The following is a 72,089-nucleotide window of genomic DNA, read 5'->3' as shown; positions in this document are numbered from 1 at the left end:
GCTCAATTCCATTTAATTAATGATTCTGGAATAATCATTCAGTTACCCAAGACATTATCAGATCAGTTCAGTTTAGTTTATTGTCACGTCAACCGAGGTACAGTGAAAAGCTTTTATTGTGTGCTATCCAGTCAGCGGAAAGACCATGCATGATTACAATCGAGCCATTTACAGTGTGTGATCATGGATTTAGCAGTTAGGTTGAAAGGAAGTGAAGATATCGGAGATCATGACATACCAATGCAAGGCAACATTTGGTTATCGAGACCTTCCCAAAGCAGTAAATTATAAAACATGAGCCAATTGTGAAGTTACATAAAAGCTCATTGGCAAAATATCTTACTTTATATATTGAGCACTTTCACCTATGACACATTGCTGCATATGTCAATTGCGTTGTTGCTTGAATATGTGTAGCATTGGATGGAACTGTATCAGTTTGTTAATATTAGGTTGGACGCTGCTGAGATCATTTCTAAGCAATAGATTAATATTATTCTTTAGAATAACATTCTTAATAATTAATTACTCACAAGATATTGAACAACGGTGGCAAAGCAAATTACTAAATGCACTCAATCAAATGAAGGGTTTGATTGGCTGCATCATTGCTTTTGAAACCATATAAAAAATCTATTTTCAAAAGATGACTACAATCTACAAAAGGAGTTAATGAATTTTCTGTCATGTTTGCTGCAGGAGCCAGAGCCTTTCAATGGATGGGAATTCTATGTGAAGCCTCCTCCATTGTACTATCTCTTGCCCCTATTCCAGCAGAAATTATGTTGGATGGTTTATTGTTATCATTAGTAGATTGTGATAGTTTTATGGACATACAATGCATTCAAACCCGTGTTTGATTTTTTTTCATATCACAAATGAAATGGGTGAGAAAATTATTATTTCAGCCATTCTTCCAAGCAACATTTGTTATTAGAGGCATTTTTTTAAATGTCACTGTTTTGATTGGCCACTAAATAGTGTATCAGTCACTGCCACAATCTATGTATGCTGTTTACATTTTGACAACAGTATATTGGTTTAAAGAGCATGCCCCATTGTTCACTCTGGTTACCTTCTATGCAATTATTATTCCTAGAAAGATGAGCCAATATAATTAAGATGCTAATCAGTCACATTATTCTTTTTCTACTTCCTGTCTTTGTATTTAACCTAAAATTGGCATCTTTATAGTAATACATATTGTTCAATTGGACAAATATTACCTCTACATGAAGAAAACAAGACAAATAATTCAATGATCATTTTGCAAGCATTATAGTAGCAGATATAAAATTTCCATTTTTTTTAGGTATGAAACAAATTATTACTGTATTTAAATGTAAAATGCACTTGTATTCAATTGCAGAAAAACAGCAGACAAATTATAAGTGAGTCATCATTTATGGCATCATAAGATTTCAGACTGTCTTACATATTTCTAGATTGATAAGGATACTGACAAAATATATTGTGATGTGGAATAAATATCCATGAGCGAATACAAGACAATAGTATAATTGCTAAATATAGCTGTATAAAGTTTGGAAAAAGTATTTTGAATAAGTTATAAGAACCAATACAATGTAATGGTTAAAGATTTTTTTTAAAGGAATGAAATTGTCTTTCCTTTAAAAAAACAATCTTGACTTGAATGGTGATTGACACTTAATAAAGCAAGAATGTTGAGTCAGATATAACGAACGGGTTAATCGATGTTGTTGAAATCTGATGATATACTTATTCTATTAATAATGTCACTAGTAACCAATGTGGGTTTCATGGAATAATGTAAGGCAGATTATTATAAAGCAACATATTCAAATAAATTACAAACTGCAAATATCCTACCTAACGCCTGCACAACCAACTCAAACGGAATATTCCAAACAATATAAGCTCTTTGACAAGTTGAATCGGGTATGGATGCTAAAATGTTATATGTAAACATGCATTCAGAGCAATTGCATTTTTTTTGCTTATTTCCCAAAGATTGTTAAGACTTTTTACATTCCAGAGGCACATTGGAGAATCAGATAAAGGGCAAATAGTGTGCATTCACCAGAACAGAAAAAAAGTTCTCAAAGCCAAATGTTTTTCAAGGTATATATTACCTTGCGGTCAATAAACTTTAAATTTGATTGTCACTACGAAAAGTAATTAGAAACGGTGAACCATAGTTTACACTGCCGAAAGAAGGTTTTGCATTTTGCGACATTCTTCACATACCTCTCCTTTGATAACTGGACTTTGTTTTCCACTCATTTGCTGTGGGGCACATACCAGAGGCCGTGCTAAAAAACACAGAAAAAGTATTCCAACGCTGTAACTCAATTCAAGCCACTTTTATTTTAAGAATTATTATGCCACAAATGTATTCAAGCCTACACTTCCCATTGAAATGTGAATAGGTGAAGACACGTTTTTTTGTTGCGAAAGGCGAGCGTTTGCACAGTTCTCTTGACAACGGCAAAAATTCAAAAGTCTTTCTAGCTTTTTTGTTGCTGCCCATATACAACACAAATCAATTGAATATGACTGAGTGCCAATCACCACGGGTTTATACCCATTCTAACCAGCACAATAGGACTATACTCAAAGAGAAAACGGAAGTTTTCCACATTTTGGATGCTAAAGAATCATTTCAGTGGTGCAAAGATGCTCAGAAATTCGGAGAAGGAATAGAAATCTGCATTTCATTACTTAGATATCATGAGAACAAGTAAATTAAAACAGCCAGTAAAAGTGCTTTAAATTATTTTTACATTTATGTAATTGGTTATAATGCTAGTTATAACATTTTAAATCTGCTTAAACTTTGACACAACTCAATGTGAAGGGTGGGTGGTTAAAACACTTAGCATCATTAAATGTGGCCAACTTATATTAGGTTTATCATCTAGTAGCATTTAGATTGTTTTAGATGCTACTAAATGGTATGAATAAACATTCAAATATTGGGGTCAACTGTTTAGTTTCACTCGCGAATGAATGGATTAGGCATAAGCTTTAGTTTCTTTGTAAAATATTTGGGCTCTACAAGGACTCATCTGTTTGTCTTAATCTTATTGACAACTTTTCTTTCGCTTCTTCCTTTATTTCACTAAATATATATATATATCTATATATATATAAACGAGGTCCTCTGGTTACAACTGAACAGCTTCTGTTCAACAAATGCTGCTTTCCTCACTTTTTTTTTAGCAATCCGAATATCGGATTTTATTTTATTCGTAGCTGAAAAATTGGATATTACAATTCTGAACACAGTATAGGCAACCCGCACTCTTCTGTTTTGAAATACAGTCCGTTTGTGTTCACGTTTCTGTCGCTACTTATGTTTTAGTGCATACTTGCGCCTTAAACAATCCATCAGACAACAGCTGGGCTGCCGTGTGGTCTAATGCTTATCATTGTCTACTTGTTTTTGTCTCTTTTTAACTAGCTTTTCATTCCTTTTTACTTCGTGTTTACCATTTATTCAATTTGAGTCAACTCCAGCAGCACAAGTGTTTTTGAAGAGCTGTAATTCAAAGCGTCCCGTGTAACCTTTCACAGTCATTTAAGCTTCCCTTAATTTTTCTGTCACCTAAATAAGCCATCAAGGCTTTTAAAAGCTCATGATCCTTGATTGAAATTGGTGTGGGTCCATGCTTGTTTTTTGTGTCATGATACTGCAACCAACTTTCACAGAGACAACTTGGGACAAAAAGAACCACTGTTTAACAAGATAATTCTTGCCTCCCCTTTTACTTCTGTCTTTTACTTCCTTTCCTATTGTCCAGACCCTCCTTTCTTTTGGGGCTTTTATCAACTTGATTCTTTTCTCACCCTCTTTTTTTTTGCTCAAAATCTATTCTGAAGCAGGCCATGCTTTTGTGATTGTCAGAAAATGTCTGGAGTGTCATCCCTCCAAAAGAAATGGGGGAAAGGGAGGATTCTGGACCGCAATGTTGCCCATGCATGCAGAACATCCCAATCTGTTTTTGTGCATTCAGTTGGTAAGGTTCAGCAGGGATCTTCCACTTGGTCTCGTTCAGGACAATGGGAGGCTGGCCAGCTGCACAAGCACCACAAAGGGTTTAGACTTCTGTGAACCGTGTTTACTTAGGGCTCTCTTTCTGACCTGCAAGTAACACTTGTTTCTTATTCATACACTTATCCAACAGTGTTAAAATAAGATATAGTATCCCTTGTCGGGCTATCTGAACTGAACTAGAAATGTACCATAAATTGTGTATAAAATAGCAAAAACCAGGTCAGAACAATCTATGTATCTATCTATCTATCTATCTATCTATCTATCTATCTATCTATCTATCTATCTATCTATCTATCTATCTATCTATCTATCTATCTATCTATCTATCTATCTATCTATCTATCTATCTATCTCCATATATCTCCATATATCTATATCTATATTTTAGTTAGCTATCTCTATATCTATATCTATATCTATCCATCTATCTTTTATCTATCTATCTATCTTTTAGCAATCTGTCTATCTCGCCATGTATTATATTGAATGTCTAGATAAATACACGAAGTGTGCGTAATATATATTTATACACCCCTTTCGAAGTGTTCAGTAGTTGTTTGAGAAATCAGAAATATTCAATATGTATATATTATAAATCATTTTATAAGAATGGAAAGCTGTATTTCCATTTTTTAATCAAATAATAACTATTTGTACCAGTATAGATTAGATTTTAGATTAACATTTTAACTCTTCCGTCATTTGTCTCTCATTCCCTGGTACAGATGTTCTACTCCAGCAGAACGGCGCGTTATTGTTGTCCATCTTGGAATATTATTCGAGAACTTTTATTGGCTTTCGAATTTTATGGAATTTATCGACACTTGATTTTGCCAAACCTTTTTTAAAGTATGGATGGCAGCATATGGGCTGTTGTCACCACTCCGCTCTTTGAACCTTTCTATTTGATAATGGCTTCTCATTTGTCTTCCACAACCCTCCGAAACTTTTATATTGTTGAAATCATCCTGTCTGTAAGTTGTGAAAAAACTGAATTTAGCCGAACAACGTGCATTGATCTTTTTTTTAATTCCCTTTTACAATTACTAATTGCGAAACATGTTTTCTGCCAATATGAACTTTATTAAGATTCCACCGGAATGTTCAAACAATCTAGTCGTTGGTTATGCTTTCCCATATATAACTACTTCGCATAATAAATCTTTTTGATTCAGATAACATAAGATTTCAAAGTACAATTTTGGTTGGTCACTGGGAATAACTATCGGCATTGCCCCAGCGCTTTGGTTTGATTTGGTCTTTGATTTATTTTGAAAAGCAACTCACATTAATGATTACTAAAGGTCGATACCGCGAGCTGTACTGCCAAGTATCTACCCTGGTTGCTACTGTGTTTTTGCAAACGATAGGGACATAAATTTTACTTACTCGTTTAAGTTACGGTTCTGTAATCTTGTTTATATATGTATGCATACATATTCTCTAATTGCAGTGGTATCTGGGAATTTGTCGTTGTGTTTGTTTTTCCTCCTCTTTGTCATTAATATGCATTTGCAGAACAAAGTGGTGATAATGCACGGGCTCTAACCACTGTTATTTGAATGTCATGCATGCACATTGGCTAGACTGATGCGATGTTCATGCCTTCATCAGCACCTGCTGAAGTGTTGGTTTTGACTGATTTGGGGGGTGAAATTTCGACAGCATTTCCCTTGAAATTGGGATTCAGACTTGAAATGAAGCCAAGCACTTTGGAGTCCACCTCGTACATCTTTGATTCAGAGCTGCATCTAACTCCCAGGAGCGCTCGCTTTGATCTCTTTGATTTTTCACCAGATCTGTTATGCAGTAAATTCCTAGGTTTTCCATAGAAACATCTTCTTTCCTTTTGCGATATTGATGTTTTCTTCTTCGTAGGGGTTATGATATGGTGAATCAGATTTAGAAAAGCTTGGACAATGCCCGTATTCATGGTCTGGTTTTTTTTGTAACCCCCGAAATGAATCAAAATACTGTTTATTCTGTTGCTCTTTACTCTAGTCAGTTCAGCTGCCTTTCAACATTTTAAACTCTTTGTAACACCAGCAGGTTGCGTTGCCATGGCAATCTACTGTATGGTGAGCCCGAAAGACAATGACTTTCAAGAGCTTGAAAAGTGAGTTTTCGCTTTCCATGCAACCACTTCCGATGGAGCAAGGCTTCTCTCGCGGCTTCTCTGAGAGATCGGCAGCTTGTCAGTCTAACAATGTACATCTTCGGGTCGCCAACTTTTTTTTTTCTTCCTTTTGATCTGCGATGCTAAAAAGGGGAAAGCAGTCAATGAAAAATAACCAAGGCGCTAACGAGACTGCCCACCACCACCCTCAGTACCCCCCCCCCCCCCCCCCCCCCCCTCCCCGCCAACCCCTTCCCTTTTATCCGTAAGACACATTTAATGTCATAACTCAGTGAAGCTTCTTCAGCAAAATAACTTAGAAAAACTTTCTCAGCATAATTATCAAAACCTCTACCTGGAGTTTGCAAAAGCTATTGAGCACGTTTATGTCTTATAGAAACCACTATCCTGACGAAATGAAAATGAGAATACAATGTATTATATATTTTTTTGCATTGTGCCATAAAACGAATGGATGTTTTTGGAGACGCGTATCCAAGATATTGCCCACACTCATATGGCTACCATCAAAGTCCACAGTCTTTTTCTAATTTAATTTCAGAAATAAACTTTATTTGTGATATTAAACTATATGCAAAATAAAAAGAGTACAGAACTTTTGATACATTCTTATTATTCAACATTGCTAGTGTTACACCCAGTGGCGTGAGCATCTCTCTTTATCTTTAAACGTAGCACCCCATTGTCGCTCATGTGCCCCCTGGGTTGATGTATCTTCCCTTGTATGAGGGGTATTACCACCGGATTCAGCCCCTCAAAGTCCACAGCTCCTTGCTGAAGTGCAATGTTTGAGTTAGATGTTGACCCCTCGCTACCTTCTCCCTCCCGCCTCCCTCCTCACCGCCTTTAACAAAGCACGAGGCATGCCAAAATAAACACCGCTGGTCGTTTTTATCGTCTTCAGTGCTCTCTTAAACTTGACTTTTGTTGCAACTTGAAATGGTCTTCCTTTCAACTACATCTTTTTTTTAACATTAAAGCGGCGGGCTCGTGCTTAGCCTGTAACTCCCCGCTCTTCTTATCGATTAACAGATTCTTAACATTGTTTATTGGCAGAGGTCAGGGAACACAAAATAAATGGGAGGGGAGGACTTTGAAGGGGGGGGGGGGGGAGCTGAAGAGTTGTGGGAAGGGAGAACATTAATAAAGTTACTGCAGTTACTTGAGGCGCTTAGAGCACTTTCTTTCCCTATTGCAATGTGCCCCGGTGACAACACGCAATGCCCGGATACAAGTAAAAAGCTGCCGGCTCTATGCGCCCATGTGCTACCTGGCATGCTGCAATGGCGTCTGAAGCTCGGTACAAAATGAAAAGAACCCTTTCATGTAACGGAATCTAATAAATCTTAACATTTCCGCACTAACTTTTTAGACATTCGTCAACCCTACCCCCACCGTCCATATTAAGAGGTCACCACAGACACGCATCGTGCTAGAATTTCTTTTTAAATGTTCCAATCAATTATTGAAGTCAATTCAATCTTGATCCAAATCACTTGAAGTTTTGTTGGCGACTGACCTTATTGGGGTCAAGTGTGTCAGTGATTTTTAAAGCGAATATTAATCTTTTCAGGACTGTGAATGCTCTATAAATGGAGTCATGATTCATGTGTCCTATACATAACTTAACCGCTTTGTACTCCGTAATGTTTTCTGTGTGCGTGTATACAGAGGGAAAGTGTGGCAAATTGTTTCATTAAAATAAAACCCTTTTAGGCTTTGAAGAGCTAACACGTTGAGGGGAATTGTGTGATTCCCACTTGATTTAAAAAAAATACAGCCATCGGAGTTTTCGATGGAAAATATTTTACTTTGGTGAAAGTAAGCTGCAGTGCAGCAGCATTTATATTCTGAATGTTGTTGTTTTTTGCTATCTGAATCAAATTTGTTGGTTTTACTTGTGATGTTCAGAGGATATTTGCACAGGTGATATTTAGGACGCGCACTGTTGCGCGAATAGTTTGATGCAAATGGGGAATATTTATTCCACTATATATATATATAATCCACTATGTGTGTGTGTGTGTGTGTGTGTGTGTGTGTGTGTGTGTGTGTGTGTGTGTGTGTGTGTGTGTGTGTGTGTGTGTGTGTGTGTGTGTGTGTGTGTGTGTGTGTGTATAAGTATATACATGTGTATATGTATGAGTATACATGTATACTATTATACTATATGAGAGGTATAATGAATGGCTTGATTGATCACAAACAGAGATGCTTTGCTTTATAGGCAACACATTCCCTGCTCATTTTATGACAACCATTTATTTTAAGTATAGGACTCTTCACTCATTATCACTATCCTCCACACTACGGACGCTAATCTGTTATCTGCCCATCTCTCAGCTAGTCGAGCCAGTTATGTGCTAAAGAAGCTCATCAAGAAATCCTAGAGAGCCATTATTGTAAATATCGCCTTTTCCAGTTTAATTAGTTCTCGTACTGTAGCAAACTTTCTATTCACTCCTGCTAAGTGTATATTACCACCAAGAACAATAAATAGAATGCAAAATAAAAATAACTTTGCACATAGCAGCAAAGAGCAACGTCGTTAGCATGGAACGCTCCTTGAGTATTTTGATGGGGCTCAGACTAGAGTAACACAACTTCACTTGACCTGTGAAGGGTTGGAGCAGATTAGACTAGAAGGCTAGATGATCGGTGTACAAACTGAGTAAATCTATGGAGAATATTTATGTGGAGGCGGTTGTACAAATCTCACCCAGTTTGTTCAAAACAGTAATTGTAAAAGCCTTGATGGAGAATTCCCCAGATACCAAAGAGTGTATATAACTTGAACTTGGAGAAGATGATCACAGATATATTGAAAATGGATGTTTGATTTAACCGCTCATTTAAAAACATTTGTGTTAAGATTATTGTATGGGTTCTTAAAGCGTCGCACAGAATTTATGATTACATCATAATTTTTCCAACTATAATTGAACATTATGCAAGCTCGTTATTCATGTTCTTCACCTGTTAGTACGTCTCGGAATTTGTAACAATCAATGCAGAAAATAGAGTATATGTCCAAAGCTATTCAAAGTATGATATTCTCAGAAAAGACAGTCAGATAGCAATTGATCCCACGACTATTCACTGGTTTGTTCTATTCTTTCCTAATATTTTGCTGATACTATTGATGGGCTGACGACTATAGTTCGACACTTAAAATGAACATTCAAGTATATTGCACTGAAATTAGAATAGTTTTAAACCACACCATTATTGTTTTACCTCAATTGCCGGTGATTAGATAAAACGTACTGATTCTCATTTCAGGTGGATAGTGCATTTAGCAAGGACAATCATTCATGACAACACTGATGCGAAAGGTTGACGTTATGCTAGCAAATGCAATTGAAATATATCCACGGAAATCGGGATTTGTATACGCCAATGTTTTATTGAAGTATCTCAAATATTTGAGGTATACTAGATGACTGGCGCACAAAACGATAGGAAATAAGTATAATGGTCCGAATCAAGAGTTTAGCAGCAAATGGTATATGACAATCCAACTCTCAAAGTCCAATACATTTAAACCTAATTCCCTCAGAGCACCACATGCATATGGGGTGTATATGAGGACGGACGTCAGAGAAAGCGAAGGTAAAGGAGGGGGGTGTGGGGGGGGGGGGGGGGGGGGGGGGGTTAGAGAGAGATGTTTAGCACGAGTGAAATACGGAGCGCTTTTAAATAAGTATAGGGAGAAGGGAATTGGGGCATTGGGGCATTGGGGAGATAGGAAACCAAAAAAGCGATTGTAATTTTGCAGGCATAAATGAATTAGCAGAAAAAGTTTGTTTTTCTCACGACCGACATTTTCTTAGGATGGTATATATATATAGAGAGATAGATATATATATCAATATATATCTATCTATATATATCAATAAACTAATCCCTCATAAACACAGAAAACTAGACCCGATTAAAACAAAGGTATCTTTTAAATGGCAGATGTTTTCGCAGTTAAATTAGTGGGTGTAGTTAACTATATCATGTAAGTAGTTTTTTTGTATGTATATATCTACAAGCAAGAAAACTCAAATCGTCCCGCTGGCAAACATTTGTGCAAATTAATCAATAAACTAGGGTCAACTTCTATTCAGAACAATTGTTTGCTGGTTCAACTATCTAGTCATCCAGTTCGGGTTCAATGATCTGGACTACACATTTGCATTGACCTTATCTGGGGCCATGTTTGCTTGCATTTCATATGCTTATTTATGTTCTTAATTAACATGGATACCCCTTTCCCTCCCCCATCCTATCGAAAAAAGTGTAGAAATCAGGAGTAGGCTAATTCGTGGAGTTACATCACCTACTCTTCCCAACCTCAAAACCAGGTCGATTTTTTTTCGACGTTCAGACTGGACCAGTCTGTAGGGTATTGGAAACATTTGACCCTTTTTAATAGTACCGAAGGGAGTGGGGGCGCATTTTCAACTTTGGGGAGATATAATGCCACATTAAGTTGCGCGTACTATTTAATAATTTTTACTGTGATTATATAAGGAAGATTCGTGAATTTGGCGGTTAAAACCACATTCTATAGGGCATAACCCCTTATTAGCTATGACCGAGATTAGTTCAGTACGAAATTAAATATTTGTTCTTGAAGTGGTTTAAGCAAAGAGTTATATTTACGTATGATCCATATTTAAACACGTCATGTCCTACATTTGGCTATCCACTAAATCTCCTGTGGAAATTTTGAAGTATATGTTCATGTATTCTCTTCATTTAACATGTTTGTTTTAAAAGTAGGTACTGCATCGATGAGTGGATCTAAACTTTGCAAATAACGAATTCATTGATAAATTCCGTTCATCGTTATTAGATTAGATTATATTTACATTAGAAGTGTTCATTGTGAAGTTCATTCTTTTTTAATTATCATATCCTTTAGTATTAATCTCTGGCATCCAGCGGTAGAACTGCTGGTTACAGCGCCAGAGGCCCGGGTTCGATCCCGACTACGGGAGCTGTCTGTATGGAATTTGTACGTTCTCCCCGTGATCTGCGTGGGTTTTCTCCGAGATCTTAGGTTTCCTCCCACACTCCAAAGACGTACAGGTTTGCAGGTTAATTTGCTGGATAAATGTAAAAATGGTCCAGTATAAAATTGTTCAACTTCCAGTAGAGTCCCTGTTGGACTCTTCGGAAGGTATAACGTACAAGGTACAAGGTATAGAGTTAGCACGTTCTCCCTGTGACCGTGTGGGTTTTCTCTGGGCGCTCCGGTTTTTCTCACTCTCCAAAACCGTACAGGTTTGTGCGTTAATTGGCTTCTATAAATAGTGTTAGTGAATGGGGAACGCTGGTCGGCGAGGACTCGGTGAACCGAATGGCCTGTTTCCGCACTGTATCTCTAAGAGTCTAAAAAAAGGCCAAAAAATCGCGTGTCAACGGTCTATAATGAACTTTCCTAACGCAAGAGACGGGATGGGAATTCTTTGTCCGCCTATATCGAATGAAATGATTGTGAAGTTTGAACATAACAAACATAATCAATATTATACATTACGTACTTGAAGTTTATAATATTATAGAGGAATCCGATAATTTTTATTAGTGGACATGACGTTTTTTTAAGGACGTTCCTTAGGTCAACTATTGGTCATGTATTGGAACAAATTCTCTGATGCAAATCCGTGCCCTATGCTTGTCCTGCCTCACTTTCTTAGTGTGGACCTCATCAATTATGATTTTCAATGTTTCATTCCGACAACCAAATCATCAGCGGTTTCCATTTTTTTGGAATCGCGGTGTTATCTGATTTTATGGATTACCTACTAAAACAGTAGTAACCTTTCAGGTCCTGCTTTTCTTTCAGACATTTAATTATATTGTAGTTCAAAATCAACATAATCAACAGCCCGAACATCGCACTTAAAACTTAAATGAAAAAAGGGTTCGATTGGGATTTTGCTTCTGTTAAAAACAATAGTGAATGTAAAATCCTGATAATGGTCTAGTATATAATTCAGAGGCTCTATTTGTATTTTTGGTAGACACTAATCTAGCTGCTAGTTGGAGGTGCGTTCAGGTGATAAGAATCTCAATCTATAAACTGTCCTGCTACTTAAACGTTCAATGCTTTAATTTTATGTAAGGATTAGACCCACTCATATGCAATAACTGGGGGTCCGCGTCTTCGGCATTTAAATCTATGGCTAACATGTTCAGCGGTGAACTACTTCAAATAACTGACATCCAGGTTGCTGCGAGTTCCCAAAAGTAATTTTCATCATGGATCAGGCTTTATAAGACCGTATTTTATAGATGTCTTCCTGTTGGCCTTTGCAGCCAGATCTACATAGCGCTCGTGCATTGCTGAGCTTCAGCTATTGATTGGTTTCTGGTACATATTAAAAACAATCATATTCAATACCATAGTTTTAACAAAATGCACAGACTATTTTAGGATGCATGTTACGGGCAATTAATTCAACAGCAAAACATAAATGGAGCCCCTCCCCTCGGACACCATTACTACTGCGCAATTGTTTGTATTTTAAGGTTTTCGTGTTTTATTTGTGGGGATTGTGTGCCTTTGTATTAGTGCGAACTATTCCCGGCTATCCATTGCTATAGAGTTGCGATTTGTATTTGCTCAGAAATAGTTCGAGGCATGCAATGAATGCATTTTGATCCTCTTTTTTTTCTCGTTAGGCGAATATTTGACTCAAAATGCAAAGAGCACCTTAAATTGCAAAATGGAGAAGAACTGATGCATTACTTTAGAATCGCGTAAAGGGCGGTGGACAAATTGATCCTTTATTCCACACTGAAAGTAAACACAATCTTAAATGTATTTACCAAATGCGCCTCTAGTTATTTGACGTGGACAGTTTCCCCTCTTTTGAAAATTAGACATTTTTAACAGCTTCTTTTGTTTTGTTTGCCAATGAATAAGTGAACTGATTTTTCTTCATACAATACAATTATTCCATATCCGCCTCACGCTGCGACGATGTGACGGAGACAGCTTTATTATAAACAAGGTTTGTTTGTGGGGTTTTGGAGAAAGGGTGCACCAAAACCACGACTTCCAATCACGTCGTTCACTTATGTTTTCCAATAAAGTTACGCGTTCAGCTTGAGGACATCGACACTTTTATTCATTTTGCAGAAGTCCACCTCTAATAACCGGAACAAATGTGTTGACATTTTGGATTGAATGGACCAATAATTTGCGCCTCTTTAAAATCTCTGACTTTGGTGGAATTGAGATTTCATGATGACTTGCCCATTGCCTTCCAGAGCACCAATCTCCAGAACAATAGATTAAAGTCTTTATAGATAGATTTTTTTTTGTTTTATCTTTTTTAAAGTAAATAATATCATACATAGACATTTAAACAAAGACAAGAGGACCATAGCGCCACCAACTATTCCCTTCTTCCCTGTTCACATCTCATTCCCCAAATAGCCTTATGAGTCCTTAAGGTCTTTTGCTGAAATTCCCCGCCGCTTTCACTATAAATCGAATCAGTTAGAAGGTTTATGGGAAAAGCCGTCGTGTGCCATCAAAAAGAAAGTTACTAACTGACGATGGCGAAATCTGCCTGTCACGATATTAGGTCATTGGCGTAAAAGGAAAATTTCTCATTTTTGCCTGTAGTTTAGAAAATGGCAGATTTCTATTGCAGGGAAATTTCTTCAAAAAATACTTAACATTTTAATGGAAATTGTTGTTATATATATATATATATATATATATAACAACAATTTCCATTAAAATGTTAAGTATTTTTGAAGAATATATATATTTGAATCACGTGCTTCCTGAGCCGTATTAAGCTTTCGAGGGAGCAGATGTGGATGTTAAAAAAAACTGTTCTGCTACTTGTGACAAAGATATTGAATTTCCCCCTGTAAGTGTTGGGTGGGGTTAGTTCATTTACCCCGTAGCAATATGTTACACTAACACTGCATGCAATAGTTGGAACTTGATGGAATTGCATTGATAAGATTTAAGTAGTGGAAATGAACGTTCCTCCCCGGGCAAACCTTCCTAATAATAAAATTACAAAATGTTTTCTTCAGGATCGAAATCATGACACTTTCACTACCGAACTGTTTACGCAACGCTGTATTATTGCGGTTAGTTAGAGATATAGAAGTCGGATACTGCTCTGGCTAACTTCCTTTTAAGTCATTTGTATTGATTTTTTTAGCGAGTGCTTTAATTAACGCCACGTACTGCAATTTCCTGCTTCACACTTGCGCAAGTGTACGTTAGCTGGGAGAAACTACCGCCTGGGACCACAGAGTCGGTCCATCAGCAGTTAAAACTAATTACAACCTCGACTGACCGATCCACAGCCACTCACAAGCTGGCGCGAACCTGCGACTTTGTCAAATCTATGTGCCTTGGCCGTGATGTACTGTAGGAGCCATCAGTTAACGCGTGCACCCGCAATCATAAAAACAAATCCCGTCCATTAGAACCACACGATCCTCAAATGCAAGAAAAATAACATATGCATCCATTATTATCACTCGGGATGAAAACTCTAAGAATACCTGACATGTTGTGAAGGACAGAAAAATATGTCTCGATAATGCAAGAGGTCTTTCATACCTTTTGTTGGTGCACCAAGATAATACATATATGTTTTTCTAAACATATAACGATGGCGTTTGTATAATTCTTATCTAATATTGATTATTCTAGACATAATATACATTCATCACGCATATTAATAATTTGTTGTAATACATGTAAATTAGAGGGAACTTTACTTACCCTTAATAATTAGGTTACATTACAATCTTTTTTATGGAGAGAAGTTGGGGCTAATTCATCCAGGCGGCACTACCACCTTATCTTTATTTTCCGACTTGTGGCCTCAGTCCTCCTACACTTGGTTTAAAAAAACTTTTTTTGTGGGGTGGGGCGGGGGGTATGGATAATATTCAGTATTAAAGTGTTTCCCTGTGAACAGGTCTTTATAACTCAGTGACCCTGATCCTCTCAGCGCCACCTGTGTAGTTTCTGTACATGCGTTCGACTTGTTACTGAGGCCAGTGGAAGAAAAAAACTTGTCCTTACAATGGCTTCAAAGGGAACCAAATCACAATTTTCTCCCATTAGTTATCTGGAAGTCAGATACTGTATACCCTCCGTTAACATATGTCTATTAACCATATATGAAGAACAAGACAGTTCCTAAAGAGATTTCTCGTTATTCATCTGTGAAGTCCCAAAAGCAACACAAAGGATATCAGCTGCGTTATGAAAAATGGCCTAAGCTGAGAGAATGTCACAGTGGTCGCCTTATTATTTTGGTCCTTTAAAAATCTCAGGGAAACTTCGCTTCTGATGAATTAATTTTTTTTAAGAGACCAGTAAAGATTTTAAGCTGCAGTCTGTAGCATAGGCGAGAGATGAAAAGATGTTGTCAGCCGAAAAACAACCAGATGGTCATATATGTGGTAAATATTTGTCTTTCCAAAGTAAACAGGCCAAGCAGCTGCTGTGGGATTGCACAGTCTAAAAGGGCAGAAATTAAGTTTCAAACGTTAGAATTATGAAATGATGTTTGAAACTTAGTTTAGTTCCGTGGGCCGTGCATGATAATATTGCAACTGTTCATTTTTACATTGATAACATCAAACACGGTTTAATCAACAAATTGCGAGAAAAAAGTCTCTTTTGGTTTGGGAACTTGGAAAGAACCTAAAATAATATAGTTTCCTATTAATTTGAATTTTACAATATTGGTTTATGGAATATAACTATTTTAAATATTATCAGCACCGTCCTCGCAAAATTCTATTTTAGAGTCATGATATTCATTGGAAGTTAACCCTAAGCCTCCCATTCGATAAAATGACAATTCAACAGAAATTATCAGCTTGTTTTAGTAGCGTTTCCTTATCACTCGACTGTTTCGCAATGAGACTTCATAAAATACAGGTTAAATCCTGTAACTTCAAAGACATCTAACTAATCTATTTTACATAAATCTCTGCAAATTTCATCAGCGCAGACTACCAAATATTTTGTGTGTCTCTTGCCCGCTGTGTTTGTACCTCGGTACCCATCTTCATAATAAAGAGTTTCGTTTTGTTTTTAAAGCTGCAGAGAAACTTTCACCCCGTCACACCGCAGAAACTCCGCGGATAAAGTCTACACAAAGCAAAAATCGCGAATACATGTCTAAGTGGATGCAATGAAATATCAACATAACTTCTTACATGGGTAAACTGCATAAATATACACATAGTGTTTATGGGTGACGTAATTTCTCCTTTGTGTTGGCGTCAAATTGAACATTAGACGGGTATTTTACATGTAGTTTTAGAGTTGGCTAAGGCTTACAAAATAGTGTATCATTTTGTTCTGAGTTGTTACAGATACTAGGTCATGCTGATATCAGCAATCTTATCTCAACTGGCAGATTGGAGTTCTACAGTCAATTCCCAATGGATGCGACTTGCACTCTGTACAACCCTTTGCATGTATATTGAAGGAACCCAAGAGGCTGCAAACGAATATAGGATTCGAGTTGGCAAGATATCCTGTGTAACAATATTGTCTAAAGATGGAAGAAACAAATAACTCTTAATGCTGGTTGATGCACAAAATTACATAAAGTGTTGGAATAATTCGGCAGATCAGGCAGCATTTCTGGAGAACATGGAAAAGATGACGTTTCGGGTCAAGTCACTTCCCCAGATTGGAAGAAGAGTCTCGACCTGAAGCATCACCCATCCATGTTCTCCAGAGATGCTGCCTGACCTGCCGAGTTACTCCAGCATTCTGTGTCATTTTGTTTAAAAATATGGAAGTTTCACATTCCACTTGTCACCCAGCCGGAGTTACGCCGCTGTTTTCCTGCTTTGGTGCGTCGAACACTGGATTCCAAAGTTACAACACTTAAACCAAGGATGCAACCCTCACATTGCTCGACGGCGATGCGAAGGCGGCCACATATCTATATGTAGAACGACAGCAGTTAATTGAATAAACAGTCCATCTCCTTCGCTGGGTCAGTTTCTGCCGAATGGATCATTTCACCTGATAGCATCAGTTAATTCGATGCTGTTTTCTCCGAAGCGCATAATAATACTTCATGTGAACAAGACAAATCATATACTGTCACCTACTGTATAAAAATGTTATTTAACTTCTGTTACTCCACACACTAGAATCAATCACTTACAAATTCCATACTTACAAATAAAAAAGGTAGGTCCCGCGCATTATATACCTTAAATGTTGAATTCCTGATTTATGAAACTTTAATAGAAAATACATATAAACATATTGCAGAGGACCCGAATATATTTCATTCGACTAATACAAATTCACATCTTTTCCATCTTTTGACCTTGAAGACAATTGACTCTTTAGGGTCGATTGGCTATTGAAAATAACGTTTGCGCTTCTTCTCAATTGTGCACGCCGAACAGTGAAATAATAATGGAATGCGTCCAAATTGAATCAGGTGGTTGGCCGTGAGTGGAATATACAAAGCAACAATGTGCTGCACGCATATTGGAAGCAAAGGTTAAACGTCAGGTGTTTGTTGTCGATCACCTTGAACTTGAACCGTAGGTGAACAATTCTAATACGAAACATGTACTGACCAGATTTTTGTGGGGGGAACGTTTTTTTTCCTGATAAAATATATTACCTCTTTCCCTCTAAATGCATTTGAAAGTCATAAGCCGTTTTTCAAATCAATTCGAATATTTAAAACAATGAATGTCAAGTGCATTCCGGCGTCATTGAACCGCCGATGTCACGCATTTACACTTGTCATCAGTTAGTTATTGTTAATTTTACAAGTTCATGTGGGTTGAGTCGTCTGGGCTAAATAGCTTGCCAACTCAAGAGAATAAGCAGCGGTAAACTGTGGTATCACCACTTTAGCCCAACGCACCTGAGGAATATACATGCTGTTCGTTTGAGTTCTGTTAGGGCAGAGACCGGAAATAGGTTCAGGGTTAACCCTTTCTGATCTATTTGCTTAAAACCACAAAGGATAAGTTTCTTTAATTATTACATCAGTCAATCTGCTTCTTTGACACACCCTCTCCTCCCCACACCCGAAATAAAAATGAGAAGAGCACTCTGTGTATATCTTGTACCCGTAGAAGCAATATGGCTCATTAACTAATTGAAATCGGAACATGGATAGCAAAGATGCAGTATTTTGTTTCATCTTCTCTGTACGCGGTTATAATGGGACATTGGGCGATTGTATATAGAATGGGATCAAATAGATGTCGAACTTTGCATAAAAGTTCGCAAGGTTTAATTCACGTATTATCTTATATGAGACAAGTGTCGACAGAGGGAGCTACATCTAGCTCATATGCTTGGATAGATTTTTCTCTTTTTCATGCATACTAAAAGTTTCGCATTGATAGATTGAAAGCACGCAGACATCAAGAAATAAAATGATCAGATTAGCTTTACAATGCAGGTATGGATATGTCAGCTCTTATACATCTTGATACAATTGTCAGCTGTGACGAACTTAGGTCTCCACAGTCAACATTTTCGCCCGCATTCTGTCACGCGCATTAATTGCCCCATAAATTAAGATATAGTGTGCATAATATAACGTAACAATATGCTTATATTCCACGTGCATGACTTAATTAAGCTATTTGCAGCCTGATGCTGCAAGTCAACGGGTGTGCAAGTGGATTAACAATATACTGTCCTCATATTCTCAGGATGGTGCATAATTACTTTACTGGCGGCACATATCAATTTTTGATGATTACAGAACACATGCTCCCTTTACCAACATGCACTTTAACAATTCTCCTCTGTGTATTAAAAGTAATTCCTTGTTTGGGAATAAATAGCAGACTCTAAAAACAAACGGTCAATGCAAATTGAAATTCAAAATGCAATGCACAAAACTCATGCGATTTTGCGTTCATCAAGAGTTTATTTAGGCTGAAGTAAATTTGTTTTACTTGATATACTTTTATTTTGATCAGAAAACGAGACTGAAACTTGCAATTTCCCTCCCCACAGATTTCTGGGGTCGTCAAAAAAGTACCCAAGAAAGCTTGGTTGGTGAAGATAACTACTTAGACATAAAGTATATTTTCACAAGATATCGTGATTTATTTAGTGCTGAAATAGATTAATTATTTAATGGGGACGCTTACTTTTTCTTCTTTCCAACTGGATCGCGTGATGGGGCAATTAAATTAAGAGAATGCCTGGGTTCAAGTAGTCACCAAAGATATCCCATGTGGACCATGCGCATGGTGGTTTGATCAGAGCCTGTTCGAGTAGTCACATTACAGAGTACTTGTTTTACCACATGTTCATGAAATTTGTAAAATAAGCAATCGAATTAGACTACGTGATTACATTAGCTTCGAGCTCAGTTCTTTATATCTTTGAGTCTTTGTTGCGATGCAACCCACCAAAACTGGTTACTGAAATTGAATTACTCATAAAAAATGATTGACATTGCCTGGTATTTAATTTTAATATTGCTAGATGGTAAAGGAAAGCATTATGACTTTTCTTCTTCGCAGTGCTCAAAGAAACGTTAAACACACACAATGTTTCGAAAAATCGGGCATTTGTAAAGACGATTTACAAAATAGTGTTTCAAGACTTCTGAGTGTTTGTACATTGTTCCTCTGATTAATAGAAGTATCTCTATTGCTCCAGTCTCCATAGATGTCATTCGGGGAAGAGCTCTATATTTCAACTATACAGCATGAATTTTGAGATTAAATTGAGATGAAGGGGAAATAGTCCATATAGTGCCGCAGCTGGTATATCAAATGAATTCTAGTCTAATGTTTTTTTAGACATTTAGAGCACCAGCTTTCGCTTTTTGTACGTTTGTGACTGGAAAGGCTTGCATGTTTTTGTTTGTACCTGTAGCAGGTGACATTGACGCAGAGACATCTGAGTGACAGCGGGAGTGAAGGGGAAATCTAATAAAGCCTAATAAGCCGTGATAGCCTAGATGTCATTAAACCTGCAAATAGACGATGGAAAATCAGAAAAAGGTAAATGTCTTCATTAGTCGGATCTCCAAAGACCCCACAACATTTCATTAATTTATAATTTATGATTGTTTGACAAATATTGGAAAGTATGTAAATATGGGAGACATAATGTATTTTCTGCGGGAGACCACACAATGACCCAAATTGTATGATGTCTCCTAAAGTGCGCAAAGATTAATTTATATATGGGGAATAATAGTTGCTCTTGTACAACACATTGCCTAACTGACGCGTGAAATAGTGGAGATAAAGCAAAGAGAAATGTTTTATAAAAGACAATAAACTATTGTCATATATTGCATGAGGTGGGGACTACCGTGCAAGTATGATTTCGACCTCTTCACGTCGCACCTGTCTCCACCATGTCCCATGCATTGATTCTGCTCTATAATCTATCAGAGCATGTCTACGATACTAGACACCCGTTCTGATGACTGACACTCCTTATCACATAAATGCAGAGGCGCCAATATATTTCCTCGTTTGGTTGGAAATTCTTAACATCCTATTTGGGCACAACAGCATTTTTTCAAACCATTCAATGTCGTTTGGAACGAGTCAAATTGCGCAATAAGTGGTTTATAATACAAATTCGGATACCTGCGCGTATCACATTTACTTTCCCTCCAATATAAAAGTTAAACAATGGAGTGTGATTAAATTGCATCAATTTAGCGAGAAAAATCGGTTACAGGGATTACGAAATTAAATCGCTGGAAGAATAACGCAATATGTCGGTTAACTAAGATAACTAATGTATTTCGTATATTACGTGAAGAAAATTTTGATATTTGGATGAGCGACTGCTGAGGTATGTTTAAAACTATGTCTTTTGTTTGCTTATCTCTAACATTCATCACCAAAGGACTTGGGAAAGGGAGTTGTTGAATGAGATGGTCATACATTCGTATGAATTGCACGATGCATATTTTAATGGGTTTTTTAAAATCATATGTCATTTCCTATGGATTGAGTGAACCATATTTGTTTCAGTCGAAGTCTTCCCATCTTCGAAAACCAATATTTCAGTAACACCTTGTCGCCATCACAGGCTAATGTCGCCATCACAGGTTAATTACACCGTTGAACGAACTGAATCTGCGTTTTTATAGTGATATCGTAGATATTGGCTGGAGTTAACATCTCAACAAAGCCTACATACCCTCAAAGTCCTGGCATTGTATAATTCGGAATTACAAGAGCGAATTGGTGAGCAGAAAGGTTCGGATGCAATAACAATTCGCAGCGCTCCTAACGAACGTAAACGAATTATAGCGTTAGATTCTTGCAAATCTTTGTCACAAAACTTTATCTATATGTTTAAAACCTTATATCTTTTTGTTCTAAACAAAACTTTGGAGTTTCTTTAAGCAGAGTTGCAGGAAATAATTTACGTCATATGTTAAAAATTCCCATTAGGAAATCTAAAGGTGTAGCCTCTAACCCCAACCCCTGATAAACACAGTTGACTAGGAAGTTACCTCATTGAGTAATCTCGTGAATGTTCCTGTTGTTAAAAGTTACACCACGGCGAACTAAAAGAGAAGACTTCCCACTGGGTGTGTTACAGCCATCTCCCTTGTTCACCAGACATATTAAATTTGATACCTCAAGAAAATACCTACTTGTCACATTATTGAAAACCGATTTATAGCACAGCATTATGAAACATTTTACTGCTGATTCTCAAATTGTCCAGCCTGGCCCATACTGATCATCTGCAGCACATAGTTTGAAGTGTTACTATTAAAAAACGAGTCATTAGTAACTGAATGTAGCCCTTCTTTCGAATGTTATTTTTTGCATAAATGAAATACACTGTACTTTGTGGGCGGGGCTCTGAAAAAGGCGAGATTATTGAAAGTTATGTGCTAATTCTTTCCCAGCGGTCCACCGTTGTTTGATGAAAACCTGTGATATTTAAAGGGAAAATAGTTGTTTTAATTATTTCTTCCAAAGACATGGCCGCGGAACGATTTTAGCCAGAGGAGGGAGAAGGTCAATTCAAGATGCAGAAGGAACAGAATCATCTTGCATTTAAACAAGGGGATGGCCCCTTGGATTGTCATAACGTTTGTTAACACATATAGTGTTAATTCATTCATGATATTAATTCATGATATCGCTTTATGCTTTACCTTCTGTATATATAAGTGTAATCCATACTGCCATATGTTGTACGGAGGAAAAGGACAGCAGATTAAAGCAACGATCCCGCAGAATATTCAATTAATGTAGTAGGTGAGCAATTGTCTGAAACAGCATTTTTCTCAATACCTTCTCCATTTTCAGTGGAAGGTGTGAATAGTAGTGTACTAAATATCTGTTAGCAGTCCAGGTAATATAAATGTATTATTTTCTCTTCAATAGGCCCAGGGTTTCACTGTTTATATTCTTTCCCGGAGTATATACTTAGACTTGTGTAAACTTGTTGCAACACCTACACTATGGGTTGTGTTTTGCTATAAAGTGCATACGCTCCCTGAGTTCCTCGACATCACAGGTTTAACCGTTTGAATGAAATTGGTTCTACATCGTTAAGGCAATTCACCTGTTTCAACCTCTTGATCTATTTTTCATTCGCTTTCTTCGCACTACAACTGGCGACAGTTCCTCAACTCAGTTACATTTTGCACGGCGCATCTGAAATCATTGAAACAAAATGGAGGTTAAAATAGATTATGTTGGATATGGTGCGGCAGTTTATGTTACCGGTCTACTTTTAAAAATAACCCACTGAATCCAGATCTTATCTGTTTTCCATATTTGTAGTTTTACGTATAAAATAGAGACCTGGATGTTTTCGTCTTAATTGGCAAGCATTGTGACATGGAAATTCTTGTATAGCAACATTGTGTTCCTAAAACAGAAAAGCCGAGGGACACCTTTGTTTGTGCTGGGGTAGAGTGGCACTCGTTTTGTTTTTGGTGGTGGGGTTTTGATGACTTATAGTACGTACATAAAACAAACTTTCCTGCAGTGTTAGTTTCTTCTCTGATCGTCATGCTTCCTTCGAGACTGCCAGATGATTTTAAAAGACAAAAAAAAAATGATAAATAGTGTCGAACTAATCGCTGGAGGGCGCGTTTACCAATTCATAATCATTTGTTCTTGGTGATGTATGACCCTTTCTCTTAAAACTGAAAAGCTTCCATTTGAAGGTGTAAATAGCTTTTTTCTTCAGTAAACCTTGCTGCATTAGGCGTGATTGATCTGATGTACAATTTGTCCCAGAGTGCCATTTTAGAGAGAGAACACAGGTTTAGGAGATTAACAGGCAGCCCTGTTACATATTAATGAAGTCGAGAAATACATTGACGTGAAGCTAATTTAGTTAGTTGTTTCCACTGCATTCGCCCTTATTTGGGTTGTGATAGACCCCCGCGGTTGCTGCACACTGAAATGAAAAAGTAGGTTACGATATCTTTCCAGAGACTAGTGAACACCTGATGCAAAAATAAGGAACCCTCAAATGTCGATCAGCTCTATAGGGATATTTCCTGGTTGACATACCAGAGACCCAAAATTATTTTAGGAGAGTTGAAACCAAAGATAAAATAAATAGCCAAAAAGGTTCATGAACATGGTATACAAACATACACACACACACGCGCGCGTGCACGCGCGCACACACACACACACACACACACACACACACACACACACGCGCGCGTATATATACACACACACGCGCGCGCACCCCGCACATACACACACACACACACACACACACACGCACACACACGTGTGTGTGTGTGTGTGTGTGTGTGTGTGTGTGTGTGTGTGTGTGTGTGTGTGTGTGTGTGTGTGTGTGTGTGTGTGTGTGTGTGTGCCCTGGCGGCTCTTTCAAATATGTACATTTATAATAATGTTACTTGTTTTGCTGTAGGTATTGTATCGTATTTTTTTCATGTTAGAATATGACTTTTGTTACATTCCAGTGGTTTTGAGACTGACCCCGAGCAGCCCCGGGTCACTCAGCTTGCTACCTTTGCTGTTTAGTTCCAGGGCACTCCATTGGAGTTCATCCTGCAGGGATTTTCACAGCCTCCCCTTCAAGAAAAACAAACTTCTTGAAATACACTTGGTGGACTGCTAGTTAGTCTGATTATAAAAGGAACTGCACACAACGCAAAACAAAATAATCTCCTGTAGATGTATAGACGTACAATTGAGCTTCCTGAAATATATTGATTGGGATCTGCGTTGAAATAAAACATATAACAACCCCTTTATTTCATAATTTTGCATCTCTGTTTTTAGTGCAGAATAAAATGTCAGATTTCGACAATGAATCTGAGAATGTAAAATTACTGGCGTTATTTTTCCAAACGGGTTGGTATTTGCTGGCATATTTAAAGAAACAGTAAATTGACTGCGAGCCACGATTTTTTTTTCATGTATTAATATCTTTTCTTTGGGATTCTGAAAAGCGCTCGAAGTCGCTCAATTTAAAAAATAAACTGCCCAGCACTGTTGTGCGAAATCTGTTGTATCCTATTAGTCCTTTGTGTGTACATTTAAGGATTTTTGTTACCCTCTCCTTATAATCGACGCGATTACTTAAACAGAAGGAGATCGGCGAAATCTGACAAAATCCATGTTTGTGAATATATCTACAACCAAGTTTTGGAGAAAAAAAACTTCTCCTCAAGCTATTCACCAATGTCATTCAATGTTACGTTCGTTTAAACATCATTTCTAATCGTGACTTTAAAATTATTTCCCGTATTCTGTAATTTTGCAAAATAACAATATATTTCCCCAAAAATATCGTTCTGGTGCTTATTTTTTGTTCCGCTCCTTTAAAAATGTTTTGGAAAGTGTTTTTTTCCCCCTTAAAATTTGAAACGTTGTTACAAAGGAAAGGACAAATTAGAAGAAATTTTCTGTGATCAAAGGAAGAACAGAAAAGCAAGTATGGGCATTCAGGACGCTTGACTTATTCAGACAACTGCTTTGGAACAGAAGGGCAACAAGCGTGTCTTATATTCAAAAGACCGATCTATTCATAGTGCAGGTGCGAAATAGTGTGGCACATTCTGCCACATTATGTAAAGGTTGTTAGAGATTAGTGTTCAGACTTAATAACTAAGGCGCTTGATTTACATTGTAGAAAGCCTCTTCATCCGTGAAACCAAAATAATTTAACGCGTGATCATTTGGAGTGCGGCTGATATCCTAATACATTTATTGTGTTCGAAAACTACCGAAGTACTTTGCATTGCTTCTTTAGAAACCTATCATTTACACCCACTGCACTAATCTTAGCAATAGGTATTGACTGTGTGTGTGTGTCTGAGTGTGAGTGTGTGTGTGTGTGTGTGTGTGTGTGTGTGTGTGTGTGTGTGTGTGTGTGTGTGTGTGTGTGTGTGTGTGTGTGTGTGTGTGTGTGTGCGCGTGTGTGTGTGTGTGTGTGTGTGTATGCGCGCGTGTGTGTGTGAGTGTGTATAGATTTGTACATGTGTGTCTTTCTTTTTGGTGGGGGTAGGGCGGCTATCGTGTGCGCGTGTGAGAGAAGGAGAAAGGAGAGAAGGATGAAGGGGTTAGAAAGGAGTGGTCAGAATGGAAAATAGGTAAGAGGCACCAATGGAAAGAAAAACAAATGAGTGATCGCAAAAGCCATACAAGTTTATTAAAAAAATAAATTAGGATAACTCCTATTTAGACAGTTACTCGCATACCGGGTGATTGTATTAATTCGCCATTTCCTCTTTACATTTGTTTCCAACATTATTGGGGGAAATATTGATCGTCTCATTCTTGTAATTTTTATCATGTGACTATGGTCACTGTGGTGAATGTTTATGTTAAAATGTATTTTGTGTGTTTCGTTGCTTTTTATTTGTATGACTGACTTGGCAAATGAAATTCCTCGTATGTTGCAAAACATACTTGGCTACTAACGTACTATTGTGATTGTGATTGTGATTGTGATATGGACACCATAACTTGCTCACGGGCATATCTGAGGGATTGATAATAATCATCCACATTGTAAGTCAATGTGATGTAACTTAAATTGTTACTAACACGTGGGCATATAATAACATTCTAAATATTAAATCTATCACATACTTATACAAACACATGTGCAAGTAAATACAAGGAGCTATGACTAGTCTAAACGGAATGCAAGTATGCTTCCAATTTTAAATGTAAAAGCATTCCCACAAAAACAAAAATAAACATACTAATTATAAAAGGAATACATTCATTTATAATCTGAACAATCTTAGATAATAATTGTCATTTATTCCTCCTCCCATTTTTATTTCACTCAGGTATATTGTGATGTGCAGAGCAACTGGTGCTCACCATAAAACTTTCAAGTCACGAACAAATTACTGTCAAGAGGTAACATTAAAAACAATTTTGATAACGGAGTTCGGTGCATATGGAGGTCAGGCGTCCATATTTTTAGGAAGTTAGAAAGGACAGCGTATATAACTTTTTTTTTCTAAGCAATTACACTGAACTTTGCTTGGGGGTGAGCTGCAAACAGCGGACTGTCGTTTTCGACATCTAGGCTTGCTGCACACCGTAGGGGGTTGTACAGTTTATATGCAATGACTGTAGACTATAGTTTGCGTTTGTCATCGGACTAGACACGACTAAGTTACGTTGAATCTAGAAGAGATACAATTTACCAAAAAAGTTGTCTTCTTAGCATATAAGCCGCGAATCTTAAAGATTGTTTCCACATAAAAGGTCGTAAGTCAGTCCATTGCTGTCTGACCCTTGAGTTCCTTGTTAAAAAGCATTATTCACACAGCTTCTAATAAAACCTCCTCAGCTTTCACGGAAATGTTTTTATTATTCTATTTTCTTACATGATTCGTTAATTAAGAAAGCTGAATGATTAGAATAGCACCTGCGTGTTGTCAGGACGATTTCTGCATACTAATCTGTACATCTTTATATCTAGTAATTATAACATAAAATAAGACATTGAATAGAACGCAAAGATTTTTTCTAAGGCTTCTACTAATCCCCTATTAAAGGAGTCTTGTTAAATAATTCAGGACAGTTTCCGGAAGTGGGATTAGCGACTCTATTATTTTTCAATGAAATGATATTTCACACTCAAATGAACCTCTGTATTTCTATAACAACCTCTGAAAGGTCAGCCTCTATTTTCCAGAAATTAGAAATCTAAAGGGGAGCTTGATTCTTTTATGAACACAGGATGACAATAATCTCCTTACCCGCAGCCGTAATTAAAAATGCAATGAAGAAACCAGGCTTTTCTCGTCCTTTAAAGTGGAATTTCACTATTTGACCGCATGTCGCCAAATATAAATGTGAACTTCCCTATCAGGGTACCCTGTTTATTTCAGTTCTCCATTCATCTTAATACGTTAACCCCACTAGATTGATAAGGTTGGGTGTGTATATTTTCTGCATCAAAATCCCAACATGTTCTATGCGGACCGAATAGTAAACCTGAATCACTTAGGCTAAACATTATTTTGTCCAAAGAAGGCAAGCAATGGAAAAGTCAAAAGGACAATTAAAACATTTAACTTTCTCTAGTTTCAATGCCGGGTAGATACTGTAATGTAATTGACATGTTAGTAAATTAGAGTTATACTGCAGTGGTTTCTTTTTCAACCAACGTGCTCGGCCTGTTCCCAAATATATAATACAATTTATTTACGTGTAATATCAGACATGGCAGAAGGAGCTCATATGTATGCACCTGAAATGTTGGTAAATAGAATCAGGCACTGTTGCACCAAACATCATATTGAGATACATTCATGATTAAGACATGCCTTAAAAGCACCAGACTGGCCGTATTTATTATTTCTGCAAAGCTGAAGTTTGCATGCTTGATTGATTTATGTGGATCAGCACAAGATGCACGAGAAATACTGGAGCGCATAAAAACAAAGCTGCATGTTATTCATCTAAACTTTGGAAAATGAACATCACCATATACATATCGCCCAACCTTGCATTACCTAAATGACAGTTGTGGCTTTATTCCCCGAATAAGGATTTCAGAATCTTTACATATTTTAGAGAAAGAACAAGTTTGCCATAAACTAATATGATAACCCGAAAGCATCATCATAACTGAAACAACACACATGATGGCCAGAATTGTATTTATTGAAATCTTTCTAAACATGTACCATAATACAATTAACCAATTCACCTATTGTGCAAAGTATGTTTATATGTTTGATTATAAATCGGTTCTGTCTATTTTAAGGTTAGATATCACTTTTGAAGTTCAACATGAATTTTCTAAACAAAACATGTTAATTTGGGTATATGATTGCCTTAATTAAACATACAAAACTACTACAGGTTACCAGCGCGCTGAATGCGCCATTAAGAAGTTTTCAGTTATCCAGACGTGCATATCTAAGCATTATATCTACATAGTTGTAGATGGCGATAAGAAGAAAAAATAAAACATATATTTATTTTCGTTTAATTTTATGTGCGGGTGTTATTTTTTCGAAAATATGTAAACGAAATCTATTTTGCTTGCAATTGATTTATTGCAATTTATATCATATCTTCAGCAAACTGTGCTTCACAGGTCAAATGTAAATGCTAGCTATTTAAAGTTGTGCGGTGGTGTTTCACGGTTGCCCCGCTGCATTATTAATCCTGACGAACGTAGTTAAGTGTAAGAAGGAAGTGCAGATGCTGGTTTAAACCGAAGATAGAAAAGCTGGAGTAACTCAGCGGGACAGGCAGCATCTCTGGATAGAAGGAATAGGTGACGTTTCGGTCGAGAAGGTTACGGTTCCTTTTCAGTGGAATTTAAAAAATAAGGTCGGGTCTGGTCTTGGTAGAGCAGCAAGATTATTTATATTTATTACCATATAAATCGAAATTCACGAATATAATAAGTATTATGCCAAATCTGGGCGAGCAAATGTATAGAACCAGTCTAGTTGAACAATACCCATCCTTTATCTGAAAAGCCAAACACTGAAATATCGCTATAATTGTTTGTTAACACTACAAACCGTTCTTTACTGAATGGATATTTTTCCGCTTTGATATTTGTTTTGATTATGTACGTAATCATTGATGTATTCAAAGTAAGGATTATAAACTTAAGGTTAATAAAAGTTATGGCGCGTTCTATTGTGAGTGTGATATCTTCCAAAGAAGAACGAGTGCTGGATTGTTCAATATTTTTGAGACATGCCTCTTTTTATGCTTATAATATAAATAAGTCACATGAATAACGTTTGAAATAGTTCCTGAAGGCGTTATTTGTGCTTTTGGAATGACAGGAAAATAGAATGACAAAGGATTTTGAAATGTTTATTGCCTGTGTGGGAGAGTAAATAGATTTTAACTATCACTTGGATTCTACGGAGACTCAATTCAGTCTTACTCGTTGGTTTAACAGTGCCTTGCTTTGTCTTTATTCGCCATTACGCCTTTACATCTAGTGTTTAGGAACCATATTCACCACATAATATCTGACGTTACTACGGTTTATTGTGAATTGTATAAATCAACATATGGTCCACAGCTTCAAAGGTTGACCGAAGCTGTATGATTTTAATAAGTCATGTGGGTGACATTGAAGACGTCAGATTGTCTACCAGGGGTGATTGCTTCGGACAAATATTGTTTCTTGGAGCGAACTTCCGTTATTTCTGCTCCTTATTAGTTTCACCATAACCAAGAGTTATTCAGCAGCATTATTGAAATAATGTTGTGGCGAGTGTTTTTTTAACCAAGTTGCGAATATTCCCTTGTCACACATTAAAGAAATATAAATGGCAGGGTGAATGGTGTAGGATCAAACGGCGTTCAGCTGATGCGCACTGAACATGATTTTTTGAACCAATAATTTATTCGCTTTGCAATCTGATGTCTTTAGACTAGCATTGAATAATGTGAAATAGGTTTCGACCATTCCCGACGATGCCATTCTACTGTTAACGTTACTTGCATTTTACTGGTCAGCTTTTCCCAGTAAAATTCATTTGAAATCACAGTGGATTTTTTTTTTTTTTACTTTAAACTCGGATATGATTTGTTTATACATCTAGAACTCCATCTTATTTTTTATTATTATTCAAGTTGCCGATTGAAGGCTTAAACTAAATGCTGTACCACAAGAAGCGGTTAAAATCTTCAACAAGCCTTAAGAAACGCAACGGGACGCTGGGTGGGGTGGTGGTGGTGTGCGTGTGTGTGTGTGTGTGTGTGTGGGGGGGGGGGGGGGGGGTGGATGGATTAAATCTCGGCATTTATTCATAATCGATCACATATCATTTTCACGTAATATGTATAATGTCTATGAATGGAGTTTGTCTCTTCTCTCATAACACATTATGCTTTTCATAAGTGTATTGGATCAGATATTTGCGGTGATTGTGTTCTAGTCGATCTGTTGCTGAAATTCAGTTTTGATGATCAATTCTGACGTCAAGTTCTATGTCTAATAAACATCACAAAGAATAAGGTATCGTGTTTTTGATTTCTGTGCAAAATCGATAATTGAATAGCAAAATGACTACTTGCATGACAAAAATATGGGGCACAAATGTTTGACGTGATTAATTTTTACATTGTTTTGTATTCTGGTCGTCTTGTTGTTTAGGATACTAGTCCTTATACATGCATTGCTTTGTTGTCACGACTTATCAGTGAATGGACGTTAATTAATGCTCTCCAGAAGCTTGGATTGGGTAGATGATAGGAAGCAACAGGGGATGAATCCCTCCAAAATGGTTTGTCAACGATGAGAAAGAAAAGCCAGTGTCAATAAAAGAACCACTAATGATGGCCACACGTCTCTCACCATGTTGTCTAACGTGCCTTTCCATCTCTTGTTGACTATAGTCAAGTGTAATAACTGCATATCCTCAGTCAAGCATTATAGCCTTTCACCGTGTGGATTAATTAGTAAGTGTTGTCACCTCTTCACTTTTTGTGACCACCATTTTGGACAAATATCGAAGGAAGCAAGTACGTGGACATAGGGTGAATGTGGGATTGAATTTCGATTTTCGCTGTTCCTATCACTTAGAAATCCACTTGGTTCTTAAAGGTTCTTAAATTAGAAACGACAGAAAAATTGTTAAGTCACCGGAAAAAATGCTTGCTCATTTCACCATCAACCATAGCGCAAATGAGAGCGCATGCGTATGCTTTTAGACTATATTGTGTTTTAACCAAGAAATAGGCCGAACTGGGTTTTATGTGCAGAAAAGGGGAGAATCCTTCCCAATAAAATCAGTTTGCTTGTAGCTCGTACTGACACATGCATATTTTAACCATTTTTGTTTACCAAAACAGAGATATTCGACTGAAATAAATCCAGCTCTAACCAAATTAACTTGGCTGAAACCTTGCCATCATTTTGGTAATTTGCCATCTATTTCACCATCGCGTGACTGATTCGAGGAAGCACTTCATCCGACGTAATATCACATACCGCAGAAACAATTCAAGTTAAATCATGTAATCTTGCAATATTTTAACAGAGAACCGCAACATTTTGACACGTACAATGTACACAGAGATAACATAACATGATGTAATGCTTATTTTTTTATCTGTTAGTTACCAGGGAAAATATGACCCCGAGTCATTTAAGATCCACGCTAAGGGGTTTGCTGTAAGCATGCGCTGTTTGAGCAACAACTGAAAGAGAATTTGACCACTGAAGAACACAACAATTTACAATGAGGGTGGGTGGCTATTGATTTCAACAAATATCTCGCACTCCGGCAGCAATTCGAGGTGATTTTCTGTATCCATTATGATATGGCACTAAGAAACATAATATACTTAATGCAATTCCCAATAATTCCATCGAAATGTATTTCCAACAATTCATTTACCTGTGATCCAGGTCTAAATTGCAGGTCCCTGAATGTCCATGCAAAATAAGAAAGTTTTTCGTGGACTTGGGACGCGATTATGCTGGGCGAAATCTTGAAATCATGGTAATAAATTCATTAGAAGATTGCTTCCCTACAAATTGCAACGTGCCTGTCATGTTGAGAAGCAGCTATTTGCTAACCGAATAGCCTGCTAACTTATTTCATTGTCAAATTACTCAAATTTGGAAGCGATCGATTTGTGACACGATGCTATAATAATCTCATCCGAAAGAATTCCTGATTAAAAGTTAATACCTATTGTTTCCGTGTGCCTAACTTAGCGTGGACTTTAACATAAAAACTAACAGGACGGAATTGTGGCCAGTTTTAAAGGCGACAAGGATAGAGCTATGAATAGTTTAATTAAAACTAGCTTATATTGTTAAACACGGTTTGGTGAAAAAAATCTGCTGAAAGAATCTGTTTCAGGTTGAATGCTTTTTAACAGATTCCTTTTTTAGTGGTGTCAGGCGCAATGTAATGCTTAGGACTTATTGTATAGTGCCCATTTTCCGTGTTCTCAGAAAACCCCCCCTACATAATCAAAAAGTGAACAGCAAACAAAAGATGTAGGCATTACAAGCGATTGAAGAGAGTGGGGAAAGTGCATTTATTTAGTCAGGAGAACTCGGCCCTAAATCCGCTCAGGGATAGTACACAACAAGAGAAACCCACATTTATCGTGTTTTTATTTATGTTAGATGCGATATGACTGTTTAACAATTGTAATTTAAAAGGCCATCATGTAATAAGGAATTCTGTTGTACATTCAATGCAGCCCATATTATTATGCTTACGTTTTACGTTTACTTTTTAGGTGAACACTTTGTTCAATGAAGTTTGCCCCATCTTTGATTTAAAGCTAGATACAAGACCCCAAAGGCAATGCTGTTCAAGACTATTTTGCTAATAGAATGTGGGAGGCAAATTAAATGAAACGTGGAGGGGGAATATAAAATGGTCTTTGAGTAATAGAGATCACTGCGACTAAACCTCACTACAATACTGTAGAAAATCGCATTGAACAAAATGGCGACCGTGTAGTAGTTTGAAATGTAAAGACCGAGAGTTAATGTTTCTCCACACTGATATTGCATCACCACCAGAACATGAATTTGGTCGTTATTAATGCAGAGAACATTCATGTAATGAATGTATACATTTAGTAAAAATCTTTGGCAAATGTCCGACTCTTCACTCAAAGATTGTGACCTTTTAAGCCACAGCACTCTTTCGAGAGCAATTATTTTTATCAGTGGAATACATTTGAACTTTCAAGAATGGACAAGCATTTTTTAATACAGAATTTGAACAGGTATAGCATCCTTACATCGGCGCACAATTGGCCTGTAGTCTAAAATGTATCAACAATTCCAACACTGTCCGGTCTGTACACGTCCTTCTATCTTTTATCTCTTTAGGAACGGTTCAGAACTAACGGATAGAAAACGCTTGACAGAGAGGAGAACAAATCGCTGACAAAGAACGCTTTCCGTTTCATCAGCGTCGTTAAGACGACGAGGAAGAATCTCTTAGATAATAACTCCCACTTCAAAGAATTTTGCCCTGAATAGAGAATGTACCATCCTTTTTATACAGCCACAAGGGTTTTCACTAAAGAGGACTCGACTGTTTGGTTATTTTTCACCGTGTTTATTTTTCGCCATTCACTGGGTACTTGTATAAAATAAACAACAAGACAATTACTAAAAGACGAATTCCCAACTTATCTGCTCACGGGGCCCAGATCGAACCCGCTGTGCTCCCTCTCGGAGGAGCCAAACTAGTTCGAATCAGACCATGCCTAATCCGCCTGAGAATTCGTCCCAACCCCAAAATATTAAAGATTATGATGAAGTGAAGATTGACTGTACTAACCTAGCATGAAACCAAAGGTCAACGCAAATGTATCTTAATAGAGTGTCTCGAATCGAATCTGCCTCCTTTGAAGGCAGTTTGCTATTGCTCTGTTCATTACCATAGCGATCCTAGTGTGCGGTGTTGATGTACCATAAAACTCACACTTTGGAATTCTAAAACCCGGCTCTTTGAACAGCCCGAGTCTGATTAGAGTCCTTGTGCCTTTTATTTTCTCTCTCGTTCTTTGAGGGGGGGGGGGGGGGGGGGGGGGGATAATCTCCAAGTGTTTTTTTTAAGTTTACAGAAAGTTGAACTCACTCCCTGAGTAACTATATCAAATAGGAATAAGAAATAAAACAAGTTAATTGACACTCTATCACAAGCCGTCCCTTTCTCTTCGCTAGAGGTTGTGGGGTTACACTTGATGTTTCATTTATGTTTGTGATAAGTCATGCTTCGCACGAGACTTTCTTTGGTCTCTAAAATAGTAACGCCGTAAAACAAATATATGTATACACTCATATAAATGCACACAAAAACTTGCTTACATATGGCTCTTAAAGAAGTAAGCATTTCGTCCTTAATGAGAAGACTGGACCAGCTCCAGACTTGGCTTTCAGTATTTAAGTATGACTTGTCTATTGCCATAGAAAGCCTAACTCACCATGAAGATTCACCGTTGCGAAGAAATACTTCTTTGTAGATTTTTCTGCTTTGATGTTTCCACGAGTATATTCAGGCTTTTGAGTTGAGGCTCCCTGGATTACCTATAGCAACTGAGTGGACATCTGCAACAAGTAAATAAAAAAAGGTGAACAACTATCCAGCCTAATGATTCTATTTATAAAACGGAATACAATGTTGTAACCTCTGTGGCTCCAAAAGCTAGCAAAATTAACCAAATGTTGATTGAATTAATTTTAACCGTTTTCGCGTTTTTTCCCCCCAAAGTGCATTAAAATAAATATGTGGACACTTTCTCGCCCTACAATTATTCTACTTTAGAATATAGTGGACTATAGTAGAACTCTCCCCCCCCCCCCCCCCTCTTGGGTGTATTACTGGTCAAAAAATAGGTTCGGCTGCTCACCATGTTTTTCACGTGAATTTGAACACTTTAAGACATAAATACTGCCAATGACTTTCTGACAATGCGCTTCTTCACTTTAAAATTTCGTTTCATGAATAGATTTTTTTCTGTCGTGCAATGGTTTTCGGCGCTAGATTTCTCAAGAAAACGTAATTAAGGAAAAAGAACAATAACTTATTTAATAAGCTGTGAAGGAGGTCAGACAGCCTTACACACTGGCGGTGCAACAGAGCAAACTGAGGAAAAGATGATTGGATTATTAATATCTTTTCACAGCTGTCCAGACTTTACTGGAATATATAGTAGATTAGGCTTTCTCTAAGGGAGAAACGAATATATTAACCCCATATTATTTATCTTGCATAGCAACCTAGTCCCCTTACTGTGCAACACGTTATATGCCCATTTGGTAGGCCCCTCACCAGAAAACGTGAAGAGAAAACGGCCAGGCTGCTATAACTGCTAATGACAATCCTTATACTCCTGGTCTTTGTGTGTACATGTTTGAAGAATAGAGAGAGAAAAACAAAGGTCCTTATTTCAATTACTATCGCAGTTTGGGTTTATGTAACAAAGTTTATTTTGTAGTTCATTGGATTCCCGAAGGATTATAATTTTTGTCAAATATAGATTTTGATTCATCAAATGTGTCACAGGGGGACATTTGCACTAAACTGATACGGAATTAATTTGTGCATGGTGGCGATTAATCAATGGTTCCTTGTGCTGATTAAATGTTTTCAGCAATACTATAATCACGAAGAATTTATACATCTGTATGTCTCTGGTTTATTACTGCCCTTCTGTTTATCGGCAATCATTTGTATAATTGGCAACTACGTGAATTTCGATTTCCAATCCCAAGTGCAGCAAACAGTCAGTTTTAATCTTATTTTACAAAATTTATTAATTTTCCAAGACGCATTTATTGGTGAGTAATTTGACAATACATTAAGAAACTCTGCACAGTTCATTCGTACATTGGCAAAATACAAAGTGGTTTCAGTACACATTCCAACGACTTCTGCTTAAATAGTAGCATTTCACCGTAACAATACCTCGGCCATACAACTTCTTCACCAACTATGTTTAGGGTTCCACAAATAGGAAAATGTGCGTCGCCGATGTTACTTATTTTCGACGGGAAATGCGCTTTGAATAACGTGTTTGTGGCGTAAAACGATGTATTAAGAAATGTGCTGCTCCTGACAAAAAAAATGACCAGGTCAACGAGTTGGAGCTGTTCTTTAAATGTGGTTAATCATATATGTCACAGATAGGACAGAACCAATGCTTTACTATACATATTAACAACAAATATGTAAATAGCTAAAATGTCTTTAAACCGTATTCATATCATTATCAATTTATTACAAACCAGTACTCATGTATATCAAAATAGGATCAAAATACAGAAAGAAAATTATCCTACCTAGTCAAAACCGCCATTTATAAATCACTATAATTTACAGAACACACGCTAATGATTTAAAATAATCTACGAAAAAAATTTACACTAACTGCCCTGTAATAAAACACTTTGGTTCACTTATACAAAATGTGTTTTATTGTAACATTTTAAATAAATTATGTCAAGAAAAACAAAACAGGAAAACATGAACGAATTACTTAACAAAGACGGACGGTGCATATCAATACCAATATTTATATGATTTACAAGTTTATTCTGTAAAACCTCCAATACGAAGCTTTTTTTGTGAAATGCTGAAAGCCAAGGAAGGCTTTTAACCAGACAGTATCCATCTTGTTTCGGCCTATAAAGGCTTCTGTACGTTACTATTCACATCAGGTGCATCTTCTAACGCTCTCCTGTCGTTCAAATGGCTATGTAATATACTCCCTCAACAAAACGATATATTGGTTTATTTTCTCCAAAAAACAGGAAAATAACCAAAGAAAAATCAAAAGTAGTTGGCCTTATATGCAAAATGTTATGGAAAATAATTCTACACGGTAATGGGGTGGGAGAGGGGTAAGGTGGGGGCTCTGGCGATCGGAAATGTTTTGTAGTTGAAGGTGCATTATTCCTGACCATTGACTTCAATTTATGTAAGATTTCATTCAGGATACTTCCTCTTTAATACACGTCTGTATCATTTTGTGCATGCCAGTGCATTACATAATTTTCACATTACCTACAACCTAGGCGCTGGGCCTCCAGAAATTCATGTATTTCAAGTCAAATGTTGCAGTAAGTTTGGGATTGCAAACATCTAATGAACACATATTTAGCTAAGAGTTCTTATAGTGAAGGTATGTCCAGATAGTTTGCGTTCCGCGTTAGATCATAGTTCTGGGATCAGAGTTCCTGTAAGAATGTTCTCCTGGTCCAGGCGATGATGAATTGCTTGGAGGAGTTGGAATTCCACTTGCTCCCGTGCTCTGACACACATACCATTCGCTCAGGTTAGCTGCGTGGGAGGATGTGATGGGGTCAAGCTGAGAGGCTGGAGCCGGGGGGTCCCGACCTGAGTCCGAGGACGGAGATACCAGCGAAGGGGTGGAGGATTCGTAGCCCGAGCTTGGAGGAGGAGATTTGCAGTGGACCTTCATATGCTTACGGAGGGAACTGGGGTGCGTGTACGATTTATCACAGCCCCTTACTTTGCAGTTATAGGGCTTGTCACTTGTATGCACATGAGAGTGCTTTTTTCTGTCGCTGCTGTTAGCAAAACGTCTGTCACAGCCTTCAAACTCGCATTTAAAGGGTTTTTCACCTAAAAGGAAACCACAAGGGGCAGCATGATGAGTCACAAACGTTAAGGTATATTTTTCATTATTGACGATAAGGTATTATCTTCCACTATTAAAAGTACACATTAGTCACTAACCCGTGTTTTAATAAATAATGAAATAACCACTTGAGGAATTATAGTTCTATGTTGCGGCCACTGTCTTTTAGATTACAATATACGTTATTCTAGCTGGTATCCATCATTCAGCCACGCTCTTGTGGTTTGCAGTAAAGTCCTGGCGGACCAAAAGCGGAAAATAGCAAAAAAATCATATTGATAATTAACTTAATTTAAAAATTAACTTCATTAAATCTAAGCTTAACACAATGAACGACATCAGCAGTCAATATAAAACAGTGCAGCTACAGTGAAAATCTACGTGCTTTGCAACTGAGTTCTTTTCCCCGAACTCTCAAAATGTCGATTTAATATTGCACCGTAATTAGCCAAACGTTCAGAAAGCCGTTAGAATAATTTGACCTTCACTTGCTAGGTTGAGACGGCCAATCAACGATATTAGTGTAGTACAAGCTAGTAGTAAGTTAGTGGGCCCATGGGGAAGCCCAGACGCATAAACACTGTTATTGTGCCGTGTCTGGAGCGTCCGACACTACGAGCATGAAGTCTGCTCTGACAATTCCCGGGAGCTCTAAACTCCTCCTGGCTACACATTTCTCCTTCTTTACTATTAATGCTGTGTATAAAAGAATGAGTAATGTAAGATTAACTGCGACCAATCCTTGTTAACTGTCATTTCACCAGCTAGCTTAACCCTGGCTGAAATATTTTAAAAAATAGTCTCAATAGCCTTCCTCAACTTTGCATCAGATAACTTAAGGAAAGATGGCTACCTGGTGATAAACTCCACAAGCTGTTTGCACATTCTAATAAATTATTTTAATATCTACGTTTAATTCCGGGTTTAAACCTTAAGTGGTAATATTTTATAAGTGAGGTGACAGAACTACTGAAGCCTTTGTTTACCCAGAGGCGATCTTTTCATGCTTGTTGAAATAAATAATGTAAAAGGGACGGGATTTCAATTCAATAAAACCTGCCTATAAAGGACTGAAGCCAATCAAACGACATGAATATTTTACAAGATAATTACTTTGTTAATAGAATTAGTATACTTGCTATTTTTTATTTAAGAATTTAGCAACATTAGTATTTTCAATTTGAAACTGAAAGAGAAATGCAATATTTATCATAATTACAGTGATTAATTGCAACATATGGAGAACGCTATTTAACTGAAATATGGAAATGTGTGAGCATTCGGCGCTGCAAAACATTCGGCCCTTTCATTGGTTGCTATATTATTTTAAATAAATAGATATACGGTGGGTCGAATGGAAAGCACTTGTAAATTAAGTGCTCAGCACTCTAAACTGCTGAGCTGAAGTCGATGAAATGCTGGGAAAGTTTGTTTAGGCAGGCACAAGACAATGCTATCAAGTGTCAGCTACGCATAGGCAGCGCGCCTGCCCTGCGCCAGCAACACCGATAACATTTGCATATGTAACATACTCCACCATTTAAAAATATGGGACGGAATAACGCCATGGCCTGATACATTTCTGAAATATGGTCTATGCATTTTCTCCCCCCCTTTTTTTGCATAAGCAGTTTTATACAGCGCCATCTGTGCTGGATCGTTTACAATATATAGAGGAAACATTTATTTTGTTCTTAATATGCATCCATGATAATTCATGTAAACAAAAATGGTCACAAACCACCTCTTGATCCGATATACACTGAAATTGGACTTCGATCGATAGAAAGCTAACCCACATTTCACGATTACGGGGCGAATAGACGTTGTAGTGCAGCATACTGCCTCGGGTTAAATTATGTCCATTGATTTCACGGAGAATCCTTCTCTCTTTCACCACTCCAAACATTCGCCTCCCCCACCTACCCCCCCCCCCCCCCCCCCCCCCCTCCTCCGTTTTCGTTCCCTGGCCCTCCCCCATACTTCCCTTCGCAAACTATACTTGGAATAACCACCGGCCAACAAAACATGTTTTGCTGCCCTCCGAATAGATAATGGAACTGAAATATGTGCAGCGTCTAAAGAGATAGCCGGTATTGGGTGAGGGTGGGGAGCAGAGGGTGTGAGGTTTTGCGAGTAGCGGGAAGGTGGGAGGTGAGGAGGGGAGGGGGGGGATAGATTTCGAGGGGTCTTCGTTACCCTTTAATATTTTGTACCCCAGCAAGGCCGCGCGCAAGCAGAGCTCACTGCGAGGAACGTGCCAGCGACGCGTCAAACCGCTGCTTAAAACCAATTAATAGAAGCTGTTCTCGAGAGTGTGAAATTTTTACGTGCAGTTTCATTACTTATAGCTTGTCCTGGGAAGTTCAAAAACAGATTTCAGTAAGCTTCGATTTACTTGCGGCTAACTAAAACTAGCAGATGTTTTTGACACAGGTCCAAGTTTCACAAATGGTTCTGCAAAAAGGCATTTTTCGAAAAACTAGGCCTGAATACTTGCTTTCTTTACTCTTGAGGCTTATAACATGTTTAGCTCTATAAAACATAATCAGTGGAGACGGTAAAACTCGCATAAGTCCCGAACAGATGCAAAATATTAAATTGAACATTAAAACATTAAAATGATTAAGTTTGTGTTTCTAGATTCTCGAAAAAATTTACAGGAAATATACGCATTACTTTCTCTTTAAAAAAATATGCAAAAGTTCTCATTTAAAGCTACTTTATATCAAAAACAATATTCACAGATACTTGAGGATGATGCTTTGGCAAAAATAAGCCTGCGCCTGAAAGATAAAACTTAGTGTCTTAATTTTTTAAATAGAAATTGATCCTGCGCAGCTTCATAATTTGAACCTATAAGACTAGTTACAGCTAAAACATTATCAATTATTTATTACCCACAACATTACGAAGTTCTCAGAGCTGCGTCATTTATATATATGCTGGGAAAATTAGGCTAAATTCCAAAACACATAACACAAACAGTGTCACTCTGCGTTTGTATTGAAGTCCCACTGGTAATAAACCGACAGATATATTTTATTATTTTGTTAACTTCTGCAAATCGGAAATGAAATAAACATGAAATAACGATCCTTCTAAGGTACTGACCTGTGTGAGTTCTTTTGTGGATCTTGAGATTTTCTGATCGAGCAAAGACTTTGCCGCAGCCGGGGAATGGGCAGGGAAATGGTTTCTCGCCAGTGTGGACTCTGATGTGATTTACAAGTTTATATTTGGCTTTGAAAGGCTTTCCCTCTCTTGGACACTCTTCCCAGAAACAGATATGGTTCGACTGCTCTGGTCCCCCTACGTGTTCCACAGTTACGTGAGTCACAAGTTCGTGCATCGTGCTAAAAGTTTTTGAGCATGGTTTTTTAGTGACAGGGTCCGGCTCAGTCCACTTGCAGATCAGTTCCTGCTTGATAGGTTGCCTCATGTAGCGAAAGAAAGCACCTGGGCCGTGGTGGGCAGCTAGGTTCATGCCACCGTAGCTATGTAGAGGGGAAGAGGCAAAAGGATCACTCCTGGAACTTGCCACTTGGCTGTAGTGTTCAGACCTGGCGTACATATCTCCAGGTAGCCCCAGTCTTAACTGTCCGTTCAGATGATGTCCAGTTGGGGCTGGATGGGGAGTCTGATCATGGAGTCCGGGGAATAGAGAGTGGCTTCCAGCTTCGGGGTGACCATGGTGTCCGGGATAGCTACCTGTTGTTGATACAAACATTCCGTGGTGAGAACTCGTGCCAGGATATTGATCTGTGAGACCAGGCATGACTGAGGATGTCAGATCTCTGCGGATGAGGAAGTCTCTACCTGCCGAGATAGCCTGGGCAGTATAGCTGGCGTGAGAGTGCGAGACCGAGTAACTGACTGCTGCTGCCGCCTGCGCTGGGCCAAACGCTGCCGTTGGATTGGAGACAACCTCAGCGTGGCCTGCCATATGATGGTGATGGTGGTGGTGGTGGTGGTGGTGGGGATGGGATGGGCTGAGTTTAAGTGCCGCGGCGGCTGCAGGGTGCCCCATGTGTTCAGGCCCGAATGGACTCGGCCCCAGGCGGGGTTCTCCAGTATTCTCCCCAGGGTGCGTGTGTGCCATTGAGTGGGGATGGCCGCTGAGCCCCGGGAAGCCTGTCATGCTCTGGGGGGGATGGTGATGATGATGATGGTGGTGCGCTCCTGCCAAGTCTACTAATCTCAGCGCTGGGTTTCGCTTGGCGAACGATGGGTCCACCATCGGAGCCCCCAAAGCATCCATGCTTATAATGCCTGACTGCAGGAAAATAATTAAATAAACTTTTTTTTTCCAAAAGTTACCGAACTTTGAAAACTCGCCCTTTGCCAACGTGGAAAGCCATTCGGTGTAGAGAGTGCAGACGGATGGCAGCAGCAGGAAGCATTGAGAAACTGAATTGAAATTCATGAACAGCTTTGTAGCCCGTCGGGCTCCGCGAGCAACACGCCGTCTCATTGGTGAGTTCCCAATGATAGACAGTGCCAGTTACGGACCCCAGACGGGACACATGCGTATTACACCCGACCGATGTTTGATGGGGTGGCGGGGAGGGGGTGGGGGGCAGGGCAGGGCATTGGTAATGGGTAAGGGAGGGAGGGGGGGAGTTGAGGGGTGAATGGGAACATGGAAAAATCATTTTGGCTGAAGGGCGTGGGATTTTTCTGCTAGTTTCTTGAAACACACTAATTTTATTAGGGAAATCTGTAACCGTTTTCGCCTATTTCTGCTCTTCTAAGGGGAATCAGCTAAGGGAATAACAAAAAGCTGTACATTTTAAAAGTTGATCAGAGCGGGAGTTGTTTTTTTGTGAAAATATCATAAATAGCGAATATTTGCCGTTTATTACCTCATTTCTGTGTTTACTTTTGCTAAAATCTGGTCGTTGCCGGGAGCTTCCGCCAACGATAAATTGGGAAGCATTTAAGATTCTGGTCTATATAAAGTATTCTCAACTATGAAATTAAATTATATGCGCCGATTATTAATCTGGATCTCACTTTATTTTGGAGAGATTAAAAGGGCACAGAAAGCAGGGATTCTGCATTGCTGCAGGATTTTTAAAAATAATATGAGGTGTTACAACTGTGTTTGTTTTACGGACAAATATACAGTTAGACGTGTAGGAAAGTTTACCCGGTGTCTGAGCCAGTCAAATACCAGTATCTGTTTTGCAACATCAAAGACTGTGTCCCGCTCACCGCTGTACTGAGCCACAGCAGATCCTGTGGTTTATGCAAGAATTTAGTTTTTGCGGGCAAGAAGGTTCGGCACTAAACCTTAAAATGAGGTTATGGCCTGTTATACTCCGGCCGGATATTAGTTAGTGATTTTTTATCTTTCCTGACACTCGCAGACTGCCAGGCGTGTTATGTTTTTTTGACAAAATCAGACGGCTGGTGTTCTTAGCGGCACAGACGATCAAAGAGATTCCCAGTCAGAGGCATCTGTTAACTTTTTTTTCTTCCCGAGACTGAGTATGAAACTTTCTCAGCATGTAATAACTTATTGAGTTCTCTTGCCCGCAGTCCCGGCTTGGTAATTCTGTAAGCTAGAGTCCAGGGAAAGTTTGGCTTTTCGTGGAGGATGTTGGATCGGACTTGAAGGTGGGGATGGGGGAGGGGGAGAGGGAATACTTCTATTTTCTTAGGCGTTGTATTTTATTTATTTTTTACCCCGGTCGGTACTGTTTGTCTACAGATTGGCAAGCGATTTGAATTACTGCCTACTTCACATGGATGCAAACGTGTTTCGTTTTAAAACTAAACGTGTTTCCAATTCCAAAACTACAGCTTGCGAAGGCGATCCCAGACCGTGCTTCGAGAATCTATACACACAGCGTAATCCGCAAATAGGAAACCCGCATCGCTTGTGGTGGAAAAGAAAGTAAACTGTAGTGTTGCGGGAGGCACGCAGAAAGATAACGTGATGATAAATGACTGTGTGCTTGTATCTTTGCACGGGCACACGTGAATGAAAGGCTTTTAAAGCGATCTCCCGTCTTCATATCAACCTTACGATTTCATATTTTTATTCTAATACCCGAACGCAATGCTGCTTACAATCCCTCCCCCAACATACAGTCTTATGTCTGCATCTGTAACTTGCTTAGTGCAGATCGTCTGTGTACGTCGCCTTGAGTACAGACGTCTGCCATCTAAGTGAAAAGTAGTTTAGACTTTGATTTTTCAGAGAAGACCAGGGTGACAAAACAGGCTACTAACTCAAACATGTACGTTGTGGCTCCTCAGATTATTCACCAAGGGTACAAAAGGGGAGCGGAAACCTAGTGCTGCGATATCCGTGGATTTAGGCCGTCGTTCTAAGCTGATCAACGGCAGGGCTTGAAGCCTGCAGCCTTGCACACAGCAGACCTACAGTTCAAGAGAGAGAGAAAAAAAGGTAGGTTTTCAAAGGGAGGTGGGAGTTATAATGTGGAGAGAAATTTGTGGGGGCGGGGGTGGTGGTGGAAAGAAACAGAAATACCAAATTTAAGCTGGGAGAGAGATAAGAAGGAGAAAAGGCGTAAGCAACGTTATACGTGTGGGGAATGTATCCAGAGAAACAAGAAAGAAAAAAATGGTTAAAAAGTATGATCAGATGAGAACACGTGGGGGAGGGATATAGGCATGGCGATGGGGGGAAAGATCACAGTTGTTCAAATATTTCTCTTTAGTCATGGCAAATATGTTGAATATAATGAAAGATTTGCACAATTTGTAAATACTAACCTTCAAAACGCAAGGAGGGCCAGGAAGATAATTCAGAAAAATATGTTATTAACGCATATTCACTGTCAAACAATAATTTCACATATGGGTATTAAAAGTCTTTGGAATATCTCATGCAATAATACTTGTACTACGGTGTATGCTTTATATTTATAAACAGCAAATATTTCAATAGTTGACGTTTTTATTTCTGTTAATTCACGTACTATTTGCATCTACCATAGTTTGACCATCAGGTGGAATCACAAAGCGCGTGAATAATCTATAGATTTTTTGCGTGTTTTTATTTATCACCCAAAGAAAGCTATGCTGTGCAACAGAGAAGGATGCAGTGTAGATCTGTGAATGCTGACACGTTTATATCTTAGCCTCTAGGGCTTCACACTGCTGGCTTAAGATGGGATTTGTACATGTGCGTCTGCATTACCTGATCGAGCCCCCACCTTAGTGTCCGTTTGCCTGCTGTCTTCCGAGCATTTTTTCAGCAGCAATTGTCAATTCCTAGAAAAGAACAGACTGCTTATGCACGTTTCAATATATAAATGTTTCCGTAAACGTAAATATACGAGAAACATACAAGTAAATTATAATGTCGAATAACATGTTCACATGTTGTCACTGTGGATACGTTATTCCACGTATGCATGCACTATTACACCTAAAGTATCGAGGGCTGCAAATGTTGCAATATTGTTTTGTGTCTTTGAAGTAAAAAGCACTAGACAGTAAGAATATTCCATTACGGTAGACTTTGAAATAAAAAAATAGTCAAAGTGGGATATACACCTCGCTAACGTTGCTAATGCTACATAATAAATGCATTTTAGCCAGATGAAACATTCTGTGCTTTACATTAAGTATAGGATATATTAGATACGGTGAGACGTGCACTCATACCTAACAATAAGGTTGATGTGATTCAACAATTCACTTTATTGATCCCTTCACACAATCAAATGTTTTATTTCAAAAATTAAATGTAAACATCGATAAATTATGTGAGATTTGCTTTTCTGGAAGAGTATTGCAAAATTTTCCCCAAATTATCTAGAAATTAGAATGTTACTCTTATTTTCATTTATTAGATAATTTTCCAATGTGATTCAAACATCACATAACAAAACGAGCTAGATTTTATATCCTCCTTATGATCGGCAGTTCACTGCTTCATGTACCCCATTATAAACAGGAAATTATTTCAGAATTCCAGGTCTGTAGACTACAGGATCAACACGAAAGAAGTCCAACTGAGATACCAAGGAACTTTGATTATACCTTTGTGTTGTATGAAAAACAGCGGGAAAAAACACTACGAGGAATGCAATAAATAGACATGGTACTCCGCATAGTTAAAACACTACTGAGCAGTGTACATTCCTAATTGTTTCCTCGCAAAATTGTATTTCGAAGAACACATTATAAAGGAACAGATTAGGGAAATAATATTTTTTGATAAAATCTCGGTGGTGGCGTTATTCTGATGCAATGTGTTCATGCCCTTTTTGACCAAATTTGATATGAAAAATAGCGGAAAATCTCGCTATTTTGTGTCCCAATATTCCATGCGTTATACTCCTTTCTTTCAACCCACTCATAGAACGTTTAACGTAATGAAGAAGGAAATTCTTCATTCTACTACAATTTAATTCAGCTTGTTGCAAGTGCGTGAGTTGGTGCATGTTTGCAGTTTAAATCATAAGGTCTAATCTAAGGATATCGTGATTGATATTGCCAATAAACACAATGGACCCATTATATTTCTGGCAAAGGGCAATAGGTTGTCCATTAAATCACCCCAAAAACTTAAAATCGAACAACATGAAGCATTGGACAGCATTTTTAACAAGCAACATAATATGGGATAGTATGTCTAATGGCTAGGATTGACTGCGCACACTCAAGCTGTGAGTGGTTTACGTTAGTGATGTGCGGTGTTGGAATTCCATGCCATTCTATCTTATCATGATACATTTTGCAAATATTTAACTAAAGAAGTTTGATTATGAAGAAGGGTATAACATGTTTTATGTGTAAAATATGCAAACTGTCCATGTTAACTAAAACCAGAATAATACCCCAGATTAAAGAAAGTAGCAACTATATCATACTGAATGATAGATACATCGCGGTTAATTAGCAACATCAGCGTGGTGCACTTTGTACAGAAAGCAGAGTTACTTTTTTACCTTTGCTGCATTTTTAAATGAGATATTTATTCTGTACTTGGCGTACATACGATGCTACATCCAGGCCCCACCCCCCTTGTAACTGAGGATATTAATTTCATGTACCAATAAGTCTTAGACTTTTGTCTGGCTAATTATATTGTTGAAAATAATCTTCAAGCAGCACCAATTGATTGCATTGTTTGGTTTTGCCTGAGCAATATATCAGTATCTCCGTCGTATCTGCTTTTCACTCGTCTTTTTGCAGACGTCAACTTAAAAAAAAAAACACAGTTAAACATTATTATGATACATTTCTTCTAATAACTGAAACTATAAAAGCTATAAAAGCAGAATCGGGGGAGTATAGTTGTTTTCGATGTATTTATAGACGAAAAAAAGCATTTGTTTCAAAATATGCTTTAGTTTCTCCGAAGGAGGCTGGGATGTAATAACAGGTTATCACCATGGTAGAGAAAAATGGGTGCTCTATATACAGTTCTCATTAGAGTTAAGATCACTAGTTGCACTTTTAATGCAGCTACAATATAAACACACTACATATAAAACGCTAAATTATACGGGATTTTGAGAGAATTCAACACACTTTTCAATGTCGGAAACAGATACACGTGATTAGTTAATTTACCCGCTGCGTTGACCGCGGAGAATAGATACCGTAGTCTATATCTCACCACTAGTTTATGACTGGAACTGATTAAGCAGCGGTGGAAAGAAGCTAGAAACCAGATAACTTGTACCATTACGATTGTATATTTGTAAGAAAAGTGATACCATCTAAAGATATACTGTACTTCCCATGTCTAAAATCGTTATTGCAATTCAGCAACTAATGTCAGCACTCTTTTGCGAATTATATTGAAGTATTCCACATTCATACCAAATTTAGAGAATCGATGCCTATGAATGTCTATAACTTGAAGGATATATATTTTGGTATTGTTCTGAAAAATATCCTTATACCTTTAACGGTAACCATGTCCACTAGTAGTGCGTTGTATTCCTTTTTTTGCAAACACGGAACAATTATGGAGAAAAAGATCTCCTCGTTCAATTTGTTGCCGAATTACTGCTAACTTTACACTAAAAAATTGTCTTGGTGACACTAAGCCGAAAATGCGTTTTGCTAACATTATCATTGTTAAATAGTGGTGATGCAGGAAAGCTTTTTCTGGAATGAATCGGGGAATTATTGTTGTAGTTATACATTTCTATGTAGATACCTGTAAGGCCGATATTTAGGAAGATAGAAACCCACCAAGAAAACCAAAGCTCCACTCCAAAGTTGGTCTAATATACTCTTCCAAATCACATTGTATTCAAATTATCCGTAAATGAACAAAATAATGCAACTGTCATGGAAAAATATGGAATCTACGTAGACTGGGTCGAAGGTTGTTGTTACAATACTATGGTCGTCAAATATTAATACTGGTACTTTCAGGCAGGGTACATTGATCTACAGCAAACAGCTGCTTGCGGGATGTACTGTCACTAATTTATACAGTGAGCGACGACATAAAACAATGTAAATGACCACGATTCAGACTAGAGGTCGAAAACGATGCCAATGGAGATCCCATTGTGTGTGTGTGTGTGTGTGTGTGTGTGTGTGTGTGTGTGTGTGTGTGTGTGTGTGTGTGTGTGTGTGTGTGTGTGTGTGTGTGTGTGTGTGTGTGTGTGTGTGTGTGTGTGTGTGTGTGTGTGTTGGTAGTTAGACTAATAGTTAGGCTGTTTTTTTTTTGAATGGGCAGGTAGATGAACAGACAGACAGACAGACAGACAGACAGACAGACAGACAGACAGACAGACAGACAGACAGACAGACAGACAGATAGATAGATAGATAGATAGATAGATAGATAGATAGATAGATAGATAGATAGATAGATAGATAGATAGATAGATAGATAGATAGATAGATAGGTAAACAGAGAGCGAGAGACAGACTGGGAACAGCCAGACAGACATGCGTTATGAGGACAACATTATTTTGTGTCAACAGCTTATCAAATGAACAAATTACTACTTAGTTTATTGTTGGTATTTCATTGAAAGTGCGATAATACCATAGAAAGATTTTTAAAATACCTTGATTAGTATAACACGCGGTTTCAATTGTAGTTATATTAATTCGAAATCTATTAATTATTCATTTTACAAGCTTGCATCTTAGTGGTTCGGTTTCTATTTTTGATATAAGTTAGAAATTCGATGATGCTAAATGTCACGCCGGTACTGGAACTGGTTTTGTTCAGAGTTCATCGTGTATTAAACAATGCTGAAGATAATCCAAGAGCTGGCAGTCATCGTCTTAAGTAAAGAACGTCAATTCAAAGGAAGTTAAAACAAACTATGAAATAATATCTATCATCTTTACACCATTTGGGGTTTTTTTTGGATGTCATTTCTTTCCAAGTGTGTGTAGGGGCGAGTAAAAGCGTGTAAAGACGTGTAAGCGTGTCAATTAAAAAAGTAACTAACCTGCAAAATGCTCATTGTCATATTTCGCCGTGAGTATGCATTTTACTCCAAGGAGGCACCAGCAAATCTAGGGGATTTTTGACAACCAAATAAAAATTCCAATCGTGGTAACTTTTTGTAGCAATGTTACAGGTAAATAGATATTTATATTACTAAATAACTTTGCGGGCACAAAAGCTTCAACAAAAAAGTGACGTTTAAACGTATAGGGCATGTATTTAGGGCTACAAGTGTTCATTCGGTAAATAATATCAGCAATGCATAATACACAACAAAATTACAGTTTGCCTTTCAATTTCTTTATGCCAATATTTTCTGCGACAACATTAGTATCGCAGTGGATATGAGTGCAGAGCAAATGCAAACTCCATTTGTTTTGAATAGTTCAAAAGCTACAAATGTAAATGCATATTGCATAAACATCTCCCCCCCCCCCCCCCCCCCCAAATATATAACTTATCTATAAATGAGTACAGTGATCATAGCATATTTCTTATACCGTTATGATTTTGGGTATATTTTGTTCTATATATTAATAATCCTAATAACATCTTATTTGCTACGTATATTTTACTCAGTTTGTGTCGTAATTTCAATATCGTAGTGTTGAATAATCCTTACAATATCCTCCATAATGTCTACCCCTCCATTCACTTGTATTTCAAAAATTCTGGTAAATTTTCGGGAGCAACATAAAAGGATGTTGCGCCTTGTCGTGCATTAAGGTCATTTTTCAGTAACTATGAAAGATCGACGTCAACAAAGCGCACTGATTTCTAAAGTTCTGTTTCCTTTCCTTGTTCAAATACACCAAACTCGCTCTTCCCGTAATTCACGAATTTCCAGTTTTTAAGACTTCGAGCACCCTTCAGCATCCATAGCTGAAGAATAAATTAAGAAAAAAGGAAAGAGAATAAGTGATAAAGACCTGTTTTGTTTTTCAATCCCGCATTGGATTAAAAAAAAATCCCTTTGAATATCGTAGTGTGAAATCCCTGTCTAATTGTAACTATACTAGAAATAATTCAGAATATTGTAATAACTCTGCATGGACAAATTATCCAATACACGTTTCGCACCTCCAACGTCGATGCCATGCACAGATTTCCGGGCAGGCAGTCAAATAATGGGTAAAGTCAGGGGTGGCCTTCAAAGTTCTGCCTCCCGCCCCTAAACTAGCTCAGGCAACCTTCTGATAGTTGCAATTTTAATACAAAACTATCTGCTGAAAATCTCAATAATGTGTCCATTATAGAAAGTCTAATAACTCTGTCTAACTTCCAGCTTCTGGACGTTATTTTAAACAACAATTTGAAATGATATTGGACTTTAGCCGGAAATCACCAGAATACCAGTTGAAAATTATCTTTGCTTTGATGACATTTTAGTTTAGTGCCAGTGTCCAAATCATACATATTTCCGGTTGCATGGTTTTTTGTCTCAAACAAAGCAAATAGATAGCAAACAGTTCACAGAAGCGCCCACCACTAAAATCCTGTTATTTCTACTATTATGGATATACCTAATGTTAGTGTGGAAACATTAAAAAGTCAATGTGCGTTCAATTTGTTAATTTATATATAGAACAATTCCATATTGAACAATTGTTTTCCAGTTCGACGTTTTAGTTCGAGGACAGCTAATATTTTTCGAAGGTATACATTATGTGGCATTGTGTGGCTTTGGCACATGTGGTCGGTCACGGGTCATGGGTCAAACGATATGGTATTTCAAAAGTCGGCGACTTCAGAGCTATCCTTGCGCGCAGAAGCCAACTAACTTCATTTGAATCAGTTTTGATAGAGATAAGTATAATAAACGAAACGATAACACACTGGCTCAGGAATCAAACAATACGATCAACACGAAGAAATTCGGCCTCAGAAACATTCAAATTAACTTTGAAATAATTCCAATGTCCATTCCAATGCTTGGAATATTTGCTTAGAGGAAGCAAGTAAACAATTATCAGTTAATTATCTTAGAATTCTAATGCGTTTTGCTTGCAGGAAAAACACCGATAAACGACACGCGTTGACCGACGCAATTGTTGAAGAGCTCTCTCACTGTACTAGAACATACATTTGAACACAAAACAATTCTAGTTGCGAGTGTGGTTTATAAGCGTAGCTGCGTTTTAAGGAGAGCATCAGTTAATACATGTGTGTCGCAAATAAGCGATTGAAAGATTAACTTCAAATTAGAAATCAAATTTAAGTTTTAAATTGAATTCATGGAACACATCGAATTTTAAATCAAATTAAAACAATTCCTTTTTTAAACTAGTACTTCAGCCTACAGACGTATATCCCCCCACCCCCGCTCCTCCCTTCATAGAACAACCAAATGCTTTGCTATCCATCGACCGAAAACAATCCGAGGGATAATATCGGTACACACAAGTGCTTTCGAATGGAAATGCATAATTCAAAGCCACTCGCACCTAGTTTTGCTTTTATTGGAACATGATGGCTCCTGACAAGGGCTATTCTGAGGAAACAAAAATCTGACTGATATCTCTATTCTCTTTTTAGTCAATTGCATTTACATGAAAGATGATGGAAATTCAGGGGTCAGGAGTCGTTTAGTATAAGTCACTTGAATACACGTGCCTCTCTTACCGTCCGCCACCTGTTGAAGAAGATGTCTTCGATCATTTAATTCAGGTAACTGAAGTTTTTAAAGAAATCTACTTTGTAGCGGCAAATAGGTAGTCATTCTTCATTTCGCCTTTTCAAGGTTTCTGGAAGCAGTTAGGGAATGTATGATGAAGCAGAAATGAGCCGTCAGGATGATATTTTAATGGCTTATATGTCACGTCGGTGCATGCGGCTTTGAACTCAAGCAGCCTGCGTTTCCTGCGGAGAACGCCGCAAATCCCACTTGATAACTTCTACCATCCTTCAAATTTAAAAATCAGTCCTTCTTTGTATATTGGGAGAAGTAGTCTAAAGATAATGCTATGGGAAACGTTTACTTTTCATACTCCTAAAGTGTCCCTTTAGAATTTGCACACTCAATGAGCAGTAAATCTTTTTGAATCAAATTGCTCCAGCTTCTGCTTCTAGACTGCTGTGATTTTAATATCAATGTTATCAGTATATTGCATCATTTAAAGTAACGCTATGAGGCTAGCTATTGTAATCACCCAGCAAGACAATATTATGTTCTACTTAAATCTTTAAGAACGCAGGATATCCAGATATCCAACCAAAGCAGACAAATAAGATTTCTTTTTGTGCACAAATATGGGACCTATCGCGTCAGAATAGTCAGTTTAACCACAATTAGTATCTTCTCATAAGGCAATTTTAGACCATGAAAGTACCTTAAAAATTACACTAATACCCTATTCAATACCCACACCGGCCTCGTGCGTTCGGCAAAGTAAGCACGTAGCCTCAAATTGTTGTAAATTGGAAACCCAAGTGGCATGCATTTTAATTTGTTTTTGGTATAAGCTCTTAGTGCGAACCTTGTCGTCAGGTTCGTACCCCGTAATGATAAACATGCTTCCTTGAGCAACAGCGCTACTGTAAAATATCTATAGAACTTTGCTGCCGAATAACGTCCTAAGGTGGTCAATTAAACGCTGGGCTTTCGCATACTCCAATACCTTCGCGCGAAATATTTTGTTCGAACTTAACCTGTTGTACTTTAACAGTAAATACTTTTTTTTTAAAGTGTTTGTTTGAAAAAAAAAGCGAGCAAACGTGTTCGTGTAAACTGGGTAATCACAAAACTGAATTGGAAAGAGCATAGATTGGAAGAAATAAGACAAGTATGTGAAAGCAGTGCCCTTCCAAAGTGATGGTTTGCTAACGGAGATAATAGTTAAAGGATGCGGTAAGATCTCTTTGTTATAAAATAAGACTTTAACTCGGAGGTTTAGCTTCAAGGAAGTTCATTGAAGTGGTGAACAAAAGGTAAATTGAACGATTCCGATTCTTTGTTGGCTTTTTACGTTTCTATTACTTGAATGTAATTAGACTTAATGAATATGCAAACCGTTGGCCTCACTTTAAAAAAAAAACTTTACAGGGACACAGTAAATAGACTTTAACAAATCTGGGGCAGCGGATGGGAGAGTGTAAACTAAAAGATGATGTGGTAAAAAGCTATATTTTCCTTTACTGACGATGTGCATAAACAATTTCCGCATTCATTGTCCGCAATCAATGAAAAGCGCACCACTTTTTATACATAAAGGGGGGAAATCCTTACTTCCAGCTATTCTGCGATTGTGTGAGGACCTATAGATATGTATAGAGCAATTCATCGTCACCATAGTAAAAAAAAGGACCAAGCAAGATGTTTTCAATCGCCTTTTACATGTGGAAAGACAGGTTAATCAAGGGTTTCGTCTCGAAAACAACCGAGTGTTGTATGTTTGTACTGAATCCAAACATATGCATTTTCCAAACCCAATTCAATAGAGTGTTCTTTCTCTTTTTGCTCACTCATCTGGGTAAGTGAATTTTCACCGGCGATCAAAAAGCTACTGAACAACAAAGGAAGCCGCCCGCTTTTTTTTTCTAGTCTGGAGTTGTGGCACATTAACGAATTTCAAACAGTCTGACAAGGGGTGACTGAATTGTGAAGTCGAAGAAGACAAGAGTTTTCTTCTGTTCTCTCTCCCACCCCCTTTCCCTCCTCCTCTTTCCATATTATATATATAAAAAAACTAAGAGGGGGGAAAAAGAAAGAAAATGCGGTCGGCAATAATTTATCAGGAGGGACTGTCACGGGTGCACAATACCTGGGATTGATGAGGCGGGCGGGCCAATCAGGAGGCGGGATGTGCGCCCCAAGCTGGTGATTGGCGCCAGGGCACAACGGGGCAGCGCCAGCCTGGCCAATTGGTGGAGACGCCGAGCGCCACGTGACTCCTCCCCCAACTCCCATTCATCAAGGGGACGGTGTTGTCTTTTCAATTCATTTATCTGCAGGAATGATTGCCGCTATCATTCTCGAGCTCACCGCCCGGCTGATGAGGTGAAAGTTTCTCCCCAGGAAGATAAACCGCAAAAGACAATATTGCATGATTTGCGTTTGCAGAGGGGGAAAATATCTTCAGCAAATTCCCACACGCTGAAGAGAGAGAAGAGAGAAAAATAAGGAGTTTTTGCAAGTCCTGCAGACAGACTCAGAGACTATTTTATATTAAGCAAGTTTCGTTGTGAATTGTTTGTAGTTTGCCTTTCTATATATTATTATTCACTTTCTACCCCCATCGCCAGACGATGCTTCTGGACGCTGGACCTCAATATCCTACTCTAGGAGTGACTACCTTCGGATCATCCCGACATCACTCAACAGGCGATGTCAACGACCGAGAAGTGGGACTGGGGATAAATCCTTTCGCTGACGGGATGGGTGCTTTTAAAATCAGCCCCAGCACTCACGATCTCGCATCGGGTCAAACTGCCTTCACGTCGCAGGCACCAGGCTACGCCGCGGCTCTGGGTCACCACCCCGGCCATGTGGGTTCGTACAGCAGCGCTGCTTTCAACTCGACCCGGGACTTCTTGTTTCGCAATCGGGGCTTTGGGGAAGCGGCGGCGGCAAGTGCCGGTCACAGCCTCTTCGCTTCGGCCGCGGCTGCGGGCAGTTTTGCCGGACCCCATGGACATACCGACGCTGCGGGGCATCTACTCTTCCCGGGGCTTCACGAGCAGGCGACGACCCACGCTTCTCCAAATGCACATGTAATGAACGGGCAAATGCGCTTAGGCTTTTCTGGGGACATGTATGGCAGAGCAGACCAATACAGCCAGGTCACTAGTCCCAGATCGGACCACTACGCCTCGACCCAGCTACACAGTTATGGTCCCATGAACATGAACATGGCGGCCCACCATGGGGCCGGGGCCTTCTTTCGATATATGAGGCAGCCCATAAAGCAAGAACTGATATGTAAATGGATAGAGCCCGAACAGTTGACGAATCCTAAAAAATCATGCAACAAAACTTTTAGCACGATGCACGAACTAGTTACACACGTAACTGTGGAACACGTAGGGGGACCAGAACAGTCGAACCATATCTGCTTCTGGGAAGAGTGTTCAAGAGAGGGAAAGCCTTTCAAAGCCAAATATAAACTTGTAAATCACATCAGAGTCCACACTGGCGAGAAACCTTTTCCCTGTCCATTCCCCGGCTGCGGCAAAGTCTTTGCTCGATCAGAAAATCTCAAGATCCACAAAAGAACTCACACAGGTATGGAGAATTATTTAAAAAAATCACGGAGAAGTGAAATGTTACGGAGCGTTTATAATCGTTTCTATCATATTAATAAACAGGTCTCCCATATTATTTATTCAATAGCAATTTTAACAATACATATGCAAATAAATATCATGTCAGAATAAAATGCACATGTTTAGCACTTTGATGTTCCTTAACTCTTGATGTTCCTTGCTGTGGCTGTGGTTCCTTAAAAAAATAAGAAAATATATATATTTACCGCGGTTCCACGTCATGAAATGATATACTTTAAAAAAAAATTCCAAGTAGAATCAGTTAACATAATATACGTCGTAGTAGTGTTTATTTTCAATTAAATTGTCAATTTTATCTAAACATGAGAATACCTATGGTCGCTTGGTTTCGTTAGAAATTCACACCCGAAAGAGCATATACTTATGTTTTTTCACTCCCTTTAGTTTGGCTTCTTTATTGATAGTAATTAATTTTACACATATATATGTTAGTGGATTACATAAAGCCGCGAAATCAACTTTCGTCGATACAAAGTTCTATTCATGTAAATATATTTGCGCGTAAATATTATGTGCGTGTTTGTAAATGTGTACGAGCGCGTGTCCGAGTATATATGGGTATAATACGTTCCCACCGTGATACATACATATTGGGATCTTCCCGGGTTTATCGTCTTGTTAAAACTTGGTCTACAGTGTGTTTGTGAAAAAAAATGCACTCGACAACAATGTCGATGTTAGTGGCACATAATGGTGAGGTTGTTGTAAAGATTTAACAAAGTCGAGATTTAACATTTTCTCGACTGCAAAACCACCAGGGGCACTTAACAACAATTCACTTCACTGCATGAGATGTCCACTAACTCTTATTTTAAATAAACAGAATTGGAAACGGTTTAATTAAAGCGAAAATGCAAATAGAATTAGCAAATAATCATTTCCGTTGTCTGTTTAAAATGCTATTTCAGCATTTGCGTTACAAAGGCTGTATTAGTCTATTAGCGAAGCTATGCTTGTGTCAGGGAGAATCAATGTTTTAAATAAGAATTTGAATCCAAAAACTAGTCAGGTACAACTTTATTTGAGATACTATTGCAATTAAAACAAAACAATTACTCGTGGGCATATATGCATGTAAGGCCGCTACGGCAGCTGCAATGTCTTGTAACTAGTCAGTGTCGATAATATAAATTAAGTAAACGATCAACATTATTAATCTGTGATTCATCCGCCATAAAATTCTAAACAGAGAGGATGGGGACATAATCTAATCATGCTGCAGATATTTAGACGTGAGGCATAGTTGGAAAAAATCGTGAGGCAGGGTGATCCAAAATACGTATTTGTTTTCATGATGGCTGCTTTTCTTTGTTTTTTAAAAATAAGTTTAGTACTTTTGTATGTACACTCACGCACATACCCGGTCACACAGGCACACACACACACACACCCACACACACACACACACCCACACACATGTAACGTACACAATATATGTGTAAATAATGAATTTCCAAGAAAAAAAACCTAAAATGGTATTAATAAAAATTGTCATCGTTTGATAGGGGAGAAGCCATTCAAATGTGAGTTCGAAGGGTGCGACAGGCGTTTTGCTAACAGCAGCGATCGCAAAAAGCACATGCACGTGCACACTTCTGACAAGCCGTACCTCTGCAAAATGTGTGACAAGTCCTACACTCATCCCAGCTCTCTGCGAAAACACATGAAGGTAATTAAAAAAAATGCGATTTGCATTGCAAAATATTTAATAAATACAATGTTATCAGGAAGCGGAATGGTCATTTTGAATACCTGACAGCTCCGTGCAGATTAAATTATGGAGCAAGATCCCTTTTGTAACCATGTATGGTCAATATATTTTACTCTACCATAGGTCAAATTTAAATATCGCCTACAGTTACGAAAACAAATCTATCAAGCATTTTTGCTGCATTTGTTTACTTGGCAACTTTTGGCGATTACATTTTTGAAACTGAATTTTGCAAAGGTCTCATTGTGTTAAACGATATATTATATAGAAATACATTTTACAAATTTAAGGGAAAGCCCTCACACAAACGCTATAGTTGTCTATAAGGCTATTTTTATATGGTGGATGGTTTTTGTAGGTCCACGAAGCAGCCTCTCAAGCGTCACAGCCTTCTCCTGCGGCAAGTTCTGGCTACGAATCCTCAACACCCCCTACCATCGTGTCGCCCTCTACAGAAAACCAGACCAACAGTTCAATGTCCCCGACATCATCTGCAGTTCACCACCACACATCCAACCACAGCACGCTCTCATCGAACTTTAACGAATGGTACGTTTAAGTAAACCTACATAAAAATACAAAAAAAAACTTTTCAAAAAAGACTCCAAAGTTACGATCGCGAGGAATCAAAGACAAAAAAAGCTGCCAATAGACGCCGAAAGGAATAATAAAAGAAGAAATCAAAACCTTTCAAAGGTTTAGTAGCGAATCTTAAAATGCATGTAGGACGATGCTATTTCTCTAGCCATTGCCAAGTGCTAGATATAGAGAACGATCTGATAAAGCTCTGAAATTGCATGTGTTCTATGGCAGCGGTCTTTTTTCTTTCCTTTTTGTAAATATAGATTTACTAGTTTAAGAGTCTAATGTTTGAATCCTGTACATAGACATATCACAGGGGATTTGTCAACGTGGTATTTGCATATCTGGGCGACGGTTGGAAAAAATGCAATTATTTGTTTATGGATGGCAAAAAGTTACTATAGTCGATGTGTACCAAAATGTGAATTACTTTGTATTTGTCTCAACTGAGCGTCAGAAAGTTAGCAGATACTATTGTTATTAATGTGCTTTTTGTATCCAGTGCAAACCTTTCGTCCCAAAGTCTAGTCAGAGTAGTGAAGTGTTCAAAGTGTTGCTTGTTATGTCAAAAAAATATCGTAGTGCAAGCTTGGAACCCCGTGTTAAAATGTAACTTTGTTTTATGTAAGACTTGATATTAAAGCAAGATAAGAAATTTATCTGTCCATTGCCTTCGCAGTTGCGATAAATTTATGTATATATTCCCAATCTCCATATTTATCCGCATGTACGTAAATTACCGGTATTACGTGTTACAGATATTCGATATTTATGAAAAATGCATTCGTATGTAAGACCTAGTTTACAAACTGTTCCATAACATTTCGTACAATATTAAAGATTCCAAAATCCAATGCGCTGCATTCAGTATTTTTATTCATACGGCAAACTATTGCACGTCACAGAATAAAATAATCGAGGAAACATGGGTAACTGAAATATATTTGCTGGAATTTTCTCTATCAAACGACAACAAAAGTGCATTTGGAGATATAAAAAATGATGGACGTACATATCCCTTCTGAGCACTTGAAATCACTTAATTAATATTCATACCGAATTTTTTGAAATCAAAATTTTGGACCATTGTATAAAAATAGTTTGTATTAACATTGCGATTAACATTATGAGCCATAAACTATTAGAGGCAATAAAAATAACCTAATTCAACGTAAATATTGGCGCAAGATATTATTTGTTGCGTAGTGTAAAAACAACCGCCTGACTTCACAGGAAGTTAGCGGAAGAATAATGTGTCTGTTTTGGGCGCTGTTGTTTCTGGGAATACGTTGATAAATATTTCCATCAATGTTGCAAATTTTGAAAGGCATTTTAGTTTAAAAAGATCAACAATGATTACACATCCCTTTTAACTAGTCAATTATGACAGATTTCCCAAACTTTTTCTAAGGTAGGGGCAACGTGAGTGCATGGGTTTTACAATTAACTAAGGCATCTGCAGCTTCATATCTTTGCGATTATAATCGTTAATAGCTGGCATTAATTGAAATAATTCTTAATTTGTGTTCTTCACTGAATTATAACCAATGGTTCTAAATCCAACCACTTAGTGCAAAATTAAATCTACAAGAAGACAATTTATTTTATGTAATCTGATTTTCTTTGTACGTCTTTACTTATTTAATTCGCATCCAGTCTAAAAAAAATCCGTTCCATTCGATGATGCTCTGATAGCAAATTACTAAATGAGGAAAAAATAAAAATCTAAATTACTTATGCTTAATGACTGTAGCCGAACGCCTGTTTCACTAAATCAGATTGTCTTCTTTGCTATTTACTTTGATAGATTTGCAGGCTATATTGCTTCCACTAACTTAGCTACGCTTGTTGGAACTGTTAGGCTTTGTTCTTCATTGTAGCTTGCATGACCGCCCCATTAAGCAGACAACATATCAACAGACAACACAAATCATGATGCTAGCTAAAGTTACGAATTCCCGTGATGTCCATGGAGTACACAACAGAAACTGACCTTCCGGGGGATGAGATTGATAGTTTCACTGTGTTTTTTTAAGAGTAGAGTTAGCAAGGCCAGGGCTATATGGTAAGTAGGCGGGTTTGACAGAAAATATAATTTCATATGGTCCAGGAACTGTAATGTAGCATTAAATGCAATTAGATTCATAAACATTAGTTCAGCAATCATACTCTGAAATATGATGTTTGTATTTTATAACATCGTAATGAAATAGTCTTAACTTATTAATAGGCATTTCGCCGAATGCTGATTTTGCCCAGCGAAGATAAGCTTCATCCAATATTTTTAGTAATTAATTGGCTTGCATACTATTTAAAAAAAACGAGTGGCATGTTAGTGAATAATAGCACTTTTGAAAATAATCTTTACAGCAGCTGGTAACAGTCAGCCATAGCAGTGTTGAAAGTAAAATCAAATCATAGAGCGCCACCTTGCAGAGAGAAGGATTGCGAGATTTCTGAAGGCAGAGTGAGCAGCGAGTGGGTTGGAGCTTCACAGAGCAATAACATTAAAAAGGCCATTCACATCCAGGCACACGTATAGCTGTATTCCCCACCCCCATTTGTGGATCAGAGTGGTAGAAACATCAAAATCAGCATGTGGAATAAAAGTACACGAAAAAACCCACATAACCCATTTAAAACAATTCAATGAATGTTTCGTGTAAGTATTTAACACGGGTTACGTAAATGCACAGCATTGCAATACCGCTCCCCACCCCACACCCTCTCCAACTCCCAGCCATATCGTACAGGGGAGCTTACTGTTTGTAAACATTTTTGTTTTAACTGGTTCCACTGCCCGTTAATAGAAAGGACATTGCCACTACAAATTATAAGTGTTGTCCTAATAATTTCTGACACATCAATAAAAGAAGCAGATTCATTTTTGGCGCCCGTGCGAGGTTCACCACTGGCAAGATAAACATTGCGGGAAAGACGCAACGCGTTTTGGATCCGGCCTGAAGGTTGAGATATTGCCCTAACACGATAGCGGATTTCCAAGTTCTAGCTCGTGGTAACTGTCCAATGCACATCCAGCTCACTCTATATACCCTTTTTTTTGCAGTTGCAAATGCGAAATATAATATTCATTACTACGCTGCTCGAAACCAATTGGTATTTTGTCGAAGATTAGGACTGTAGGGCGAGTAGATTGAAACCAAAGTTTGGCAAGCGTAACTTATCTGAATAGAAATGAAGCACCAACAAATATATTTTCAATTTCAGGTTATTACGAGCAACAGCCAAATAGCTGCTTTTAATTGTACGACATCTCTCAAATGGGCCTGGACGTTGACGACCAATCGTAATGGCCAACTATATTAAACCTTCTTGCTTAAATTCTATAATGTACATAAATAATTATTGTTATCGTTTCATAATTTATCAACTATGAAGGCCTATGAAGTATTGAGATAGAACGCATTGTGCCACATTATTTAGCCGAAACTGTAGACCGCGTTTTCAATAGTCTGCTTAAGAAAATATCAATCCTCACCTATTTTTTGATATAGACGTAACTAGAACGTACTTTTTACTTTTGCGGGGTGTTTTAATTTTCCGTGCTCTATTCATTTTCGGTTTTCCAAACACAACTCTCTTTTTTTTGTTATTGATATAATACTGGAAAAGGGGAAATAACAAAAGGGTCAGGATTTCATCGAGAACGTTTATCTGCTCGCAGCGTTCTGAATACAGCGAATACATTGGCGCTTCTAATTAACGAGTTCTATCCTTAATATGGTGGGGCGAAAAAACTGAAGGCATAACTATAATAATAATTGCAATGTCCTAACCTTGTCTGTGCGGATTGATTAGCCTGTATACTTTGGATGTAGGTGGGTTCCGGCTATCAGAAGTCTTCGCTGGCTTATTATGTTGCTCCATTTGTTCCTATTTTAGCAGCTAGTATCTGTTATAGTGCCACAGTCACAAAAGCATCCTGTTTCATGTTGACGACTCGAATCAATGCAGGTAAATAAGATTATAGGTACGTATTTGTAAAATATAAAGATTTCGCCGTGTACATTGTCACATACAAAACAAGTGTATGCAAAACGTGTAAATAGCGACTGGCTTTTAAAACCGCGCTTGGAACTTTTTGCCTTTTATATTTCCCTACTTAATCGAAGAAAGCAAATTGGCTGCCATGGGCTCCTGAGAGCTGTGCAATCCAATAACTAAAGAAACACGATCAGCCTGTGGAATATCACTGCTATTTTTAACATGCAGCTGGAAGCTGTCATCAATTTGTAATATTTATTCCATCGCACGGAGTTTCCAGATGACGCACTCTGCACAAAAAAAGAATTAAGTGGAATTAGTATGAAAAACATGCTACAATTCGCGTTTTAAATCCTGCCACGTTAACATTAACAGATTCGCCGACGCGATAGTTAAAGGAAAATAAATGGTTTGGCTGCTATATTTTTTTTTTTCCTCCCGCTCTTTATCCCAAATGATTTTTGCCTCACAGAGAAATTTGCTTTAGTAAACCAAAATATATTTCTGGTACTTCTGTCTGGTGGAGTAACCGTGAGTTGTGGAACATGCGCAGTACGCTTGGCCAACAGTGCTGCACATGCTGGTGAATATTTATTACAACCAGCATCTCCTGACCTTATAGCAAAGGCTGTCCACTGATTCCTTGCAGGACAAATTAGTTGCCAGTCACTTACGGCAGCTATTAATACAGGTTAATGTGATACCACAATAATTAAATCTGCATAAATTATGATACTTTAAATATCCCCGCATCGATATTTACAATCGCAGTCGATACTCACGCAGAATTAAAATGTCACTTTCCCCAGTTCCTCGATGTACAACATTTATCCAAATCAAGTCGTTTAATTTATTGATGTACGTATTTTAACATTTCAGCTGGTTTGCGTAAGAGTGTTATGAGCGTCAGTTGTCTGTTCAAAAACACCGACCTGAAATCTTTATACATGATGGAATAACGCTCATATGAAAACTGCATTTTAAAAATGTTGACGAAGAACATATTTGGACCTTATCAGAGTTTGGTAAAACGTTTCCGATATGTACAATTGCAAATTTCAAACAGAACTACGATAGATAAATATTCCTCATGTTAATTCTAGCTACTTTATCGATAGGTTGATAAAGTGTGATTTTATATCATGCATTAAGCCATATTCATTTGTTTGCGTGTATGTGTGACCATATATTATATTTACATAGCTGACGATTATATGATAATGATACGATTATCATTGGTATTTTATGGAACTATGATTGCAGATCATATGTCAGAACAATAAATAATCTGGTCTATTGAATTTGACTGTTCGCTAGGCCCAGTTCAAGTAATATGTCAACTTACACTCGCTTTCTTAATAACCATTTAATAAATATAACATAGTTTAACAATATTTCAGTTTTAATTGTCGTGTTTTATAAACGCTCTCATGTTATGTTTAATATAGATTTCAGCGAGAACATTGAAACATATTATTAATCATCGTATGACCAAGAAATATGTCGTTGCAATAACTATAAATGTAAGTCCGCAAAAATATAGCAACTCCAACCAATATAAAAGGAAAACCAATCGGTGATTTGTTGTTTGTTGCATTTCCCCCCTCGCTTAATCTATCTGGCAATGAACACCACAGATTCCAACTGTATTCAGCAATTGATTGACGCACAAGGACTTAATGTGGATTAAAAAAAAAAAAATTAAAGTTATAATATGAAATTCCCTTCAGGATACACCCGTGTTGTTTGGTTTGCCGTGGTCGTAATATTATAAACCGCTTTTACTAAGAATTGAGAATGTATAACCATCGTAATGTTAACAACGGGGTCGCATGTAAATAATCTGCAAGCAAGATGAATTTATGGTGTTTTGATATTTTAATGTAGGATTTTCCGCCGGTTTGCCTCGACAGGATTACGAATCTATTGGAGGTAAACCCACATTATATAACGTTGACGTTGTAAGTTGATTTTTCTTTACTTTTAAGCAGCTAATTTCGGTCCCAGAGCAGCTATTAACCAATACCCAATACATTGCATTTTATCGCGTGCATTAGGCAAATATTTAAGAATAACAGTTGTAACACTAATACGTGCGCCGTGTAAAAATCAACAGACAGTTATAAATTCGGCAGAAATGAATATTGCTATTACTGACTGGTGTCTGAGGTTTAATTATTGATGCTGCTGTATTAACGTATTTTCAATAGTAATTATTGAATGTTAGTAATTGAACCGTATATTTGCTCAAATATCACATTATGTCCAAATATTACAAACACACGTGAGTACGACGTATAAAGTGTTAAAAGCTTATTTTCTACTGATCCCAAGAACGATAATAATCTATGGATTCGGACGTGATGATAATGTGCTTATAATCATCAATGAGATTTACGCATGTTTTATAATATACATAGAATGTGCATTTGATAACGGATATTCTAATTTTCAAACGATCTAGCATTGTCTTTCCATCCAACCAACATTTCGAAAAGTTCCACATTGCAAACCCACAACACTTTACCAACAAGTTTTTCACCTATCATGAAGAACCTTATTTATTGCTTTTATACATTAAAAAATCCTATGCCACATTTCAGATATATACGCCGTGGTTATGTTGTCAATTGCTCAGATTATTTGCTCCACATGATCCTTAGGCAGCAGAAACAGAAACTACTTTACGTTAGAAATTGACATTGAAAACCGTTTGGGTAATCAATGACTATGTGGCCAATTGAAGATTGTGAAGCGCCACGAGTTTGGATGTTTTATTTTTCCCGATTGATAAATGACGGGCTGAATCTAATAGCAAAAATGACGGAATTTATTTTAATTTCCCACTAAATTATTTCCAAATTTGTCATAATTATATTTGCAAATGTTGCGTTTGCATATTGTTGACTATATGTTGCATTGGCATTTTCATAAATTTGGAAGAAGACTGCGAGGAGGTTCTAAAATACATTTTGCGATTCTTATGTAACCATAATGAATGTATTAACGAAAGATGAATGCAATTTCTACAAATTCCCCCCTGCGATGTCCATTGGTTAAATTACAAAACTACTTCGTTTTGGCTTGTTGGTAAGGAAGGTTTCTACTTTACACTAAGGGTGTGCAGAATGTTGCAAATATTGATTGCGCCGATACTTATTAATAACTACAAAGTATTATAAAACAAGCAAATGTTACATTTATCAACCATGAATTTCAGTGCCTTTTGCATATAACTTAACGGAAATGAAAAGTAGAGTTGTTTTAAAGTGGAAATAAGTAGTTTGTAGAGATGGACATTCACGAGGCAATGAAAAGAAACGCAGGAATGGAGATGCACATTGGATCTGTATAGTTCTCTCTCGCTGTATATGTACATATATACAATCACATATAATGTTATTATATGATATATTCATAAATATACACACGTACATACATATATATATATATATATGCAGTTCGTTCCTACACACACACACAGCTAGCTAGCTAGCTAGCTAGCTATACTGATCCAATGCACATCTGCATCCCTGCGTTTCTTTTCATTCCCTCGTGATGCCGGGTGAAAGATTACCCTTAATAACTCACTTGCCTGCACTCGACGTGCACTTCGCATCTAACCCTCTGCATGTTGTTTTTTAATTGTTTTACTGTGGAGAAAACTTTACGAATGAACTTTTCGATTCCTTGTATTTGTGCACAGCTAATTTACATTGACGTGAATTACATTAACGGTGCATTGTATAGTATTCTCAATGTTAAAATTACGAACGGAATGCAATTTTGCACGACTTGTTTCTTTTGCAGAATGTTGCACTTTTGCAAAGGATAAAGCTGTAAGAAGCAAGTTGCAGTGCTTCCACCTGCATGAGGAGACCAGGTCGGCTGTGGAGGCCCCTGACTAATACCTGGCCCAGGTACAGGGCACCTGCGCGTTCTTGCTGCCTCGCCATCTAATCACGTAACCCCCCACTCCTCGATAACGGTTAAATCACGCGGCGCCGCTCCAGTCCTGGTCTGCGCATGACCAGCGCCTTCCCGCCTAAATGCCCCGCGCGCCAACCGCCTAGTTCGAGCTCCTTCCATCCCTCATTCATCAAGGACACCCTTGGCCATTCAGGTCGTTCGCCAAAACCTTCACTTCTGGTGTATTTCCTTTAAATTTTCAGCAGGATCCAATCTTTTTGGCACACCTTGTGTCACCCAGTGGAGTAGTTAGCATAATTCAATCTTCTGGCACATCGTGTTTAACCAAGTTTAGTTTAGAAATACAGCTGGAAAAAGCACCCATAGTCAGGACCAATCCTGTGTCTCTGGCACTGTGAGGCAGCAACTCTACTGCTGCACCACTGTGCCACCCACTAGGGTCCACTGGAGCATCCATTGGAGTAGTTTGCAGGATCCAATCTTCTGGCACAGCTTGTGTTACACACTGGAGTAGTTACCATACAGGATAAGGTTAGTAACCCTGGAATGAGTTGATTCATTGCAACCAACAGATATCATCACACCCTCATCTCCATATATACATCTGGTGGAAATGTGCTTGAGATCATGCCCCCCTCCTGACCTGGAATGGCCATTGTGTTACACAGAAACCCCAAACTCACTGATAAAATATGATACAGTCAGAGCAATAAGAAGCCATCATCAATTATGCCAAATCAAAATATTGCCGATACCGGAAATATTAACTGAGAAAAAATATATTGCTGGCAGCATTTAGCACCACAGAAGAGAGGAATAATGTTAATGTTTCTGTAGTCTGACGTAAGAACTGGTGTAGTCACACCTTCTCTACAACAAAATCGTGGCCGAAGCAGCAGCTTTACACCTAGCCGACACAGAGGGAGAATCTTGTCACACCCTTAAACCTACCCAAGTCCAGAAAAACCTCTCCAAGAATATGCTGGAAGCAGACAAGTGGAGTCTAGCTTAAAACATGGCTGTCTGTTCATTGCAACTAGAGGAGGCTAGCAAATCTTATCAGTGAGAAAAGAACGCAAGGTGCTACTTTTTTTGCAGGGTATGTAGAAGTGTGAAATAAGGCAACAGAAATTATAACAATAACTATACTGAAATTATAATAATGGCTGGCCTATTTTTTAATTTTAGTTACATTTAGTTTAGAGATATAACAGAAACAGGCCCTTCGGCCTACCGAGTCATGACCACCCATACAAAAGTTCTGTCCTACATGCTGGGGAAAATGTCTGGAAACCTATTAACCTACAAGCCCTCACATCTTTGCAAGGTATAACTTGTGTGCCAAGAGTAGTTTTTATCTGCCATGATTTGACAAAAAAAATTAATACACTGTTAATAGACTCACAAGGCCTTTGAGGGTGATAAAAGCAAAGGAATTTGTTGTGATTTCAAATAAAATTAAGGATAATTAATTTCTAAGATATTGGAACAGAGAAACAGGACTGACTGGATTTCTATGCTGAGATCTTGTGTGGACTTGATAAACCTAGAAGCTTCTTCCAAAAATTCATTGATGTTTAACAATAGAAAGATCAACAACAAGCTACAAAAATTGGATTCAGTCTTGAGTAATAGCAGAAACTGAAATGCCAGCAATGTCATTAAACATCTCAACCCTCGGACATTAGGGCAAAATGTCTTGATCGTTGGATAGAGATTTTTGCCTTGGAAACTTGAGAATTGTTCTGGGTAAATGAACAGTACCTTCAGAGATTTAAACCCATGGAACATTGAACTTGCTTGCCTTGCAGAGAATAGTTTGATGCCAGCCAATGAACTGGATGGTTTCCAGCAGACATTTCTGGACATTTCTAGCTGCCAAACCAAGATAAAATGGTTCACAAGGCTTAAACACGAGATATCCTTAATTTAGTTATTAGGCAATGGGATTTTATGACAGCACAAAAAGACAAATTACATTCACTGGGCAGGTATGATCAATAAGGAAGGGCAATATTTGGTGGGGCAGAATCGATAGTATCCTGCACATGTTCCTCGTTCTGCTTTTAATGCAATTGATTGCACATTATGCTCTTAAACCACCATCACAACAGTGATCCAAACTGAGCTAGAATTAGTAAGGATAGAAATACCGTAAATAGTGAGGTTCCTAATGCAATGATTCTTGCAGCCTGGTTCAATATTCTTTTTAACATTTGAATTATACATATATTGAATATACATATAACATCCAGTGACATTTAGCTCAAAAATTGATACATTCCTTTGTTAATATTGAAGAAACAATTGCAGCTGATCGAATTTCTAAGGTAAGGTAGTCAAAAATATATTTAAAAAAAAGATAATTCATATTATTGTAAATGTCAAGCAGGTATTGAAAGTTAATTTTGAAATCTTATTCTTGAAATTGAAAATGTTTATAAAATAATTTACAAACATTGGTATATAAATGATGTCCCCATTGTTCAGATAAAAAGAATGTTATTATATAATTTGGTTCAATGATAGTCTTGACTGTATCAATTTCAGCATTGTTGGCAGCCCACAGCAAAGATAGATCAGTTTTGCATTTTACTTTCTCATTGAATATATAACTTTAAATAAGTTAAGATTTTAAGCTGCAACATTTTGTTGTCTGTGTTACACAGGATTTATGTCAAGAAAGTTTCATCTAACTGGAGGTGAGCTCTATTATTTTGGACACTTATTGTGGAATTAAATAATCATACAATTTTTTACATGTCTCAATGAGTCTTCATTATAGTTGATAAATGAACTTGATATAGGATTGAAATAACTGGACATGCATTTATAGTTATTGGTGCATTTATTCACACACACACACACACACAAGATCAGAGTTTTATAGTTATAAGGATTCAATGGCTTCAGGATATTTCAAAAGACACAATTCTGAACTGTTGTTATATATGGTAACGCACCAACCAATGTATATATAGAAGAGTCCGATGAACAGTAGGATGGTGGGTAAATGGAAGGATGTGCCAATAGAAGTAGCTGAGGCAGAAACAATGATAACATTTAAAATATATTTGGGCAGGAATATTGATTGGAATGGTTTAGAGGGATATGGGCCAGGCATGGGCAAGTGAGACTAGCTAGGATAGGGTATTTTGGTTGGCATGGATGAGTTGAACCGAAGACCTATCTCCATGCTATATGACTCAGATGCCATGTTAAAAGACAAATTGTTTTTTTGGTTATTTGAAGTTAAGAAAAGATTGTGATAATCCTTTGATGTACATGTAACAATCTTGTAGTGCACCTTGTTTAACATATTTACTTCTTCAATTAGTAAATCTTTGAACTTCTCCACCCTGAGGTGTGCAGACAGTCAGTTGTTGATTTTAATGGATTTTTGAAATCCATGGGAACCAAATGATTTAGGGATAGGTCAGAAATGTAGCATTTAGGTAGAAGATCAACAATGATCTTGTTTAATGGAAGAGTTGAAGGGGAGGATTGACCTACTCCTTCAGCTATTTCTTATATTATGCTAATTTCATCCACAAAAATGTACTAAAATGCATTCCTTCATCAATAGAAATTACTCCCTTTTAATTTTTGATTATTTTTAATAATCTGGGTTACTGGGGGGTTTAGTTGGAAGGCACTGGGCTGAACCTTCCTCCTGAGACTTTACCAATATTGAGAGGATGAATATAAACATGAAAATAGGTTTTTAGATTCATGCTAACTTTTTAATTACAATTATTGGTATTAATTATTTTACATTTTGTCATGGTTATTGATATGTGGGCCCAAGAGTTAATTTATGTTTATTGTTTTTAATTATATTTGTTGATAGTTACATCGTTGATATTGAAATCATAGACATTTAGGGCAAAAGAGGAACGCATTTGTTCATCATGTCTTTAATCAGAAAATGGAAGTAACCAAAATTAGATTTACTTTTAATTGCTTGATCTGTAGCTTTGTGGGTTTTTAAGTACTTATCAGGGTATCTTTAAAATACGATAAGTATTTCTGCTCCCATCACCGTTCTAACAGTCGGTCTCAGAACCTCTACCCCTCCCACCTCTGCCTGAGTGTTCTTCCTGAGCTCTCTCCTAACTCTTCTGCCAATTAATTGAAATGTATATATTTTAGTTTATCTCTCTGCCAGGGGATGTAGCTCCTTTTTGTTTACTGTGTCTGGCCTCTCACAGTTTTATATTCCTTATTCATATCTTGCCTTTCTGTATTTTGTTTAAAGTTAACCTTAGCCTAACTGATCTTTAAATATAATTTTCCCGCCTTGTCAACAACCTTGTGATACCCTCTGTACCTTCTTCTCTGCTGACCCACCCTTTATAGCTTGCCGTGACCAGAACGGCACACCATATTCTATTTGTGGCTTAATTTGTGTTTTATACAGTTTTAGTATCATCCACGTGTTTTTATATTCTTTGCTTTGGTTGATAGAGACAAATATACCATTTAAATCCCTATCTACAGTACCTTATAATACACTGTGAAGTAGTCCCGTAGGTGGAGAATGGCACAATATTTGTCACAGCAGAAAATAAATAATACTTTTATTTAAATTGTATTCCCCAAAGTATAAATGACCTTATGTACAGCAAAAAAATTGTAAATCCAGTGTTCGTAAATTGAGGAATGCCTATTACTAGCTATCTTACTACCTATTGTTTAAGAAGGAACTGCAGATGCTGGAAAATCGAAGGTAGACAAAAATGCTGGAGAAACTCAGCGGGTGAGGCAACATCTATGGAGCGAAGGAAATAGGCAACGTTTCGGGCCAAAACCCTTCTTCAGACTGATGTGAGGACGGGGGGGGGGGGGGGGGGGGGGGAGCCAGAGGGCTAGAGGGTGAGCTGAGAAGGGGAGGAAACAGTAAGGACTATCTGAAATTAGAGACGTCAATGTTCATACCGCTGGGGTACAAACAGCCCAAGCGAAATATGAGGTGCTGCTCCTCCAATTTCCGGTGGGCCTCACCACACCCTCCCACACCCTCCCCTTCTCAGCTCTCCCTCTAGCCCTCTGGTTCCTCTTCCTTTCTACTTCCCGCCTCCCCACCCTCACATCAGTCTGAAGAAGGGTTGTGGTCCGAAACGGTGCCTATTTCCTTTGCTCCATAGATGCAGCCCCACCTGCTGAGTTTCTACTACCTATTGTGTTTTCTTTCACTTTATCTGCCCTACCCACTCCAAAGTCCTTCTTCCAACTAAATTCCATTTGACACTTTTAAGCTCATCTAATCAGTCTTCCTGCTGCATAGAACACTCTTCCTCTTTATCAAATGCACTGCTAATTTTGCTATCAAGAACAAACCAAATATTTAATTATTATACTATAAAACAAAGTGCCAGCATTTAGACCGTGGACTCCCTGAGCACACAGACCTTTTAGTCGCTGAACTTCATATTGGCTAACTGTTGCGATTTGTGTTCTTCTGCTGAACCAATTTTTAATTCGTCTTGGCTCATTCCTTCAGAATCTGTTAGTTTTTACTTTCCTGATCAATCTGCTTTTTGGGTCTTTATCAGACGGAACGTTAAACTACACATGGACTATATCAAATGAACTAACCTAATTTATTCACTTTCTAGCTCCCAATAAAAATCAGTCATATTAGTCATTATGCCCTTCCCTTAACAAATTCACATTGATTGTCATTGATTAACAACCCTCTCTACATATTGATTTTTTCCCCATTGGCATGTGTACCTCTGACCTGTAGGTATGTGGTCTATCTCTTTCACCTTTTTCAAATAATTACTTTGAATAGCATACATGTGGCCAAAGAAGATTAGAAAATGAGAGCGAATCTGAGCTGTTTATACAGTTTTTTAAGAGCCAAGGAAATACTTTTTGGGCACAGTCATTATCCATCTTTACAGATGATAGACCCCTTAATAGTCAATCTCTGTGATAATCTTCTTGAATATTTTAATTTCTTCCTTCCTAATTATCTTGACCCTAATTGCTTTATGATAGCTGCCACCAAAATGTTCTCCCACTACAAATCTTTTGACCTACCTGGATTTGGTCCTTTAAACCAAGTTGATGGTCATCCCCTCTTTGCACTAGTGGTTTAATGATTTAAATAAAAGGTTCTACTGCATGCATCTCAAGTATTATACCTTTTTTTACCTTTACCTATGCTGTGGTCCCAATTATTTGTCAGGTAGTTGGAATCCCCTACTATTATCCCCCACTGTTATCTTGTTATTTTTGCACTTCTCAGAAACATTTCTACTTATATTCTCTTCTATCTTCCTCTGACTATTTGGGTCTAAGTGCACACTCAGCAATATGACTGCCATATTATTGTTTCTCATTTCAAACCATATGGCATTATTTGATCGTTCTA

General features: G+C 37.8%; 2 protein-coding genes and 1 long non-coding RNA gene across 7 annotated transcripts; 1 reads left to right on the top strand and 2 right to left on the bottom strand.

Annotated features, from left to right (window-relative positions):
- Window positions 1-1,591: 1,591 nt before the first annotated feature.
- Window positions 1,592-15,084, bottom strand: LOC116979938. 2 transcript variants are annotated; one of them, XR_004413807.1, is made up of 3 exons: window positions 14,941-15,084; window positions 5,432-6,301; window positions 1,592-2,294 (listed from the first exon to the last, which is right to left on the bottom strand). It is a non-coding gene; the product is annotated as an uncharacterized LOC116979938 (long non-coding RNA). The 2 variants fall into 2 exon arrangements; XR_004413806.1 differs by lacking the exon at window positions 1,592-2,294 and having other exon boundaries at window positions 4,661-6,301.
- A 20,824-nt stretch (window positions 15,085-35,908) lies between these two features.
- LOC116979935 (zinc finger protein ZIC 4-like) lies at window positions 35,909-42,261 on the bottom strand. Its single transcript, XM_033031883.1, has 2 exons — window positions 40,896-42,261; window positions 35,909-37,765 (listed from the first exon to the last, which is right to left on the bottom strand). Exons 1-2 carry the CDS (start codon window positions 42,253-42,255, stop codon window positions 37,329-37,331), a joined length of 1,797 nt encoding a protein of 598 aa, XP_032887774.1. The 5' UTR covers window positions 42,256-42,261; the 3' UTR covers window positions 35,909-37,328.
- On the top strand, window positions 42,122-58,626 carry LOC116979937 (zinc finger protein ZIC 1). 4 transcript variants are annotated; one of them, XM_033031887.1, is made up of 7 exons: window positions 42,122-42,257; window positions 44,049-44,199; window positions 51,733-51,864; window positions 52,883-53,044; window positions 54,439-55,417; window positions 56,985-57,148; window positions 57,549-58,626. In XM_033031887.1, the coding sequence occupies exons 5-7, from the start codon at window positions 54,442-54,444 to the stop codon at window positions 57,747-57,749; spliced, it is 1,341 nt and encodes a 446-aa protein (XP_032887778.1). In that variant the 5' UTR covers window positions 42,122-42,257; window positions 44,049-44,199; window positions 51,733-51,864; window positions 52,883-53,044; window positions 54,439-54,441; the 3' UTR covers window positions 57,750-58,626. The 4 variants fall into 4 exon arrangements, with proteins under 4 accessions (XP_032887778.1, XP_032887776.1, XP_032887777.1 ...); XM_033031885.1 differs by lacking the exon at window positions 42,122-42,257 and adding an exon at window positions 43,281-43,403; XM_033031886.1 differs by lacking the exons at window positions 42,122-42,257; window positions 52,883-53,044 and adding an exon at window positions 43,281-43,403.
- The last annotated feature ends 13,463 nt before the right edge of the window (window positions 58,627-72,089 follow it).

Source organism: Amblyraja radiata, chromosome 13, assembly GCF_010909765.2.
Source record: "Amblyraja radiata isolate CabotCenter1 chromosome 13, sAmbRad1.1.pri, whole genome shotgun sequence".
In the NCBI taxonomy this organism is placed as follows: Eukaryota; Metazoa; Chordata; class Chondrichthyes; order Rajiformes; family Rajidae; genus Amblyraja; species Amblyraja radiata.
This window is presented reverse-complemented; position numbering and strand designations above follow the sequence as displayed.

Excerpts from the sequence above, each read along its gene's own strand:
- LOC116979935 (XM_033031883.1), bottom strand. The coding sequence starts at position 42,255 with ATGAGACGGCGTGTTGCTCGCGGAGCCCGACGGGCTACAAAGCTGTTC. Across the intron at positions 37,766-40,895 it reads CCACAAAAGAACTCACACAG|GTGAAAAACCCTTTAAATGC; the intron begins GTCAGTACCTTA and ends GTTTCCTTTTAG.
- LOC116979937 (XM_033031887.1), top strand. The coding sequence starts at position 54,442 with ATGCTTCTGGACGCTGGACCTCAATATCCTACTCTAGGAGTGACTACC. Across the intron at positions 55,418-56,984 it reads CCACAAAAGAACTCACACAG|GGGAGAAGCCATTCAAATGT; the intron begins GTATGGAGAATT and ends ATCGTTTGATAG. Across the intron at positions 57,149-57,548 it reads CTCTGCGAAAACACATGAAG|GTCCACGAAGCAGCCTCTCA; the intron begins GTAATTAAAAAA and ends TGGTTTTTGTAG.